General features: G+C 37.8%; 4 protein-coding genes across 4 annotated transcripts; 2 read left to right on the plus strand and 2 right to left on the minus strand.

Moving 5' to 3' along the window:
- Positions 1–41,018: 41,018 nt before the first annotated feature.
- LOC107823178 (26.5 kDa heat shock protein, mitochondrial) lies at positions 41,019–42,290 on the minus strand. The gene is made up of 2 exons (XM_016649776.2): positions 41,676–42,290; positions 41,019–41,592 (listed from the first exon to the last, which is right to left on the minus strand). The coding sequence occupies exons 1-2, from the start codon at positions 41,953–41,955 to the stop codon at positions 41,180–41,182; spliced, it is 693 nt and encodes a 230-aa protein (XP_016505262.1). The 5' UTR covers positions 41,956–42,290; the 3' UTR covers positions 41,019–41,179.
- A 3,556-nt stretch (positions 42,291–45,846) lies between these two features.
- LOC107823177 (uncharacterized) lies at positions 45,847–48,682 on the plus strand. The gene is made up of 3 exons (XM_016649775.2): positions 45,847–47,168; positions 47,268–48,173; positions 48,262–48,682. Exon 1 carries the CDS (start codon positions 45,925–45,927, stop codon positions 46,702–46,704), a length of 780 nt encoding a protein of 259 aa, XP_016505261.1. The 5' UTR covers positions 45,847–45,924; the 3' UTR covers positions 46,705–47,168; positions 47,268–48,173; positions 48,262–48,682.
- On the plus strand, positions 47,748–48,152 carry LOC142182319 (uncharacterized). Its single transcript, XM_075256559.1, has one exon. It carries the CDS (start codon positions 47,748–47,750, stop codon positions 48,150–48,152), a length of 405 nt encoding a protein of 134 aa, XP_075112660.1.
- Positions 48,683–51,155: 2,473 nt separating the features above from the next.
- Positions 51,156–52,500, minus strand: LOC142182320 (uncharacterized). The gene is made up of 4 exons (XM_075256563.1): positions 52,300–52,500; positions 52,040–52,172; positions 51,686–51,970; positions 51,156–51,535 (listed from the first exon to the last, which is right to left on the minus strand). The coding sequence occupies exons 1-4, from the start codon at positions 52,498–52,500 to the stop codon at positions 51,156–51,158; spliced, it is 999 nt and encodes a 332-aa protein (XP_075112664.1).
- Positions 52,501–72,089: the final 19,589 nt, after the last annotated feature.

Below are 72,089 nucleotides of genomic sequence, written 5' to 3' on the forward strand. Positions count from 1 at the left end.
GAATTTAGAGACCTTTGGATTGGGGTTCAAACCGACTGCGGCAGATGTAAAGCGAGCACGGAGGATGAAGAAGAAAGTTTGGGTTCTTCCCAAACCCGTTCCACGTCTCTCAAAATCCTTTATTTGAGCAAGTGCCAAGGGGTCACCGGTCCCAAAAATTCTCGGACCATTGATTGGGATGGACGGGGATTTGAATCAGAGCTTTGAAAGGCTGTTCGCTGATGTCAATATGGTAGAAGTTGGAGAGGGTTCCAGCGGAGCAGGCATACAGTTTGTGGGGTCTGAGGCGAAAACCAACAATTGGACGGTTACTCCTCTTCCTATCCGGGGGAGTCCTGGTAGTAGGCTTTGATTTTTCTTTCTTGTTTTTCGGATTATTCCAGGGTGTAATCCAAATCTCATTTTATTTTGTTTAAGTGTGAACCCTGTTATCCCGCATTGTTAATAAAATTCTCTTTTCTTATCTCATTTTTAATTTTGTTTTGTTCTTTTCTCTTTCTGAACAGTTCTCTTTTTACTGGTTCTAATGACATGGCATGCACAACGGATCTTCGACCTAGTCTAATGAATCAATCTGACTCCGACTTAATTATACAAGAGATCGGTTATGACGATGAGTCTGAACATGAAGAGGATGAAGCCTTCGAAGAAATAAACCGAGAATTGTGCCAATTTGAAGAGAAACCCAAGCCTAATCTGAGTGACACCGAGGCTGTAAATCTAGGGGATGAAGATAATGTCAGAGAAACCAAAATTAGCATCCACATTGAGCCAAACGTCAGGGAGGAATTAATCAAAACCCTCATTGAGTTCAAAGATGTTTTTGCATAGTCATATGATGATATGCCGGGATTAAGCACCGATCTAGTGGTTCACAAATTGCCCACTGACCCGGTATACCCTCCGGTCAAGCAAAAACTGAGAAAGTTTAAGACGGATATGAGTGTGAAGATCAAAGAAGAAGTGACCAAGCAGTTGCAGGCAAAAGTTATTCGGGTCACTCGATATCCGGATTGGTTGGCCAATGTGGTACCAGTGCCGAAGAAGGATGGGAAAACCAGGGTATGTGTCGACTACCGCAATCTCAACAAGGCAAGTCCTAAGGACAATTTTCCATTGCCCAACATCCATATCTTGATCGATAACTGCGCTGGGCGCGAGATCGGGTCCTTTGTGGACTGCTATGCAGGATATCATCAGATCTTAATGGACGAAGAAGATGCGGAAAAGACGGCTTTCATTACACCATGGGGAACTTACTGCTACCGGGTAATGCCATTCGGATTGTAGAATGTTGGGGCAACGTACATGCGAGCAATGACTACTGTGTTTCACGACATGATACACAAAGAAATTGAAGTGTACGTAGATGATGTGATCATAAAGTCTTGGCGTCAGGAAGACCATGTAGCAGACTTAAGGAAGTTCTTTCAAAGACTGCGAAGGTATGATATTAAGCTCAACCCTGCCAAATATGCCTTCGGGGTTCCATCAGGAAAGCTATTAGGATTCATCGTCAGTCGACGGGGTATTGAGTTGGACCCATCCAAGATCAAATCCATCCAAGATTTGCCACCGCCAAAGAATAAAACGGAGGTAATGAGTCTGTTGGGAAGGCTAAACTATATCAGCAGGTTCATCGCTCAACTCACAGTGACTTGTGAACCCATATTTCGGCTGCTAAAGAAAGATGCTGCGGTGGACTGGACGACGGAGTGTCAAGAAGCCTTCGACCAGATCAAAGGGTATCTGTCAATTCCACCTGTGTTGGTTCCACCTGAGCCGGGAAGACCATTAATTCTTTATCTGACGGTCCTGGAGAATTCATTTGGCTGCGTGTTAGGGCAACACGACATTACAGGAAGGAAAGAACAAGCCATTTATTATCTTAGCAAGAAGTTTACAGTGTATGAGGTCAAGTACACTCAACTCTAGAGGACACGTTGCGCCCTAACTTGGGTGGCTCAGAAGTTGAAGCACTACTTGTCCTCGTATACTACTTATCTCATTTCCCGTTTGGATCCATTAAAGTACATTTTCCAGAAACCTATGCCTACAGGGAAGTTAGCAAAATGGCAAATTTTGCTCACAGAGTTTGATATCGTCTATGTGACGAGGACGGCCATGAAATCCCAAGAGTTGGCCGATCACTTGGCTGAGAATCCCGTTGATGAAGAATACGAGCCTTTAAGGACGTATTTCCCAGACGAGGAAGTAATGCATACAGGTGAGATGGAATTAGCCGAGGAACCAAGCTGTAAGCTTTTCTTTGATGGAGCCGCAAACGCAAAGGGGGTTGGAATAGGAGCGGTACTCATTTCGGAAACAGGACGTCACTATCCTATTACAGCTCAGCTACGTTTCTATTGTACCAACAATATGGCCGAGTATGAAGCATGTATTTTGGGTTTGCGACTAGCTGCAGACATGGATGTCTAGGACATTTTGGTCTTGGGAGACTCGGACCTCCTGGTGCATCAGATTCAGGGTGAGTGGGAAACACGGGATTTGAAACTCATACCATATCGGTAATGTTTGCATGATCTGAGCAAGCGATTTCGATCGGTGGAATTCAGACACATCCCGAGAGTTCATAATGAGGTTGCCGATGCATTGGCCACCTTAGCATCAATGTTACACCACCCCGAAAAAATGTATGTTGACCCCTTGTACATTCAGGTTCATGATCAGCATGTTTATTGCAGCATGGTAGAAGAGGAAGTAGATGGCGAGCCATGGTTTTATGACATAAAGGAGTATCTCAAGATTGGGATATATCACAGGCCACTGGAGACCAAAAAAGAGCCCTTCGGCGTTTGTCAAATGGTTTCTTCCTCAGTGGAGGAGTGTTGTACAGAAGAACCCCAGACTTGGGATTGCTAAGATGTATAGACGCCGGTCAAGCCACGACAGTTATGGCAGAGGTGCATGTTGGAGTCTGTGGGCCACATATAAGCGGATATGTATTGGCAAAGAAGATTCTTCGAGCAGGGTACTATTGGCTCACTATGGAGCATGATTGTATCAATTTCGTGAGGAAATGCCATCAATGTCAGATACACGGAGATCTGATCCATTCTCCGCCGACAAAGTTGCATACAATGTCCGCGCCATGGCCATTTGTCGCATGGGGCATGGATGTCATTGGGCCTATTGAGCCGGCTGCAACCAACGGTCATAGGTTCATTCTGGTGACCATCGACTACTTCACCAAGTGGGTTGAAGCTAAAACTTTCAAATCGGTAACCAAGAAGGCAGTGGTGGATTTTGTTCACTCCCATATCATCTGCAGATTTGGGGTCCCAAAAGTGATCATCACGGATAATGGTGCAAATCTTAACAGCGATTTGATTAGAGAGATATGCCAACGGTTTAATATTACACACCGCAATTCCACCCCGTATCGTCCCAAGGCGAATGGAGCGGTTGAAGCAGCCAATAAGAACATCAAGAAGATACTGAGGAAGATGGTAGAAGGATCTAGACAATGGCATGAGAAATTACCCTTTGCCTTGTTGGGTTATCGCACTACAGTTCAGACTTCCATAGGTGCAACTCCTTATTTGTTGGTATACGGAACTAAAGCAGTAATACCAGCATAGGTCAAAATTCCATCCCTTCGAATTATCGCTGAAGCCGGGATTGACGACGATGAATGGGTCAAAGCTCGACTGGAGCAGTTGAGCTTAATAGATGAAAAAAGATTGGCAGCAGTGTGTCATGGCCAGTTGTATCAGAAGAGAATGGCAAGAGCATACAATAAGAAGGTGCGCCCCAGAAAATTTGAAGTAGGGCAGCAAGTATTGAAACGGATCCTCCCACATCAGATCGAAGAAAAAGGCAAATTCGCCCCAAATTGGCAAGGGCCTTATGTCATGACCAGAGTGTTGTCCAACGGCGCTTTATGTCTAACAGATATCGAAGGAAGATGCGTCGACATGGCTATCAATTCTGATGCAGTCAAAAGATATTATGCGTAATTTCTTTGATTATGATAGTTATTGGTTCGTTTGTTTGTACTTGGTACTTAGTGGATAATGAAATGACAAAGGCAATTCTTTCTTCTATTCAAACACTTTTAACCTTTGCTTCCCCCCTTTGAGCCTTATTTATTCTTTCATACCCCTCTTTTGGAATCACTAATGGGAAAAATATATGAAAAAAAAGAAAAATGAAAACAAGATAAAGATCATAAGAAAACAAAGGAACTGTAGGAACTACGTTTGACCTGATTCCTCAAAGAGAATACGTAGGCGCCTCACGGCTCGGTCATAGTGCACCATAGTGTGCATAGTGTGCATAGCTCCACATAATGTAAATTTAAAATCCCCAAGCAAGAAAACTGGGGCAGGAGTTATGTTTTTGAAGTTTCAAAAAGGGTTGATTCCAAGAGTTGTATTGTTTCACCCGTCGAAATTTTTGATAGCCTTTCTTTAAACCCACACAAAACCAACATCGATGTCCAAAAAAGACCTCCCGATCAATATCCGAGAGGTGCCAAGTCAGGCAAATGAAAGCCGAGAATAATACACTGATCCCCAGCAAAGAAGAGGATCATAAACTGGAAATGAATTGATAGCCGAAAAGAATCTCCGGAAGAGAGAGTCATATCAGCAGCACTCCAATCCCCCGCTGAAAAATAAAATGAGAGAGTCTTATCGGTGAAAACCTTCACAGGCACCATAAGGCGACGAAAAATTAGAGAAATAAAACGAAAGAGTCTTATCGGTGAAAACCTTCACAGGCACCATAAGGCGACGGGAGCTGAGAGAAAGGAGAGAGTCTTATTAGTGAAAACCCCTCGAAGGGCACTATAAGGCAACAAGATAAATTGGCAAAAAGGATCTACATTTGCGAAGAGGTGGCACCTATTTATCCCCAGCAAGTGAGGCCATCAGGAAGACTGATTGATACAAATAGACTGGGTCGATTAATCCGTAATGCACGACATGATCATTGGACCAGTCATACCGTTCAGATAAGTTCTTTCCTTTTCTTCTCCCCCAGCATTTGTTCAGAAAGATTTTTCTCTTTTTCTATCTTTTTCATTTCTTTGTCTAAAAAGACTTTTTCCAGAAAATTTGTTTTGAAAAAGGATTTTTCAGAGTTTACTACCACGGGCCAAAATGGTACAAAGCAAAATGTGAATGGGATAGGCCAAAGCCAAGGCAATAAGACGAAAGGCGTTTGTTGCAAAACCAAATGACAAACTGGCCTAGAAAGTTAAAGGGGACATGAAGAAAAGCGGAAAACGACGGTTGAGGGACCTGTGGACCAAGTTCCAAGAAGATCCCCAGCAGAACTTCGATAGATCACGGACCAAGGTCCGAGGTGGTCAGACACCACAGAAAGGGGGAAGGAGGAAGAGAGAATTAATCCGTAGCAAGATAACCCCAACAGTCCTATCCTTAATAACGTTATCCCCAGGTGATAACATTTTATGCCCTGCAGTGCTGGGAGAAAATATACTTTCAAGGGAGTAGTTTTGGAGTTGAAGAGGACTCTCACAGCATGTTTTGAAACAAAAGAGCGGGGAAGGGATAAATGGAAAACTGTCCCCAACAGAAATACCATCCCCAGCAGACATATCATCCCCAGCAAGCAACTTTATCCCCAACCAGTTTTGGGAGCACAAGAGCAAGGGAAAGGGAAAGGAAAAATCATCCCCCAATAGGAGTGACACAGCCACTCACCATGTTAAAACTAACAAAATTTTCTTTGATTTCTACAGGAAAATAAAGGTTAATGATGGCAGAAAGACACGCCACAAGGAAGGTCACCGAAACCGGGGCAGAAAATTTTATGTCGTTGTCAAAAATTTTCTTGGAGGAACGAGGAAATAAATTCAAATACTTTTATATCTTAGTTAAATAGGCGTCCACCTGTATAATGAGAGGAATATTTTATGTTTTAGTTAAATAGGCGCCCACCTGTATAATGAGAGGAATATTTTATGTTTTAGTTAAATAGGCGTCCACCTATATAATGAGAGGAATATTTTCATGTCTTAGTTAAATAGGCAACCACCTGTATAATGGGAGGAATATTTTAATGTTTTAGTTAAATAGGCGCCCACCTGTATAATGAGAGGAATATTTTATGTCTTAGTTAAATAGGCGCCCACATGTATAATGAGAGGAATATTTTCATGTCTTAGTTAAATAGGCGCCCACCTGTATAACGAGAGGAATACTTTTATGTCTTTTCATGTCTCAGGCGCCCACCTATATAATGAGAGGAATACGTTTCAGTCTTTACATTTCATGTCTCAGGCGCCCAACGAGAGGAATACGTTTCAGTCTTTACATTTCATGTTTCAGGCGCCCACCTGTATAACGAGAGGAATACTTTTCAGTCTTATACTGCAGATCTTAGAATCAGTAACCCACCGGAAGGCAGAGGGTTACCACGGGAATCTCCAACAGGAAACAATAAAAATCCCCAGCACCGGAAGGCAGAAGGTTGCAACAAGAGGTCCTAGCACAAATTCAAGCGCATGAGTCAAAAGGAAGAAAAAACGCGTCTTGAAAGAAGCGGCCTGTGAACATTAAATTATGCTCAGCATAACAAATCTTAATGAAGGAAGCCATATCCCTAGCGGACCGAACAAAATGATGAAAACTAGTATTCAGAAAAGCAAAAGGCCAGTGTCATCCCCAAATTCACGGAAGAAAAGCACCGGAAGAAACACAAGCCAAAAAGAAAGCAAGGCAACAAGAACAAGTTGAAGATAGATGAGATCTTATGATCCGTAGTCTAGCCTATCTTCTTGTTTTCTTTTAAGCACGGTGTAACAAGGAGATCGGTAAGCAGTGATAACAGCATGCAACATCAGCAACATTGCAATCCCATGGTAGTCCCAGCTACCAAAACTTCCCAAACTACATTAACATGATTCTAATTTAGCCAGGGATATGTAGGAAACCTTTGAAACAAATGTTCGGTTAAATCTTTTTCCAAAAAATACTTCACACGGAGTATTCCAACGGGCAAAAATCGCTCGTATCCGCTCACTTTATCTTTGCACGAAAACTCTTTGTGTTTTCGGCCAAAGAGGGGCAGCTGTGAGCACGTGATTTTTGCTTCACGGAAAACTACTCCAAAAGAAATAAAAAAAAATAATAAAACAAATTTCATCTGTGTACAATTTTTGAGAATTTGCGTGACATTTTGATAATTATTTTGTCCGTAAATGCTCGCCTCGCTATAATTAAAAAATACAAAAAAAAACATATGTTGCATGCATTTAGGAATTAGTGGTGCATTTACGAATTAATTAACCATAATTTGGTTAAAAGAAAATCACAAAAAATATGCACGCGTATTTCTTGTCATTGTGTGATTTTAGTTTTAATTATAGGTATTAAATAATATATGTGTAATTTTTGATTGTATAAATTATTTAGGATTTTTGTTTAATTTTGATAATTATAAGAAAATAAGGAAAATGGGTGAAAATGAAGGAAAATCGGGATTGGGCCACCCTAGGTGGACCCAAATCCAGGCCCAAAGCAACCCCATGCCCGATCTAATTTGGTCAAGCTTCCTGACGCCTCAAACGGCGTCGTTTTGCTCCTTTTAATTGGAGCCATTGGATTAAATCTGTTGCAATCGAACGTTCCCTGGCTTCCCTCGTGACCCGACCCACTCCCTTCTTAAACCGACCCCCCCACTTAACCAAACGACACCGTATGGATAAGCTCCCCTAATCCTGGCCATCGATCTTGATTGATCCAGCGGCCAGGATTACACCATCCATCCCATATATAAACCTAACCTGCCACCCCACGCCCCAAACAAACCCCCCCCCCTCACACACTGTTCACCTTCGTCCCAGAACCCCAGACCCCCCTCCCCTCAAACCCTAGCCGCCTTAGGATTCCCCCACCATAAACCCGGCCACCCGGACTCCGATGGCTACCAAAACAACACCCCTGATGCACCCAACCACCCTGAACACGAATCCACCAACCATTTACCTCGAATCACCCTGCAACCTCTCGAATCTTCAATCGAAGATTCGAGCAAAAAACAGATCTACACCCACTGACCCCAAACTCATACCACAACACCTTCTGACCTCCCTCATGCCCTAAACGTTGCTGGTTCCGTTCGAATCTGACCAGAACTGAATGAATCCCAAATCAGACCACCAAGAACCCTAGAACTCAGATTTATGGGGGTTTGTCCAAATCAACAAAAGGATCGGGGTCTAATAGACTTTAACCGAGGTGTTCTCAGTTGAGAACACTTCGATTAAAGTCCATTCGACCCCAAAGATGGTCGAGTCCAAGTTCGAGCTTGAGTCAGTTTTAATTTCAAATCCCTGAGGTAATTTTCCCTTTTCTTTTGTTCTCCTATAGATTCTATCTATCTTTCATGTTTGGTTTGATTTGTTTCTGATTTTTCTGTCAATTCTGTGAACCCTGAGATAGTGTTTAGTTTGTTTTAGTGTTTTATTTGATTTCCTGATGTATATTATAGTTTGTATAGTCGTTTAAACAAGTGTCGTCAATTAATTTGTTTGAGATTAGAGGAAAACATGACAGTAGCTCATAAACCATGTGTGTTTGCCAGGACAATAGCTCATCTAGATCTGTATGCTAGCATATAATGAACCTTTGGAATATGTTCAGTTTTGTCTGTGAATTAGGCTACTCATTCAGGCAGTAACCTCAGGCTTTTCATAGAAGCCTGTTCGATATTCATCACTGCTTCGAGCTTATCCTGTGGGCTATTGTCTTTTGCATTATTTGGCTGTGAGTTGGTCAGGATTGGCTCCCAATATGACCACTTCTTGCCATTTGATTAGCACCCTTGTTTGATTGTGCTTGAATCATTGGCTGAACTTAGGCAGAGAGTTGGGTATAGCTATAGAAATCTAACAGACCAACCTAAAACCAGTATCGAGTTTAAGTTGATTATTTAGTAATCAGTGTTAGGCTTAAGCTGATTAGCTAATAGTCAGTAATTATTAGCAAAATTCAGAGGGGCTTATATACTGACTGTTAAGGGTTAGGGTAATATTGTAATATGCAAGGGTTAAGGGGTAGTTTTGGGAGTTTAGTAACATGTTAACAGGCTGTTAAAGTTGGGGTCTGCCTAGGGGTCATTCATTAAACTTATTTTAATGACAATGGGGAACAAAACAACAAGCGTGGGAATTAAGTGAATATTATAATACACCCATGACTCTTGGTTAAAACAAATAGGACAAGCATGGGGAACAATATAGTGGGGATCAATAAAAGACACTTAGGCATGGGAATTAAAGGGGTATGGGCAGGAAAAGGCTGAAGTGTTCAAGGCAGCCTGGGGCTTGCCTGTATTTTGCCTATAAATAGGCTCATTTAAGGTAAGGTTCAGGGGTTAGAAAATCAAAAATTAGTTAGAAAAATCAGGAATTAAGGTTGGACATCAGAAATTGAGGGCTGGAGTTTTTGGCTTGAGAGTTAAGTTTAAGGGCTGGACAATTAAGTTGAGAGCTGGACAGCTTTGAGTGTTTGAGTGATAAAAAGAAAAGAAAAACAAGGCTGGATTTTCAAACCTTGAATAGGTCGGCCTAATTTCAGTTTAATAGAGAGTTAAGAGAGTGCTGGATTTCTGAACATAACAATCAGAAGTTACTACTTTTCTGCATCTGTTTTCCTTCTCTGCTTAGCCTGTATTTGTTGGGGACATTGCTGGTTTTTCAGCGTAGTTTTCCCTGGTTTCCCTGCTGGTACAACACTATTTCAGCTGGGTATTTTGAGTTTTTTGAAAGTTCACTGGATTCCTGTTTGGTTCAAATCTGTTGTTGGTTTCTCTACTGGGTATTCTTGGATTTTGCCTTACTAGTCCTGCTGTTAATCACCAAAAATCTGACTGCTGGGTTATTGCTGCTGATTGCTGTCTTTGTGCTGCTGCTTTTCTGTTGTTGTTGTTGCTGTGTATGCTACTACTTCCACTGATCATTCCTTTTCTTCTCTTGCTTTTCTCAATACCAGGTACACCACTGATACACTGTCAATGTAAGCTGAAAGTTGAAACATGAATACAAAAAAGGAAGAGTTGAAGTTTTTTTTTTTTTGAATCATAGTCTGTATATTGAACATTAAGTTGTGTATAATAGTTCATATCTTCTAGGATAATGAAGGTAGTCATCATGTATAACTAGACGTCATGTATGGCAACTTAATGTCATACTGTGTATGTATGCTGGTAGATAAAGAAGGTGATTGTGTAGTAAGCAATATCTTGAATTTTAGCTGTGTTTATGGTTAGCATATCTTCTAACGCATGTTAAGTGCTGAACTATCCGTTGCTAGTTAATCTCACTTCATTTAGTAGGCTGCCTCGTTATAAATTGCAACAATACCGTTAGAATAAAATAACACCGGTTCCCATTTCAGCCTTATAAATGTCGGGCCTGAGTCGAATGAATTAACATGCCCTTATCGGAAAAGGAATGGCCCAGGTCCAGTCCATACAGTGTGCGCTGGGCCTGGGCCCATAACTGCCAAACGAACTGCCCGTATCACGTCCCTCTTTCAACAAATCATGTTCGAAACTTAACTATGATAACTCATAAGTATGTAAATAAAGTAGGACCTTTTCATTTATTTTAGATACAAACAAAAATAGAAAACATAGCCACTATAGAACGACCATTTAAATAAAAATGAGACGAGTCTCGCCAAATAAAACGCACAGATTGCGGAGCCCTCACAAAAAATGTATGTGTTAATTACTTAGAACTCGGGATAGGCCGCTTAGCGAACTCCACAACCTTACCCAAAATAACAACACGCTAGTTCTTTAGGACGCGTCTTAATTAATCTTACTCTCTTAAATTCGGGTGCACATTTATGTGACCCAAATTCAAATCTTAACAGAATCGAAATGTGTCTCTAATCACGGGTACATTGATTGTGACGTGGTTCGAGATGCATGTCCATGACGTTGCAAATTCCTTTTAAAAAATAAGAATGAGATGAGCCTCGCCGAATAAAAAATACAAAATTGCGGGGCCCTCAGTAAATATTTGCTTTAAAATTGCTTAGACTTCGGGATGGACCGTTTAGCAAAATTTCACGGCCCTACCCAAAGTAAATGATACGCTAGTCGCTTTAGGTGCGCCTTTAATAATTTAATTTTCTTAAACTCGGGTGCACATTTATGTGACTCAAATCCAAATCTCAACGGAGTCAAAGTGTGTCGACGACCACGGGTACATTGATTGTGACGCGGTTCGAGATACATTTTCACAACGTTGCAATTCCCTGTAAAATAATAATAATAATAATAATGAAAGCGGTAAAGAGTTAAAATCTGCACATAAGTTCATATTTGTATAAAATCAGATAAACAAGCCGAATATGACAGTTAAGCGACCGTGCTAGAACCACGGAACTCGGGAATGCCTAACACCTTCTTCCGGGTTAACAGAATTCCTTATCCGGATTTCTGGTTCGTGGACTATAATACAGAGTCATTCTTTTCCTCGATTCGGGATTAAATTGGTGACTTGGGACACCCTAAATCTCCCAAGTAGCGATTCTGAAATAAATAAACAAATCCTGTTTCGATTGTCATTTAATTAGAAAAACTCTTTCACCCCTCGCGGGGGAGGAAAAAGGAGGTGTGACAAGTGCAATAGCTGAAAATATTGTTGAACCAATGAAACCTAAGAATAGAGATTAAAGAACAAGCAAAAGAATTAACACAGCAGCACAGTTAACCGAAATTTCGGTTTTTCGGTTTAACCAAAAACCAAAATACAAAAATTGTAAACCGTATCGAGAAACTGAAAAATAATAATTTTAAAACTGTACACCGACCAAAAAATTGATTAAACTAAAATCAAAAAACCAAAATTCACGCTTCGGCCAGTTTTTTCGGTTCGATCAATATTATACCTGCCCCTAGTTTCCAACCCGCTTTTCAGCAGAGTTGGGTAAATATCTTTTTCAGCTCAATTAAAATTCAAGGAATATCCATTTAAGTCATGTTGAAGTTAAGTAAAGCTAACTTATTGTCCTTTGCGATTTAACTGTCTTATTTAAAAAATCTAACACATGAACTTAAATGGTCCCTTAACTACAATTCATATTCTTATTTTTTTATAATTATCCAATCTTAGTCTAATTATTTAGGTCAAGGGAGTACATGTGCTATACGCTTCTCTTTTTTTATTTTTTGTGGAAACCGCAATTTTCTTGTAATTATATAGTAGCAATCTGTAAAGGAAGCTTCTTCACGAGATTGGAAAGTGTATGGGTCCAAATTTGACCGATCACGACCAACGACAAGTACGACGAATGACGGGGTCTTCTTGACTCGATGTCCTGTGAGAGACGACCTTAAGGCAAACAAGATATTGTACGACCTTTGTAATAGTGTAGGCCCATTGGAGAACATTAGGAATATTCGAATATTCCTTGTAACTTGTCTTTTTACAACTTAGAAAGGTTTGGCCCCTTGTATATATAGAGGAGAATTCTACTTAGGAAGGGGAAGTTTTTCTTGAAAGGATTTCAATGATTCAGATCGATAAAACAATTTTACTATCCATCTTTTCCTGACCCCTCTTTCAATCTAGAGATTATTATACTTGGCTAAGATTTACCCCTTCACTTTTGATTGATTTATCCAAAAAGATTCCGATATCTTTTAAGTCAAACAATTTGGCGCCGTCTGTGGGAATTTCTATAGCTGAAATCGTAGTTTCATCTAGATTCTTGAAAGGAATAATCGCCTCTCTTTAGCTTCACAAAGGCCAACAATGGCAGGAAAGGGAGAAGCAAGGCTAAAGGCAATAGTAGGTGTCATGAACAACCTCCTGAATTCCCTCAATGAAGCCAGTGGAGAAGACAACGAAAATGCGACACCAAGTGCTACACCTGAGGGAGAGATCCTACCCTTCCCCCCCCCCCGCACGAGGGTTTAACGGTCCTGCGTGAGAGGAAAACCTCAACATCCACAACAGGAGAAGCATCACCGGCCGTGAAAAGGCTACTAGAAAAATGGTTGACTAATACCTTGAGCAACATGCTCGAGAAACTCGTTCAAAGAGTTATCGAAGACACATTACCCACAGAAATCGCAGTTGTTGCCAATGAGCCGGACACTACACGAATAGGTAACACCGGTACTGTTGCTGATGTAGGCAATGATGCACTTATAGCCATCTTAAAGAAAATGGAAGAGATGGAAAATGACAACAAAATACTCCGCGACCAGATTAAGGAACATCAGGAAAGGGTTGATAAAATACCAGACGCTCCGAAGTTGTTACCAAAATGCGATGTGGGCCGATTCGTTGAACAACTATATAACGAAGGGGAAGCTCCCCATTCTATTCCGAAGACCTTCAAAATGCCGCCATATTTGAAAATATATAATGGCACCACGGACCCGGAGGATCACTTGATCTATTACGTTACCGCAGTAAAAGGTAACGATCTATCAAAAGAACAGGTGTCGTCGGTACTGTTGAAAAGGTTCGGTGAAACTCTGATAGGGGGAGCGTTGACATGGTATTCCCAACTACCAGCGCGGTCGATATCAACGTTCGAAGAGATGGTAGATAAGTTCGTTACCGCTCACGGGGGAGCGAAAAAGGCAGAAGCCAGGGTCAATGATATCTTCGCCGTCAGGCAAACGATGGGCGAGGGACTTCGGGATTTCCTAGCCCCATTCAACAGGGTAAGGATGAGCCTATCGAACGTGTCAGAAGGGATGGCGATAGCAGCCTTTCAAAATGGGCTAAACAGAAGCGGGTCAAAAGCAACCAAAAAGCTACTGAGTAGACTCATGAAGTACCCCCTACCACGTGGGAAGAGATCCACAATGCCTATAGCGCCGAAGTGAGGGCAGACGAGGATGACCTAAATGGCTCGCTCCAGCGATTAACATCAGCCTAGACCGAGACAAGAAGAGACCGCCGAAACGATGGTCGAAGGGATCAACTACCATGCTTCAATCGAGAAAGGCACCGGCCTTATATCCGAACATCCAATCTGCCTCCTCCACGACATACAGATGTCGCGCCTCGACATACCGCACCACCCCGAAACGAAAGAGGTATGCCTCCACTGTTATCTACTCATAACTTTTGTGTTTCTCCTTCAGAAATAGTGTATGCACTGGAAAATCTCGGCACGAAGTTGCAATGGACGCAAAGATGAAGTCGGATCCGACCACCAGGAGGTTGAACGTTCTATGTGAATTCCACTAGGAAAGAGGACACAAAACCGAAGACTGCATAGGTTTGCGACAAGAAGTGGTAAAAATGTTAAACTAGGGATACCTAAAAGAACTGTTGAGCGACCGAGGACAGGCCAACTTCGCTCGTGGGCGCGATCAACCTCAAGGACCTCCAAAACCACTGTCACCAGCTCGTGCCATACAAATGATCATTGGCGGAGGCGACGATATAATAATCAACCATGTGAAATTCATTACCACACATAAACTCAAATGGACGGTTGCCCACGAACGGTATGACGACGAAGATATTATCATCTTCCATAAGTCGGATACCAACGGTTTTCTTTCCCTCACTATGATGCCTTGGTTATAACTTTACGCATCGCTGATACCGATGTAAAAAGAATAATGGTGGATGACGGAAGCAGCGCGTGTATTGTTAACCCACGAGTTCTCATGCATATGAGGCTCGAGGATAAAATAATACCGCGTTGCATAACACTAACGGGTTTTAATAATGCAGTGGAGCGAACACTGGGGAAATAGTGCTACCTGTCCTAGCAGGAGGAGTCACCCTGGAAACGACATTCCACGTCATGGATCAGGAAATAACCTACAATGCCATCATAGGACGCCCATGGATACACGTCATGCGAGCCGTCCCGTCAAGTTTCTACCAAGTAATCAAATTTCTCACCCTATGAGGGATATTTATCATCCGAGGCGAGCCACGCACCGCCCAAGAATGCTATCGGATCGCCCAATATTGCACACACACCAAACAACTAAAAGGGGCAAGTGTGGAGGCATATCAATCAGCCAGGTCGAGAATCAAACACGACGCACAAGTAGAATCCATCAAAGACCCAGACGTCATAGAAGCCTGCAAAGCAACCGTAGAAAATCTTGATCCCGTTCAACTAGACAATACTGATAACACGAGAAAGGCTTATGTCGGACACAACCTCTCGGAACCAGGTAAATATCGTGAGTTCTTAACTAACAATGCCGATTTGTTTGCCTTTTCCCACTCAGATATGCTAGGAATCCCAAGGGATATCACCACACACAGGCTGAACGTTGATCCTATTTACCCTCCGATATGGCAAATGAGGAGAAAGTTCAATGCCACCATCAATGAGGCGGTCAGCGAGGAGGTTGATAAATTACTTGCCAATGGCTCCATCAGAGATTCGAAATACCCCCAATGGGTCGCTAATGTAGTCATGGTAAAAAAAAAAGAACGGAAAATGGGGGATATGTATCGACTTCACCGACCTGAACAAAGCATGCCGGAAAGACTCCTTTCCGTTACCGCACATCGATCAGCTCATCGACGCAACAGCGGGGCATAAACTACTAAGCTTTTTGGATGCCTATTCCAGTTACAACCAAATCCTAATGGATGAAGAAGATCAAGAAAAGACCATTTTCATCACTCACCGAGGAACTTACTGCTACAAGGTAATGTCGTTCGGACTCAAGAATGCAGGGGTGACATATCAAAGGTTAGTCACCAAGATGTTCAAAGAACAAATCGGTAAGACCATGGAGGTTTACAACACCCTGAGTACCGAAATGGGTTCTTTACAAGAAAGTCGACGACATGCTAGTAAAATCGACAAAGAAGGAGGATCACATTGACCATCTGAAGGAGGCCTTTGAGATATTGAGGCAATACGGGATGAAGCTGAATCCTAAAAAATGCGCCTTCGGCGTAACCTCAGGAAAGTTCCTTGGTTTTATAGTGTCACAAAGGGGTATCAAGGTCAACCCGGACTAGATCAGAGCCATCGAAGGATTATCGGAGGTACTGACCAGCAAAAAGCAGGTGCAGAAATTAACAGGACGAATAGTCGCCCTGTCGAGGTTCATTTCACGATCATCGGATAGATGCCACAAATTCTTCAATGTGCTAAGGAAAGACCACGGACTACAACGGAATGCAGAATGTGTCGACTCCCTGAGAAAACTAAAAGCGTATCTATTTTTGCCACCCCTACTCGTCAAGGCAGACCTAGGTAAATGTCTACTAGTGTATCTAGCGGTCTCCGAAGCCGTTGTAAGCTCAGTCTTGGTCTGTGAAAATGAAGGTATGCAATATCCGATTTACTATATCAGCAAAACCTTAATCGATGCCAAACAAGGTACCCTCACCTTGAAAAACTAGCTTTGGCATTAGTCGTAGATTCACGAAAGCTTAGACCACATTTTCAATGTCACCCCATAAAAGTGGTGACAACCTTCCCCCTAGGGGTATCCTACACAAACCCGAGTTATCGGGTAGATTGGACAAATGGTCCATAGAACTAAACGAGCACGATATAACATACCAACTGCGAGCTGCCATTAAGTTGCAAGTGCTCGCCGATTTCGTCGTTGATTTCAGCGTGAAAATATTACCTGAAGTAAAGCAGGAAGCTCTCCGCGCTTCCGCACACACCGACCTCTGGGTCCTCTATACCGACGACGCTTCTAGTGCCTCAGGATCGGGACTGGGACCGGGACTCGTCCTCGAAGTTCCTACGGCGAAGTAATCCACCAGTCCATACGATTCCCCAAGATGACTAACAACGAGACCGAGTATGAAGCTGTGATTGCAGTATTAAATTAGCCCTCAAATACGGCGCCCGACGACTCGTCCTCCATTGCGACTCTCAACGTGGTGAACCAAGTCACCGGGACTTTCCAAATCAAAGAATAGAGACTACAAAAGTACCAGTTAGAAAATCACAAACTGCTACCAGAATTTGATGAATGCTGCCTCGACCAAATACCCAGGGCGCAGAATATCAAAGTAGACGGCCTCGCCAAGCTAGCGGCAGCTACCAAAAATATCAACAAGGAAAACGTGGTCACCCTTCTCCATTCTGCAATAGACCACGTCGAGGTACATTCTATAAGCCTGACTTGGGATTGGCGCAACTGCCTTGTAACATATTTGCAGGATGGAACGCTCCCGCAAGATAAGAAAGAAGCCAAAAAGCTTCGGATACAGGCAGCTAGATACATTCTTGTAAACGGTGATCTCTAAAAAAGAATATTCGACGCCCCCGTGGCCAAATGCCTTGGTCCAAACCAAACAAGACGAGTACTGGAAGAAGTACATAAAGGGACTACAGCGCCCACATAGGAAACCGCACCCTCGTCCGCTGCCTAATCCGTGCCGGATACTACTGGCCCACCATGAAAAAAGAAGTCGCGAACTATGTTAGGAGAAGTGAATAGTGTCAGAAGTACGCCCCCATGATATATCAAGAAGGAGAACTCCTACATTCCTTCACTTCACCATGGCTATTCATAAAGTGGGGGATGGATATAGTCGGACCCCTCCCAACCGGACAAAGTAAGGTACGTTTCCTTTTGGTTTTAACTGATTACTTTTCTAAATGGGTGGAAGCAGGTGCATACACGCAGATACGTGAGCAAGAGGTCATCGCGTTCATATGGAAAAACATAATATGCCATTTTGGCATCCCTAAAAAAATCAACTGCAACAACGGACCTCAGTTTGTCGGAAAGAAAACGACTGAGTTTTTCGAGAAATGGCACATCAAACGAATACTCTCTATGCTGTATCATCCCGCCGATAACGGTCAAGCTGAATCCTCCAATAAAGTAATACTGAATATATTGAAAAAGAAGCTTGAGGACGCCAAAGGGCTGCCTGAACTACTACTGGAAGTATTATGGGCATACCGCACCACACCAAAAACTAGTACGGGTGAGACGCCATATTCGCTAGTCTACGGGACTGATGCAGTTATCCCCGTCGAGGTCGAAGAACCTAGTTTGAGATACTCTAGCGAGAGCAGACCAAGCAATGACGAGAGTAGGATACAAGATCTCGATGAAGTCGAAGAGCGGAGAGACATGGCCCACATAAGAATGGTAGCCCAGAAGCAACAAGTAGAAAGGTACTACAACAAGAAGGCCAAACTGTGACCGCTCAAAGTCGGAGATTACGTCCTCAAGGCTAAAACACAAGCAGCGAAAGACCCTAATGAGAGAAAACTGGGAATATATTGGGACGGACCATACAAAATCACAGCCACAGCAAACAAAGGAGCATTCCAGTTAGAGACAATGGAGGGAAAACTACCCCAAAATAACTGGAATGTCACCTATCTCAAATACTTCCACTTCTAAAAGAAGACGCCACCTAAGTCGTACTTTTTTTCCCTCATCAGTGTTTTGTCCCAATTGGGTTTTCCCGGTGAGGTTTTTAATGAGGCGGCAAAGGAGATGTCTCGAGGTTCAAAGTATTGTTCATTACCCCGCCCGTCGACATGATCTCTAGAGTGAAGTAATGAAGGGACTGGATATAGATAATCAAATCTCCATTGTATGTACAGAGTCGACATGTGATTCTTACAAGAATATAATCAAATCTCCATCGTATGTACAGAGTCGACATGTGATTCTTACAAGAATATAGTTAAACATCCATTGGATGAATAAAGTCGACATGTCTCTTCCTACGGGAATACGATCAAACCTCCAACAAGAAATGGCCAAGGCCATCGACGAAAATATGAGTTCGACCTCGTTCGAACTACGACGAGATCCAACTTCGATGACAATTCGAAGCAACATCCCAATGGCCAAGGCCATCAACAAAAATATAAGTTCGACCTCGTTTGAACTACGACGGGATCCTACGACAACAGTTTGAAGCAACATCCCAATGGCCAAGGCCATCGACAAAAATATGAGCCCGACCTTGTTCGAACTACGACGGGATCCTACTTCGACGACAGTTCGAAGAAACATCCCAATGGCCAAGGCCATCGATGAAAATATGAGCCCGATCTCATTCGAACTACGACGAGGTCCTACTTCAACGACAGTTCGAAGCAGCATCCCAATGGCCAAGGCCATCGACAAAAATATGAGTTCGACCTTGTTCGAACTACGACGGGATCATACTTCGACAATAGCTCGAAGCAGCATCCCGATGGCTAAGGCCACCGCCAAAAAAGGGGGAATCACCCTCCCCTAAAAGCCTAACCGACTCAACAAGCTCGACAGATGTCCCAGACACCATAAACATTGAAAAAAAACCAACAAATCGACAAAATAAAATTCTACATTGCATCTAAATATTATTTACATTTGCCCTTACCAACGGGCTCAAATACGCCCCCTACGGAAGCCAAAAAAACAAAAGTAAGTACGAACAAAAGATTACACATCACCCCCAAGGGTTAAGCATCCTCATACCAAGAGTCCGAAGCAAGACGATTTGCATCATCAGAATTTATGTCATCTTTTTCAAGTGTAAGCGAGTCGTACCCACATGCCTCTCGAGATGCACGAGCTTCGGTATGCACGGTTTGAAGTTCCACTTCAGTTGCCCTCCCTTTGGCTGGAAAGCCTTGTACACGTCAAGCCGAGCCTCATCCAGGACCCACAACTCATATAAACGATGAGGAACGACCGAGGTTAGCCGAGGCACGGGACGTAGAAGGTTGAGAGCGTCGATTTGCATCCTCCACTCTCAGTGAGGCCACTTGCCCATTCAAAGTGGATAGCTATACCTCCAACTCTCTAACACGCCCTTCAAGCCCCGCGACCTTAAGACTAGAGGCCTCCTTCTCCTCAGTCAACTCCGACTTACAAACTCGGAGAGCATTCTCCAAAGATGTCGTTCCAAAAATAGTTGCCGCCAGCTTATCAGCACCAACGTTCAGCTCGCCCTTAAGTCCCTCAATCTCCACCGCCTTCGCACTCATTTCAGTGATCAAACTAGCCACCTTCGCTTGTAAATCAGCATTCTCGGCCATCACCCCCTGCTCAACTCGAGCTCGTCCTTCTTCATCTTAAGGGAGGCCTCAAGTTCACTATTACGGGCGACAACCTTCACAAGCTCCTTGTCCCGCTCCTTTAGCTCTTCGATCTTGTGCTCCAACTGGTCCTCCCTTTGTTTGAGCCCTTCACGAAATAGTTGGAACTCAGGATCCTGATTGTAAATGTCAGCCATCGCACGGTGCTTAGCGCGATATCGTTGGTACTTGGACGACATCTTCTCATAAATGGATGTCCTTTTCCTCTCCTAACGTTCTCGCTCGGTCTCCATGATGAGGGTCTAACACATAGGAAAAGAAGTTAGAAACAAAGTACAGGTCGACGATCGCCACACAAACCCAACGATGAAAAGGGAAGGGAGGGCACTTACCCGCAATGCCATACCAGCAACGTTCTGTGACAACTCCCTATCGCTCATCACCCTGAGCACCTCATTTTTAGGGGCAACACATAAAGGAGCTGAAACGGATGCCACTTGCACATAGTTCAGCAGCAAGTTGTAGTCCCCCAGGATGACTATGTGACGATCAGTCCCTTCCGCTCTGACCTCCACGCGAGTGTGGCGACCTACGAACTCATTGACATCCTCCGAGTCGACATCTGAACCTGAGCCATCACCCTCGACATGACGACCTCCAACGTTGGATGATGCGCCGTCCTCGGCAGAGCGCACAGAGACGGCTCTGGGGTAAACTCTTTCCGCTTGGGGAGATCTCCCCAATAAAATGGAATCAGCCATAAATGTGGGTACGGGTGCCTCCGGCAACGCCCTGCTTCTATCAGCATCCACAGCCACGCCCTTTCCGAGCTCCATTCTCCTCTTTTTTCTTGATAATGGCTCATCCGAGCTCCACACCCTTTCCGAGCTCCATTCTCCTCCATAAAATGGAATCAGCCATAAATGTGGGTACGGGTGCCTCCGGCAACGCCCTGCTTCTATCAGCGTCCACGGCCACGCCCTTTCCGAGCTCCATTCTCCTCTTTTATCTTGATAATGGCTCATCCCCATTGGAGGATTCATCCAAGAGGTGTGGGGCTAGCATTGAAGAAGCCTCTTCCCTCACGACCACAACCTGAGAGGGACCTTCTAATTGAATAGGTTGAGGACGACCCTCTCGAACAGATTCACTCAAAACAAATTGTGTGTTCGCCGCGGCAACGGCCTATCGAAATGCAGGGACTGGCGCCCTCCGCCTGGAAGCTCCTCAACCTGCCATCACGAAGAAGTCGAATTAATGGACGGGGATATATAACCAACAAAGTGGTAAGGGGAAAACACTCACCAGTTAGAACCTTAGGGTCGTAACGCTTTACGAAGGAAGGCCAATCTCAGGTTTCCGCTGCATGGGGTAACAGACGGGCTACCTAATCCCTTATGCCCGCAATAGGGCGGGGCGGATGTCCTATAGCTGCAAACGAGAAACAAACAAACTTTATAGTGAATACAGATGAAGGAAGAATAAAATGAGTGGCGACACTTACGAGTCTCTCCATCGCTCCAGGAACCTGGCGAGGTGAGAAACGATATGTTCAGTTTTGACAAAGAAATACTTGTGCCAAAACTTGCGACTTGCTTGGTCGTCTGTCCTGACCACCAGCCCTTTCGTGCCACGGTGCCTTAAATGCACCATGGTACCTCTATGGAAGCTAGGCAAGAACGGGTGCAAAAGGGGGTGGATAGTAACATTACACTCCGCCAACTCCGCATACTTGGTCAACAGCAGAAGCACCTTAAGAGTATATGGCGAAAGTTGTGCCGGGCAAACTTGGTAGAACCTACAGAACTCTTCCGCTAAGGGGAAAAGGGAAAAAGTGTAGCCAATCACGAAAGGGTACTCATAGAAAGTGCAGTACCCAGGTCTGTGGACCTCTACAAAATCTCCCCCCGCCAGAATCATGTCAACGTGAGCGGGAATGCTATACATTATACGAAGAACGTCAACGTGAACCTACTCTGTCTCAAAAAGTACGGGGGCAAGAGTAGGAGGGGGATCTTTGAGGAAGTCACTTTGAGACATGGGGTATCTCAGCAATAACTCCTCCACCGTAGGGAAACTGTCACCCTCTTCTACCGCTGTATCTTCACCGCCTGAAAGGGGCACCGTGCACAATGGGGTGGACTCAGGAACCCCTTTACAAGAATGATGTGACCTTGGCGTGCTTTCGTTCAAAGAGGTATTAATACAAAAAAGAAAAAGGAGGAAGAAGCTATGAATGAAGAATGTGAGAAGAAAAAGTAGAAGGGTATCAGGGCAAGCTCGGAGAAATAAGGGGGAGTTATTAGGAGTGAAATGGCCAAGAACTTTCGAAAAAACAAATCCTCCTCCTATTTATAGGATTGGGTGGCACCAGAATCGAAGCGAAGGGTCACAGAGTGGCGCTGGAATCGAAGCAACAAGCCATCAACTCCTGCCTCGAAAACATGCGTAATGATGACGCACGTGAAGATGACATCATTTTCCGGTAAAATATATTACCCGATGTCTTGCTAAGCACGCTGACCGTCCCCCATTGGCCATGTCGCCTCGAAGGATTAAATTTCTCCATAGGAACGCATGATGTCCGCTCATCGAGAACGCACCCAGTTGCGACCCCGACAAACGGAGGGACTAACTATATGGGTCCAAATTTGACCAATCACAACCAACAACGAGTACGACGAATGACGGGGTCTCCTTGACTCGATGTCCTGTGGGAGACGACCTTAAGGCAAACAAGAGACTGTTGACCTTTGTAAAAATGTAGGCCCATTGGGGAACATTAGGAATGTTCCTTCGAATATTCCTTGTAACTTGTCTTTTACAACTTAGAAAGGTTTGGCCCCTTGTATATATAGAGAGGAGAATTCTACTTAGGAAGGGGAGGTTTTTCTTGAAAGGATTTCACTGATTCAGATTAATAAAACAATCTTACTATCCATCTTCTCCTGACCCCTCTTTCAATCTAGAGATTATTATACTTGGCTAAGATTTACCCCTTCACTTTTGATTGATTTATCGAAAAGGGTTTTAACATCTTTTGAGTCAAACAGAAAGGTCAATCTTTCACTCTACATGCAAGTTGTAGCTGAGCCAAGATTCGAGGGAGCAGAAACATATATTGGAGCAAAAAGCATATTTTTGCAAGTCGAAAAGTTAAAATGAGAAAACCCACGTTCTTAGCTCTTCCATTAATTGTATTTGAATATAATTACAATAAATGAAAAGGATAAAGGATTGAAAGACTCTGAAGAACAATTTAGACACAAGTAAAAAATCCAGCAAAAGCTATATAGAAGAACTTTATTAAACTAGGGAGAGAACTTGGTAGGAAGTTTTTTCACAACTCATAAACTCTTGAATCTCTCTACATCATAGCTACCACTCTACAATAGAAAATATGTAGTAGCATCCCTATTTATAATACAATAAACCAAATTTGACTAGACTAACAAAACCTATTCCAATATGAACTTTGGTAAACAAATTCTAACTAGACATGAATTAAATAATCTAGTAATTAATACCAAATCCTAGACGACGTAGGATTACTAATTAATATTGATTTAATTTCCAACAGCCTCCCTTAAACCAAGATCTTAAAACTTGAGCATGCCATGAGTAACATCAAACCTTGTAGAAGTCAATTACCTTAGACTCTCTACCAGTTCCCTAAAATATGTTCACGAGTGCCATCTTTATTCAACTTCAATTTATCTTGCATATTGCTCATATATGATTTGTCTTTACTCATCGTAAATACCTTCAAAACATCATCAATATAATTTTTCATTACTTTGAAATCATCTACTTCTCTAGTTGCCTTGTAGTTGGACTTGTACACCCAATTAACTCCAATTGAACATTCAATAGGTTGTAGAGTAATGCCACCAATAGATATATCATCTTGCTCCTTGAAACATGTAATCTTGAACAATGGCACAAAATTTATTTCATCTTAAATATCTATAATCATGTATTGTAGTTCTGGATCCCAAGTTATTTTTGTCTCAATCTTTTGCAGATTATCAGAGATTTTCTCTTGATGAACCATCTTATTTTTTTCATTAATAGGTTCATCTTCAATACTATCAAATAATTTTTCAGGTGAAACACCAACCTATTTTGGACGAACGTCTTTGCAACCAAATCTTCCTTTTTAATAACCGATAAAAAATTTGGCAGATCAATTTGAATATTATTTGACTTTCCTTCTCATTCAATATAATCTCTATCACAACAAAAATTACATGTACCTTCAATACTTTTCTCCTTTGTTTCCGAATTTTGACCTTCTTGATTTATTTTCATCATCTTTGACGTGTCTTCTTTTTCTTTTGGTTGATAATCCTTTTCTTGTGATTCCTCCTCCAATGTCTCATCTTTTTGTTGATTCAGTGATCTCTCATATGTCGCCAATTCATCTTCTAAATCATCAAGTCCGAGAGTGCTAAGATCTTTAGTAGCATCAAGAATAACTTTCTTGTTTCTAAACTTTAAACTTAGAGACTACAATACTTTTTTAACAATTTTAACTTCTTTCAATATTTCTCCATTTATCCTTAGACCATTGACTATTTCTTCAATTCTTGTAAAATATTCTTTCACAAACTGTGTTGGTCTCATGTAAGCCAACTCAAATTGACTCCTAAATTCTTGCAATTTCTCCTTCTTTATGTTTGCAACTTTTCGATATGACTTCACCAAGATTGTCCAAGCCTCCTTTGATGACTTTGCATGTAAATATCTCTCACATACATGCAATTCGACCTTAATGGCAAGATAGTAGCGTGCCTTATAATCTAAATGTCTTTTCTTCTCCAATTGCGTAACTACATCACCCGTCAATGTTGTGCCTTCCAGGGATTCCTCAAATCCTTCATCAATGGTGGACTATAATCCAATATCCTTAAAAAATATTCATCTGTTAATACCAAGTTTCAAAATTACTTGTGCTATCAAACACAAAAATGGGACAATTAGGTAACAGAGTATTCATTTTTTTTGGATCTCACACAGGCTCTAACAGAATTTCACACAAGCTCTAATACCAATTTGAAGGATTGAAAAAACCCGAAAAACAATTTAGGCACAAGAAAAAAATTCAGCAAAAGCTATATAGAAGAAATTTATTAAATTAGGGAGAGAACTTGGTATGAGGCTTTTTTCACAACTCATAAACTCTTGAATCTCTCTACATCATAGCTACCACTCTACAATAGAAAATATGTAGTAGCACCTATAAAACAATAAACCAAATTTGACTAGACTAACAAAACATATTCCAATATGAACTTGGTAAACAAATCCTAACTAGACATGAATTAAATAATCTAGTAATTAATACCAAATCCTAGACGACGAAGGAATACTTATTAATCTTGATATAATTTCCAACAAAAAAGAAATTAAGTTCTATTTCAGGATTTAAATTTAGCTGAATCTCAAAATTTTCTGAACTTCTACCATCGGGGACCCCAATTATATCACTGTAATAGGATTTCGACGGGTACGTAGGCATTATAGAAATAGTTTGGTTTTCTAACTAGCACTTGTAGTCTGACAGAAATGTCGATAGACGATAGGGACGAGGTAATTGTCAGCTTTACAAATTGTTACTCCATTGTTAAGTACGTTATCATTGCATGGGGGAAATTAAAAGGCCGAACGTATTGGCAAGTCTTGTGTACCTTCCTTACATATTCCCTATCTACGTACACTAGGATCTAATCATCACTTCTTAATCAATATTCAAGAATTGTCCTTTCTGCAAAAACCTAGAAAAGAAAAATATACTCCCTCTCATTCAATTTATGCCTTTTTAGTCAATTCAAAAAAAAGGACTATTTTTATATTTGAAAATAATTTATTTTTATGTCACACAAAATATATGTGTCTCATTCACACTATAAGTTTAAAGTAATAGATTCATATAAACTAAAACAGAAAGAATACGTATGTACAAAAAGAAAACACATAAACTTAGAGAAAAAAAGCTAGAAAAGCAAGATCAAAGAATATGAAGCAGAATTAAGCAAATGTCATCAACTCTTGTCCGCAAGGGGACAAGTATTTGAGCATCTAATACAAAATCAGTGTTTAGTTTATATACTAAAAACACAGTTAATTCCTCAACTCTCTAGCATTCTAATATGTTTCTGATGTTGATGATGCATATATAGTTGACACTACTAATTTAAATTTTTTCCATAGGAAAATTTACTACTGAACTTGGAGGGGTGGAGGATCATATCAAGGTTGAAAGAGCTGATCTCTGCATCTGCATTTCCAAGCTAGGAGATAATAGATATCATCATCAGCTTGTCTTTTAGATGGATCTGTATTATAATGGCCCTTGATCTTCTGGCTTGGTGAAATGATTACAGTTGCCTTGCATGGCTGGCAACCCATGCACTTGTTTACGCAACCAGGTGGCCTTGACCCTATCACCATTTTCCTAGCCATACTCACTGCACAAGCACAAATCCAGATAGAAAATTACTCATTGATCGACTACTATATACAGAGTGAAAACAAGATCTTAATTTTATTATCTCTGCATGCAGCATTTAGCCCTATAACAGTAAAAAGAAACAAGTTTCACACCTGATTGAGAAGGATGAAATGCCAGAGACAATAAAAGAACCAATGTAAGTCCAAGTTTCAGATAAAGTTTGCAGTACTTCCTTGATAAAGCCATAGGTTAGCTTGTGATTTTGCTTTTGAGTTTTATGTGAAAACTAATAGCAGCAAAGTTTCTTTTGGATTCAGGAAGATGGGACTTTTCTTTCTATTTTAGATCATGAATATTGCAATATATGTAAGGGGTGGTAATATTTATGGTGAGACAAAGTGGAGAACTGTTTCCGAAGAAGGGACAGTACTCTGATGCCAAAAGCTTCATCACCAATCACTTCACATTTCACTTTGAAATTACACTACTCCTAATTTTCTGCATCTTTCTGGGAAATGCTGCACTTTGGCTTCAGTAGACAGTAGGTATGACTATTTGCGCATCCTGCTTACACCTAACTAACTGCTCCATAAAAGATTGCAGATCCCTCAATAGTACTCAATATTCGTCCTAAAGACTATTGACTCTGAGTATTAATTATCTCATACAAATTAATCAGAGACCATAAACAATATTTCATGTCTCAGAGACAGTTAGGATAAACATAAACAAATCAACTTAAAATTTTGTATGCTACTCCCCTTTCATTTGTCCTGTTTGGGTTTTGCATGCTCATTAAGAAAATTTTCAATTAAAAGAATAATTCGACTAAATTATCATTATTTATTCCTTATGTTCTCAATTGTCACTCTTGCTGTTGCTGCTACAGTGTTAATCTCTCCATATTAATTAGAGAACAGGGTAAAGGTGAACAAAGTTAACTAATCCTTTCTTGATTTCTAAAATATTGACTTTTAGATCAATTGTTATATGTTTAATATAACCATGACAACTAAAAGTAGGATGCATTTTCCAAACCTCGTAACTTAATCTGTTTGACTTAAAAGATAGATTTTAACAAACTTCCTAGGATTTTGAAGCGACGTGCACGTTATTTTCTAGTACTAGCATATATCACATTTCTAGGTTTCCCAACGAAATTAAGGAACTTTTAGGGTATAGTATTATTTTTATGATGGGTCAACCAGTCCATATAATTTGACTGCTTAGTCCTAAGGGTAGTTAAACTCTGACCTTGATCATACCTAACCTGTGTAAATTCCAGGCAAATATAGAAAAAGTAACTTACATGTTGACTTCCATTATTTCTTGTCCGCGCTAGATGATACACACTCAGCTCATATTCTTTATAGGTGGCGTTTAATTTGTTTCAAATGGAAATTTTTGCAATAGAGAAAAACTATTTACTTTTACAAAAACTGAAAACACCCTCGGAGATGTTTTGCGAGATGATTAATATGAAATGCTACAGTATATTATGAATAAAGTTCACGTTTTTTTTTGTCAGAAAGATAACATATATTACTAATGAATACGTACAGAGAGTTGGGACCTAACTGGTTCCCTATTACAAGCCGTAGTGCTAGATTCAAGCCATAAGTTACTACTACTATTTACAGTTGTCATGGTTATCCTATTGAAATTATCATCATGACAACTACTTACATCATATGATAGTTAGCCATGTTGCCACTATCATTATGCCAAGAATTTTGCTGGCCTGATTGACTCTGATCCATACAGGCCTTGTCTCTTTCAAAAACTGGTGCAACAAAAATGGGAACAGCTTCAAACACTCTTGGCAACCATGCATCTCCAAAATTGTGGCCTACTTTAGCTAGTTGGTTTGCTACCATATTTTGCTCTCTGCACGCATGTTTAACTGCTGGGTTACCTAGTAGGCCCATATAGTACCTGCAATCAGCAATTAAGTTAGAGAGGGCAAAATTTTCAGTATGAAGTAATAATATAATATCCTTTGCATCCACCTCCACCTCAAGAGGTGTGATATTTCTTTCACAATAAAGTTCACGTTAGTCCGCTTTTAGAATTCGAAAAGTTCTCTCTTCTCCCCAAATTAAACTAGAACAAAATTGAAAAATATATTTTTAGCCACTATTCTTTCAATTTTACAGTATATAACCGTAAATTTAATACCATTAACATAACAACTAGTATTAGTACTCGCACGATGCGCTGACACAAATATCAAATTAGAATTTGAGTTATTGGATTTGCCTTAAAATTTAAAACTTCCAGATAACATGTTTCTTTTTATATATATTTTTATTTTATATCCGTAACAATCTAACTCCTTAATTTAGTACTTGTATTTTATTTCGTGGTCAATATTAAATAATACTAAACATATCACGTTTGTGATATGTCTTGTTTGAGCATATTATTTAACAAAATTCTTACTACTACTTTATGTTTCACCGCAAATTCGAATAAGTCTTATCCTTCTACATTTTCACCCAAAACAACTCTTTCTTTAATCTTTGCTTATTGTTATTGCTTTATCTATTACTTAATAATGTTATATTCGTGTGATCTTTTATTAGCTTACCAATTGACTTGATATCTTGCTTATTACCCTTTTGATAAACATATATAAATATAAAAAATTTTATTCCTAAAATTTCATTTATTTTTGTACTTTTATCCTCTTACTTGGAACTTTATTTTCATTTAAATCTTTTAATAAATATTCTCACACTATCTCTATTTTCCTCTTTATACATCATCTTCCCTACTATGAATTTAATTAGTTTTTTACATTAATATTTTACCAATAACAAAATATATAATATCACATTTTATTTTAAGTTATAAGTTTGAATTAGTTTAAAATATTAATAGATAATTTTTTTTTATTATATTTTAAATCTATTGAATTTTCTTATAATTTTTTTTGTATCACGTGTAATTAAATTTTCTTTCTATTTTAACGTTAGGATACAAATAGACTTTAATTTTCATTCATAAAATTACCCATACGAGATATTTATTTTGTATTTCCTTAGTTTTAGTTTATTATCCAATTTTTAGTTTTTTATCTAGTAAAACTTTGATTTTGTAGTCCTATCCATAGTTTGAGCGTTTCACCATAATTTTAATCTAAATCTCAAGTTCAAATCGTCTTTCCCTTTTATTTTTAATATTAAATATTTTTAAACTTTTGATTATTGCTATTAAGTTACCTAATATATAGTATTTTATTTTCTTATGTGGCTTTCATTAGCATGCCTCTTTATATCCTTTAATATTATTATATAAATAGATGCATGATTTTTAATCTTGAAATAAATATTTCTTTTATTTAAAATTAATACCCAAAATTATCAAATTGTTTAAATTTATTAATAATATTTTTAAGCATTATATATTTACTTTATTTTATTTTTTAAACTAATTCTTAGTATAAATAACCTTACATTATCTCTAATTTATTAATATTTTGATTTTTTAAAAATTTTTAATGTATTAAACTTCAATTATGCGGCCTTATCCACATCATGGCCATTTTTTATCATACTTAAAAAAACTTTTTTATATTAAATTTAAATAAGTTTTATCCTTTTTTGTTCTTTATGATAGAAATTTTAATTCTTTTCTCTATTTGTTTCTCATTTTGCTATTGTATATTCAATACTTAATATTATTAACGTTGTCATATACTTTTATTAGTTTACTTGAATTTAATATCCACTTTTATCACATTCATTTTAATATAATACAAATAATAAATAAAAATTATTTCAATAGTAACTTTGACTCTATTGCTCATATTCTTAAATAGTATGAATTTTCTTATCATATTAAAAAAAAGTCCCATCTCAAATTCAAATGTATATCTTATTCTTCTATTTTCTCCATTGGACCACATTTCCAAAAATCATCTTATACTTTCAAACTTAACCTAGCAATTTCAACTCAAATATTAATCGTAAAAACTCTAATTGTTGCAAAAATATTTTCACTATTATTTTAAGAAATATTTATTTATGTATAAAATATTTATTGTCCGTATTGTCAACATTAATATAACCTCATTATAATTATTTTTCCTACCATAATTGAATTATACACAAAATTTAATTAAAGATACCTATAGTAATGTATATTGTTCACAAATAAGGTCAGATACAAAGCTTGTACTAAATAAAAAATTATTATTCCAACTTAAAATTAATGTGTAAGATACAAAATAAAAATTTAATTAATTCTTTCTCAAAAAAGGATACCTACCATAATTGAATTATACACAAAATTTTAATAAAAGATACTTACAGTAATGTATATTGCACCCAAATAAGGTCAAATACAAAGCTTGTACTAAATAAAGAATTATTATTTCAACTTAAAATTAATGTGTAAGATACAAAACGAAAATTTAATTGATTCTTTCTCAAAAAAGGATACCTACCATAACTGAATTATGCATAAAATTTTAATTAAAGATACCTACAGTAATGTATATTGTACCAAAATAAGGTCAGTTATAAAGCTTGATCAATTAATTAAAATTCGTCCCTACCATAATTTATTTCGTCCCTACCATAATTATACAAAAAAATATTAACTAAATTATACTACTAATAGAGATTTGTATCATAATTAAAAAATAATTCTTATTGAACTACTACTTCCATTAATTATGTTTTCATTTTTAATTCAAATTTTTAATATTGTCTTAAAGTTGCCATGTGGCTTTTTTTAGCTTGCCACTTGGCTTAACCTCATGCTTCACTACTCTCCTTTTAATATAACTAGTATTAGTACCCGCGCGATGCGCGGACACAAATAACAAATTATAATTTGAGTTATTGAAATTACCTTAAAATTTAAAACTTAATAATGTTATATTCATGTGATCTTTTATTAGCTTACCAATTGACTTGATATCTTGCTTATTACCCTTTTGATAAACATATATAAATACAAAAAACATTTATTCCTAAAATTTAATTTATTTTTGTACTTTTATCCTCTTACTTGGAACTCTTTTTTCATTTAAATCTTTCAATAATATCTTTGAGTATTATTTAATTATTTAATATACTTATACTTAATTAATTCCAAGTATAAATATTCTCACAACATCTCTATTTTCCTCTTTATACATCCTTTTCCTACTATGAATTTTAATTAGTTTTTTTACAATAATATTTTACCAATAAACAAAATATATAATATCACATTTTATTTTAAGTTATTACTTTGGATTAGTTTAAAATATTAATAGATACGTTTTTTATTATTATATTTTAAATCTATTGAATTTTCTTATAATTGATTTTTGAATCACGTATAATTAAATGTTCTTTCTCTTTTAAAGTTAGGATACAAATTAGACTTTAATTTTCATTTATAAAATTACCCATATGAGATATTTATTTTGTATTTCCTTAGTTTTAATTTGTTATCTAATATTTAGTTTTTTATCGAGTAAAACTTTAATTTTGTAGTCTTATCCATAGTTTGAGCGTTTTCACCATAATTTTAATCTAATATCAAGTTCAAATCGTCTTTCCCTTCTATTTCTAATATTAAATATTTTTAAATTTTTTATTATTTCTATTAAGTTTCCTAATATATAGTATTTTATTTTCTTATATGGCTTTCATTAACATGTCTCTTTATTTAATATCATAATCTATTTATATTCTTTAATATTATTATATAAATTGATGTATGATTTTTTAATCTTGAAATAAATATTTATTTTATTTAAAATTAATACTCAAAATTATTAAATTATTTAAATTTATTAATAATATTTTTAAGCACTATATATTTACTTTATTTTATTTTTTAAACTAATTCTTAGTATAAATAACCTCGCATTATCTCTAATTTATTAATATTTTTGATTTTTTTAATTTTTTTAATCTATTAAACTTCAGTTATGTGGCCTTATCCACATCATGACCTTTTTTTATCATACTTAAAAAAACTTTTTTATATCAAATTTAAATAAGTTTTATCCTTCTTTGTTCTTTATGATAGAATTTTTGATTTTTTTCTCTATTTGTTTCTTATTTTGCTATTGGATATTCAATACTTAATATTATTAACATTTTCATGTTCTTTTTATTAGTTTACTTGAACTTAATATCCATTTTTATCACATTCATTTTAATATAATACAAATAGTAAATAAAAATTATTTCAATAGTAACTTTAACTCTATTGCTCATATTCTTAAATATGATTTTTCTTATCATATTAAAAAAAAAGTCCCATCTCAAATTCAAATATATCTTATTCTTCTATTTTATCCATTGGACCACATTTTCAAAAATCATCTTATACTTTCAAACTTAACCTAGTAATACTCAATTCAAATATTAATCGTAAAAAATTCTAATTGTTGCATCAATATTTTCACTATTATTTTAAGAAATATTTATTTGTCCGAATTTTCAACATTAATTAACAAAATTTAATTAATTCTTTCTTAAAAAAGGATACCTACCATAACTGAATTATACACAAAATTTAATTAAAGATACCTATAGTAATGTATATTGTTCACAAATAAGGTCAGATACAAAGCTTGTACTAAATAAAAAATTATTATTTCAACTTAAAATTAATGTGTAAGATACAAAATAAAAACTTAATTGATTTTTTCTCAAAAAAGGATACCTACCATAACTGAATTATACACAAAATTTTAATTAAAGATACCTATAGTAATGTATATTGCACCCAAATAATGTTAGATACAAAGCTTGTACTCAATAAAGAATTATTATTTCAACTTAAAATTGATGTGTAAGATACAAAACGAAAATTTAATTACTTCTTTCTCAGAAAAGGATACCTACCATAAATAAAATTTAATTAAAGATACGTGCAGTAATGTATATTGTACCAAAATAAGGTCAGTTACAAATCTTGATCAATTAATTAAAATTCGTCTCTACCATAATTTATTTCATACCTACCATAATTATACAAAAAAAAAATGTTAACTAAATTATACTACTAATAGAGATTTGTATCATAATTAAAAATAATTCTTATTGAACTACTACTTTCATTAATTATGTTTTCATTTATAATTCAAATTTTTAATGTTGTCTTAAAATTGCCAAGTGACTTTTTTTTAGCTTGTCACTTGGCTTAACCTCATGCTTCACTACTCTCCTTTTAATATAATATAGATATATAGAAGATATAAATATTTAAGTTATTTCTATATACTTTATCTAAGATCTTATTTTACTGCATGAATATTTTAATTACCATAACTGAATTATACATAAAATTTAATTAAAAATACCTATAGTAATGTATATTGTTCACAAATAAGGTCAGATACAAAGTTTTTACTATTTAAAAAAATTATTATTTCAACTTAAAATTAATGTGTAAGATACAAAATAAAAACTTTATTGATTTTTTCTCAAAAAAGGATACCTACCATAACTGAATTATATACAAAAGTTTAATTAAAGATACCTATAGTAATGTATATTGCACCCAAATAATGTTAGATACAAAGCTTGTACTAAATAAAGAATTATTATTTCAACTTAAAATTGATGTGTAAGATACAAAACGAAAATTTAATTGATTTTTTCACAGAAAAGGATACCTACCATAACTGAATTATACATAAAATTTTAATTAAAGATACCTACAGTGATGTATATTGTACCAAAATAAGGTCCGTTACAAAGCTTGATCAATTAATTAAAATTCATCCTTACCATAATTATACAAAAAAATGTTAACTAAATTATACTACTAATAGAGACTTGTATCATAATTATAAAAAAAAAACAATTCTTATTGAACTACTACTTCCTTTAATTATGTTTCTATTTATAATTCAAATTTTTAATGTTGTCTTAAAATTGTCAAGTGACTTTTTTTTAACTTGTCACTTGGCTTAACCTCATGCTTCACTACTCTCCTTTTAATATAATATAGATTCGATATAGTTATTTATAGTTTTTAACATCAAAACGAATTCAACACTAGTATTCTCCTGTATATATTTCTCAGAGATATTTACACCCCTTTGTCTTGAATAAGGCCTATATTACTTTCCGACACTATTTAATAGTAGTAACCGACAATAAATGTTAAATAATCTTATTAATTACATGAGTATCTAACTTAATCTAAAAGGAAAAGAAAATAAATGTGAAAAGTTGGCAATGTTTAAGGGCTTTTAGTACCGTTATGAGTTATGACTGTTACACATACATGACAATACAGACATGCAGACCAAAGGAAGATCCTCACTTATTAGCTTTCTCTGGAAAAGGTTATCGGTTGAATGGTTGGATGACTAAATAGCCCAAATGACACTTCACTGCAAAAGAAACTTGCTTTCAGTTTGACGCGATGAAAGATCCAAGGACCAGATGCCATAATAGAGAAGGAGAATCCCAAAAAAAATGATTGAAAAGCCTCTATATATCCAGATTACACTGCACAACAAAAATCTGCAGTGTTTTCCACAACGATAATGAGGCTCTTTTTTTTTTATTAGGGTTGAATTGTTCACTACTCGGTTTGATTTCGACCTATGATTCTTTTTTCTTTTTTTCATTAATGGGAAAAAACCAGTATAATGGCACATAAAATGAGTCTTAACTCTCTAAGTAATAATGTCATATAAAATGTAAGTGTCAAGAAGCTTCAGCTATGGCGGTTACAAGAGAAAAGATACGAGAAGAAGAAGAAATGAGAAGAAGTAGAAGCAATCACTTACTTCATTATGCTGAGAAAAAATATACATTGTTGTATTGAGCTAAGACTAAAGCTACTATTTATACAAACTAACCCAACTACTCACTATAGTATAGTATAAAACTAACTACTCTACTAACTGTAGTTTAGTTAAATAGGTGGGATCTACATCTCTCAACATTCCCCCTCAAGCTGAGGGATGAAATACATTCTTCATTCCCAGCTTGCTTAGTAAGTAGTCATGCTGTGGTTTGCACAATGCCTTCGTCAGCACATCTGCTAATTGTTCTGTTGTACCCACATGCTGAGTTTGAATAAGCCTTTGTACTAGTTTTTCCTTTACAAAATGACAGTCAATATCTATGTGTTTAGTTCGTTCATGAAAAATAGGATGTGCAACAATTTGGATTGCTGCCTTGCTGTCACAGTTTAGTGGCACAGGCAGAGCAATGTCCACTCCTAACTCTTTGAAGAGTCTAACCAACCACACAATTTCGGCTACTGTAGTTGCCATGCTTCTGAACTCTGCTTCAATTGAGCTTCTGGATACTGTCCCTTATTTCTTTGACTTCCAAGAAATCAGTGCATCCCCAAATTTAACCACATACCCTGTGACTGACCTCCTAAACTCAACAAAAGCTCCCCAATCTCAATCACAATAGGCTATTAGGTTGTTACACCTTCCTATTCGCATGAACAGACCAAGTCCAGGAGTAGACTTGATATATCTCACTTCTCTCTTAGCAGCTTCCATGTGAGAGGTCTTAGGTGCATGCACATACTGACTGAGTACCTGAACAACAAAGGCTATATCTGGTTTTGTCATTATTAGGTACAAGAGCCTCTCAACTAGTCTTTGATAATTTCCCTTCTCTTCAAGTTGCACATCTTCAAAGTCACTGTTTTTCACTATTTGATCAAACTCAACAGAGGTAAGTTTTTGATTGAACTCAAGAGGTATATAGGCTGGTTTCCTCCTGCTAACCAAGCTCAGACACCAATTCTAGGGCATATTTTCTTTGACACATTAAGATGCCCTTTTGAGACCTTGAGAACTCAATGCCAAGAAAATACTTTAGCTCCCCTAGATCCTTTATTTTAAACTTCTCGTGCAAATCTTTTCTAACTTGCTGAATAAGAAGTAAGTTGCTACCAGTTACCAACAAATCATCCACATAGACTAGGATGACTACAAGATTAGCTCCTATTCTTTTGGTGAAGAGCGAATAGTCATAGTGGCTTTGAGTAAAATCCATGTCTAGGAGTGCCTCTGTTAGCTTAAGATTCCACTACCTAGGTGCTTGCTTCAAACCATACTAAAACTTATGTAGTTTATAAACCTTTTGAGTCTCCCCTGGCTTGAAAAGCCATCAGGAACTTGCATATAGACCCTACTGCAGGAATGCATTATGAACATCCATCTGAAAAATGTACCAGCCTGATGCAGCAGCTAGGGCAACCACAGCCCTTACTGTAACCATCTTGGCCACATAGGAGAATGTCTCTGTATAGTCCAAGCCTTCTTGTTGACTGTAGCCTTTGGCTACTAGTCTAGCCTTATATCTTTCCACCTTACCATTAAACTTGTACTTAACCTTTGAAAATCCATTTACACCATATAGGAACCTTCCCTTAAGGCAGATCAACCAAGGACCAGGTGTTATTGTCTTGTAATGCTGAAATCTCAGCCTGCATAGCTTCAACCCACTTAGGATCGACACTTGCTTCTTTGAATGTGCTGGGTTCAACAATAACTGAATATGCAGCAAGAGAAGCCATGTACTCTGGAGAGAGTTAACTGTAAGAGACATGTTGTGATACAGGATAGGGACAAGTGGATTTTATAGGCTGAATGATATAATCAGTTAGCCATATAGGAGGTTTCGAAGGCCTAGAGGATCTTCTGAGACCTTCATGAGAGACTGAGGGTGCATGAGGAGGAATAAGAGAGGTTGGTTCAGAATTGTCATCATAGATAGAACTAGAAGAAGAAGACTGATGTTGGCATCAGAAGTAGGTAAACTTGTAGGGTGACTAGCACTCTTTTCAATTGATGCATTTGTGAACTCTAGTATAGGAAACAAGGGAGAATTTCCAAGTTGAATGTGTTTAAAGGGAAATATGTCTTCTTGTAAAACAATATCTTTACTAACAAAGAAGCCCTTGGAATGTAAATCATAGAGAATATAGCCCTTTTTAGAAAATGAATATCCCATGTGAACTGCTGGAACTGCCCTAATACTGAGCTTATCCCCTTTCTGCACTTTTGTGGCATAACATAACTGCCAAATACTCTAAGATGTTGTAGAGAAGGTATCTTCTGAAATAGTGCTTCAAAAGGAGACTTAACTTGAAGAAGACCAGTGGGTAATCTATTCAGTAGATATACTGTTGTAGACACACACTCACCCCAAAATCTCAGGGGTATAAAGGCCTGAAACCTGAGAGCTCTAGACATATCTAATATAGTTCTATGCCTTCTCTCCCCCACCCCATTTGTTGGGGTGTATAGACACAAGAACTCTGATGAAAAATTTCCAGACTTTACAACATATGCTGGACTTGATCATTCATAAATTCAGTGCCATTGTCAGTTTTGAGGCACTTGACTATAGTTTTAAACTGATTTGACACCATTGTAAGGAAGTTTTTTAAAACTACAATTGTGTCTGCCTTAGTAGTTAAAAGAAATATCCAGATATATTTAGAGAAATCATCCACCAAGGTTAAAAAATATCTCGTGCCATCATGAGTTAGTAATCTATATGGACCCCAAACATTTGCATGAACAAGATCAAACATAGAAGTAGAGCAAGAGGTTCTAAGAGGAAAATGTAGCCTTGATTGGTTTGCAATAGGACATACAGTACAATGTTGATATTCAGTTCTAAGAAAACCTTGAAGATTATGTAATTTCTGCAGTACTTTTAGAGGAGCATGTCCTAATCTTCTATGCTACAAAGAGGAATCATTACATGAACTTGTATTATTCTGACTACCAGTCTTATTTGTACTAACAATGGTATTTACACTTGGTGATATATGATGATCAGGAGTTTGTCTGTCTGCAACCTTGAGGATGTAGAGTCCAAGTTCTTCTCTACCAATCCCCAGTACCTTCCCATTGAAGAGTTCCTAAAAGACACAAAAGTTAGGAAAGAATGCCACCAAACACCTTAGCTCTTTTGTAATCTTAGACACTGAAAGTAAGTTATACTTGAAATCTGGAAGGTGAAGTATATTCTGAATTTTCTTATTTCTGAAGAAAGAACAGATTCCAGTGTGTGTAATAGAAGCTTGTTCTCCAATAGGCAATTGGACTTCATTTTTATCCTTCTCTGATACTTCTTCATAAGAGTCCAACAGAATTAGTCTATGCACCATGTGATTAGATGCTCACGTGTCTACTATCCAATTATGATCCACCAAAGTAGACATAAAAGCATGTAGTATACCTGTCGTCCCTGTAGTAGCTAAGTTAGCAATAGGTTCAATATCTTTGCCCTTGTTCATCATCTATAGAATTTGCTGATATTGCTCTGGAGTAAAGAACTGAGCTGGAGCAAGATAGCTCAGTTGATTGCCTTGTGTCTCTGAAGGCAAATTTCCATAATGTTCTCCATATGATTCAGATTGTTGTTCACATTTTTTGCTTAAGCATTAAAAGTTCCTCCTCTTCTCTTATTCTTGAAATCACTAGGATATCCATGAATCTTGAAATAATTTTCCTTTGTATGACCTTTACACTTACAATAGCCACATTGAACTGTTGACTTGTTGAAGAAATTCTTAGGTTTGTAACCTCCAGAGTAGCTTGTGTTGGTTTAACCTCTAGAATTATTATATACTCCATTATGACCACTATTATGAGCTCTATTACTCATCATTGCAGTAGCTTCATTGTTATCATTAGCACTATTCATACCTTTTCCAGTAATCCTTTGACTTTCTATATTGATTATCATGGCATAAGCTTCGTGTAGATTGGGTAATGGTCTAGTCATAAGCACCTAATTTTTTGCATTCTCATAGGAGTCATTGAGACCTGTCAGAAACTGATAAAGCTTTTGAAGCTGATAGTGTTCTACTTGTTTCTTTGATTCAGGACAACCACATAAAGGTGGTGGAGTAAGTGTTTCATACTCATCCCACAGTTCTCTCAAGCGAGAGAAATACACAGACACAGAGGACACTCCTTGTGTTAAAGTAGCAATTTCTTTACGTAGATAAGCATCTCTAGATGCATTTACTTTGTCAAATCGTTCCCTTAGGTCTTCCCAAACAGTATAAGCATCAGAAGCATAGGTGACAGTGCTAATCAAATTTGGTGCTACAGTATTCATAATCCATGCCAACACTATTGCATTACACCTATCCCATAGATCATGAAGGCTAACATCATAGTTACTTTTTTGCATGTGCCTAAGACAAAACCTTTTTTTTTACTATGCAACACAATTTTCAAAGATCTACTCCAAATAGAGTAGTTTTCAGAACCTTGTAGCTGAATGGAGATGAGGACAGAACCTTGTGTATCAGATGGATGGATATACAGAGGATGATGATGATCGACTTTATCAACTGAATGTGCGATAGTCTGATTATCAGCAACTTCTTCATTGGCCAGCATTGTTGCAGACATTGAAGGAAAATATCTGAGAATTCTGAGATTGAATAGAAATGCAGCTATTGACTGTCAATTGAGGCTCAATCGAACAAATCTCCAAACCCTAGCTTGCGAGGAGTGAGATCCAGATTGAGAATTGGCTCAATTGATCAGATCTACTTAGGAAATTGACTCAATTAAATCCGTCGCAGCTGAGCTAACACTCGTTTAACCGTGCTCTGATACCATGTCAAGAAGCTTCAACTATGGCGGTTACAGGAGAAGAGATATGAGAAGAAGAAGAAATAAGAAGAAGCAGAAGCAATCAATTACGTCATTATGCTGAGAAAAAATATACACTGTTACATTGAGCTAAGATTAAATTACTACTTATACACTTGTTAGTTGTAACTAACTCAACTACTCACTATAGTATAGTATAAAACTAACTACTCTACTAACTGTAGTTTAGTTAAATAGGTGGGGTCTACATCTCTCAACAGTAAGTTGTAATACTTGTCCGCTTAGATTCGAGTCCTCCATGAATAGTTTTGGTTACTAGCAATCGGTAAGACATTACATAGATCTCTTATATCTTCAGCTAACTGCAACTGAGTATAAAGGCAGGACACTCTGTTCTTCTCTCTGGTCGCTCTATTCCTTTCTTAGTTGAAGTTACAACTCATCTCATGCTTAAAAAGCTAATAGTACATTTCTCCTCTCGTATCAGTAATCAACTTCTGTTTTTCTTTTTCTTTTTTTTGGGTCCACAGTAGTACTGTAACATCACTTCCTTAAAAGATATAATCGAGAATGTAATCTAACCGCGACTATCTTTTTTAAGTCGTCAGAGGGCAAAACAAACGGAGCAGTTAACGAAAGTTGAAAGCAAGATAGACTATTAACAAAAGTTAACAAATTAATAACATGGTTCAAGCGTTTGTAGCGTAACGTACTGAGAACGCAAAAGACAGCTGTTTGGTTCCTGTTCAGAACTTAAGGCGTTTGACATCGGGACAATAATAACAATGTCTGCGCAGCTTTAATAATTTATACTCCAAGTGGCAAAGCCAAGAAACAGAGTTGGAGATCACAAAATGCAGACAGTTAATTAGATTCACAAAATGTTTATGATCTTTTAAAAAAGTTTATCTATTTTTATGTATTTTAATTCGGCTCAACAAATTAGTCTTGGATTTTTAAAAGAAAATAGCACTGCAACAATCCTCTTGATGAAGACATAGTGTCAGAACACACACGCATAGCACTCTTTTATTCGAATAGCGAAATTAAGAACAGAAAACAGAGTTCGTAGTTACTAGTAGTACAGATTTATTTCCATCTGGACTGAAAAACGAAAACTAGATCGGGCTGGGATTATTACAGCACTGAATAACATTTTGGAGCTCACAAGACTCGAATTTCTTTAACGTCTTTCTTAGGCTTCTCAGTTCTAGGAATAGTGAGGGTCAAGACACCATCTTTCATCTCAGCCTTGATCTCATCAACTTTGGCATCTTCAGGAAGCACAATGCTGTTGTCGTAGTATCCATAGCTTGTTGAAGACCAGAACTCATCATCTGAACCTTCCTCTTGCTCTTCCTTGTGCTCTCCCTTTATCCTCAGTATCCCATCTTCCACTGTGATTTTCACGTCCTCTTTCCCGAGACCTGGCACATCATACTTGATTTTGTAGCTCTTGTCGTCCTTTTTATATCTACCCATAAGTTGTGAGGGACTCACGTTCAGATTCTCAAACAGCCTGTTGATGTTCTCCGAAGCTTGAATCAATGCATTTCCAAGTCCAAAAGGTAAAACATCTGTAACATTAAACAAAGTGAGCATATTATCAATTTCAATAAAAAGTGGAATTGAAAAAGGGGCGTAAGGATGTCGATCGTACCCCAAATAGCAGGTGCAAAGTCAGGATTGCGGCGTCTCCCGAGACTGCCGCGACCGCGTCTCCTAGGAAAGAGCTTGGACTTCTTGCCACCTTCAGAGACTGCTACTTCACGTTTCTCTGTTTTATCTTCACCATCACCAGCTGTGGAGAAACGATTTACAAGGTCAGAACTCCATCTCAGTTTCTGTAGATTGTCAACAGTCCTAGAGAAGGTGGTCGAGGGGCTTGAGGCCATCGTCCTCTGCTGTACATTCTTTAAAGCTAAACGAGCCAAAGCCATCTTCTAACTGTTGGTCCTTGCGCCTTGTTATACTGTTAGTGGCCAGTGGTATGAAGGAAGCAGTGCAGTAAGGAAAGGATGTAAAGGTGGCTTTATATGATGTAGAGCTATGCATGATACATTTAACACCTTCTAGCAGGAACGTGAAAAGTCAGAAAAGAAGTCACATACACTTGATAATCTTGAGAAGCTTCTTGCTGCTTCCGGTCGAACAATGTGTTTTTTACAGCAGAGTATTCCAGAGAGTAACACATCCCTCTACTCTATTCTCAAACCACCATATTTTGACTATGGTCCTTGTATTCTCTATATGTTAGTAATCCGTGAATATTCTAACTTCTAAATGAAGAATTCTTCCTTATTTGCTGGTATTTTGTGGGCTCTATTTTGTATCTAAGATGACTTTCCGTTTAAAATTAACGGAGTGAACTAACGGGCGTTAAGGCCTAGAGCAAATCGTGAAAAGTTAATGGAACGAGCTGACGGCGTTAAGTCCCAGTTAAATACAGATTGCCTAAGAGATCGGCGACATGAAATTCTTGCATAATGTGCCGATCGAAACGGCTATGGAGCGGGTGCAGTGCGGGTTGGTGCTTAACCCGTAAATTTTAACCCACTCCGCATAACAGTTTTTTCTATTTTCAACCCTCCCCGTCCTGCTTTGCAAAGACCCAGCCCGCCCTGCCCTGCAACGTTTTTTTTTCATTTTGTTATTTTTGCTAAAACAATATAAGTTTAACTCCCTCGTATGGATTCAAAATATTATATTTCTAATATCATAATAGAAAATAAATAAATTGAAATGCATAAGAACTAAATGAACTGAAAAGCATAAAACTAGAAAATAAATGATTTGAAAAGCATAATATCAGCATATCGTATAACCAAATTTAGGCTTGATAAATTTCCGTATAACAAATATGCATCATATTTTTTATAACTAATTTATAAATATAATATGTAAACTCATAATGTTTGCTGATATTTTTAAGTGAAATATGATATAACAGTAGTGGGCAGTATCATTGGTACGTATAGGCAAATATCTTGTATATTTAACAGTAATAATTGTTGTTGTTTTTTTAATCTAATTAGATAAGAGGTTTGAATGAGAAATGGAGGGAAAAGATTTGGAGGAAAACGAAAAGTTAAAGTGTTTCCTTTACTAATGCACTTTATCCCTCATCATAAAATAGAAAAAAAATAATCTTTGCGCTTATATAGAAAAGCACATCTTCTAGCTCTTAAAGAGTTGAGAAGAAGTGGTGTCGCACCGTCGTCGTTATCGCTCGCTCGGCTATGCTTCGGCTTCGGATGATTGATTGATAAATTTTTGGACCAAATTCATTTTTCGTTTTTCGTTATTTAATTTCATTTCTACTATTTTTCTGCGGAATTTTTAATTTAAAATTCGCAGTTCCCGACGGCCAAATTCGGTACGAATCCGAATCCCAAAACTCGTGTCATTGACATCCAATGAGTTTGGTCGGGATTACTTATGTAACGACTCAGCCTACTTACTGCACAAGCGATATCAGGACGTGTACAATTCATTATGTATATTAAACTTTTCAATAGACGACTATAATTCAATTGAGATCTGCTTTGACCTAGGTTTTTTTTGTAAGAGCCACATTTACATCAATCGGGTTCTTTGCGACTTTGAAATCTAAATACTCGAATGTTTCAAGTACCATTTTAAAGTAATGAGATTGAGACAATGTCAGTCCTTGAGGAGTCCTATGGATTTTCAGCAACTCCTAAGTCTCTGATATCAAACTTGCTAGCAAGCATACACTTAGTAGCATTTATATCCGCAATATCTTTGCTCATTATTAACATATCATCAACATATAAACATACAATGACTATATGATTTGGAGTGTTTTTAATGTAAACACATTTATCACACTCATTAATCTTAAATCCATTTGCCAATATTGTTTGGTCAAATTTCGCATGCAATTGTTTGGGTGCTTGTTCCAATCCGTAAAGTGACTTAACTAGTCGGCACACCTTCTTTTCTTTTCCGAAAGCCACGAAACCTTCAGATTGTTCCATATAAATTTCTTCATCCAAATCACCATTTAAGAAGGTTGTCTTCACATCCATCTGATGGATTTCAAGACCATACACGGCGGCTAATGCTATTAGCACCCGAATAGATGTAATCCTCATTACCGGCCATTATGTATCAAAATAATCAAGACCTTCTCGTTGTTTTAACCCTTTAACAACTAATCTTGCTTTATATTTGTCAATAATACCATCAACTTTCATTTTCCTTTTGAAAATTCACATAGAACCCAAAGGTTTATTTCCTGGAGGAAGATCAACCAATTCCCAAGTATGATTACTTAATATGGAGTCTATCTCACTATTGATTGCCTCCTTCCAATATTGTACTTCCGAGGAAGATATTGCTTCTTTAAACGTTTGAGGCTCTTTTTCCAATAAAAATGTCAGAAAATCTTGTCCAAAGGAAGTAGTTATTCTTTGACGTTTACTATGTCTTGGATTTTCCTCATTAAACGTACTTTTATTTGCTTATTCTCGAGGTCGCTTAGATTTTTCATTAAACGACTTGCATTCATTTTTATATGAATAAATATTTTCAAAGAGTTCAGCATTATCGGATTCAATTATCATATTAATATGAATATCGGGATTTTCTGATTTATGAACGAGAAAATGATATGTCTTACTATTTCTTGCATATCCTATGAAAATGCAATCAACGGTTTTCGGTCAAATCTTTATCCTTTTGGGTTTAGGAACTTGCACTTTAGCTAAATAGCCCCACACTTAAAAATATTTTAAATTAGGTTTCCTACCTTTTCATTTTTCATATAGAATGGATTGCATTTTACTATAGAGAACTCGATTGAGTATTTGGTTAGCCGTAAGAATAGCTTCCCCCCCACAAGTTCTGGGGTAAATAAGAACTTGTCAACAAGACATTCATCATCTCCTATAATGTTCTATTATTTCTTTCCGCAATTTTATTAGATTGTAGTGGGTAAGAGACAGTTGTTTGGTAAATAATATCATATTCCAAACATATTTCTTCAAAATGAGATTCATATTCACCACCCCTTCTTATCATTTGATTTTTTTATTTAGGCAAAAAAATACATAAAAAGACACCTAAAGTTGGCCCCATATATCTATCTCACACCTAAAGTTGACCATATACACACTTTATGTTTGGTTTTATTGTGTCAAGTAAACACACAGTCTGTGGAAGGTATAGTGCGTGACATACAGTCGCTCCTACGTGGTTAAGTGAACAAATCAGAATTCAACACGTAGACTACACGTGGTTAAACCTTCCAGCGACAAATTAAAACGAAAAAAGAAAAAGAAAATTAAAACAATTCAAAAGAGGACAAATTAAGCGGGGGTTTTCATTTCAGTAAATTTCTTTTTACTAAAAACCCTAATTCCCAAATCTCCTCAAATCGATCTTCATCAATCTCTTCAATGGTGTGGGTAATCGTTCAATATCTTCGATAAAACTTAAAAACTAGAACCTTATCCATTCTTTGCCTTTAATTTTGCTTCGGTCATCTGTCGTTAGTCATCGGTGGGGAAGATATCGATATCGATATCGATCGGAGTGGGCTTGAAGACAAATAACAGAAGAAATTTTATTAAGAGGTATTAGCATTTCTACTATTTGTTATCTCTTTTTCATGCGTTTGTAAATGGATTTTTTGTTATTTAAGTTGGAAAAGTTTTACTCTGTTACTGTACTCGGCTAAAGGGAAAAATGTTTTGGCTTTTTCGTCTGTTAAAGGATAGGGAATCTTGACCTTTATTTCTTGTCTTTTTCAGAGTTTGTTCAAACATTGGTGGCTTTATTATTGTTGTTTTTTACCACATGGGTAGGGTTACTGAAAGACAATATGTTGGGAGTTGGAAAGGGTTGTCTTTACTATAGATAAAGACCATTTTTCTCTGACCGAGATGAAATGTTACACTAAGGATATTGGGTATGATAAAGTTGAAGGCGTTTATGTCAAAGACCCTACCAATATTCAATATGTTGCATTGGAAATTGACAACCAACTATATATTATTAAAGACTCGCATACTGGGTCCATTATTGACTTGTATGTGAAACGTGTCATGGTGAAAGAAGGGGTCCCTGCTGGCAGTGTTGTAGGTCCACTGGTTGGTGACATGGACCAAGAAACAATTAATATAGAAAGTATGGTTAATTCTAGGGCAACACAGATTGAGGGTGCTATAAATGTGACCTTAAATGAGGCAGTTGGGGTTGAAGGGGAAGTAGAACAAGCTCTTAAAGATGAAGATAGTAGTGATAATGTAGACTTTGAAGAAGATAACTTAAATAATATTCCTGATGAAGATGATAGTAAAATTGATGAAGAATTGAGTGCTTTTAGAGAGACTGCTAGAAAAGAAAAGATAAGTGAAAGAAAGACCAAAAAACATAGAAAAGTCAATGTCATTCAAGAAGTGGAGCTTGGGGAAGCTGGGGTAGTTAATGGATTTGAGGATCTAAGGCTTAACAAGAAAGACATATTTGTTGGAAAGTTGGGTGGTAATGAAGACTTCATTGACTCATCAGATGATGCTAGTGAAGACAGTAGTGAATATTTAGATGTTCTTGCACAATCATGTGTTGATTTACGTTCCAAAAGAAGAAGCAAAAGGCTAAGGTATGATGATTCTGCCAAGTATGCTTTATTTGAATTAGGTATGCTATTTAAAAATATGTAAAGCTTTAGACAAGTTGTAGCTGAGTATGCTATTCAGGAGAAAGTTCAATTAACTCTAAGACCTAATGAACCACATAGAGTAAGGGTAAAATGTAAAGGAAAGTTGTGTAATTGGGAACTGTATGCTACTATTGATAAAGATTCAGGAGATTTCATCGTGAAAAAAATACTATCCAGTCCATAAATGTAATACAAAAAAACAAGAACAAGTTATGCTCAACTAAATATATTTCTAAGAAGTAGTTCAAGGACAGAATAATCTCTCACCTGATATTAGAGTGTATAAGCTGCAAGAAACAATTAGTTGCTATAGGAAAGAATGAGTATCAGCAAATGTACCCAATAGCATGGGCAGTTATTGACCAAGAAACTAAACATTCTTGGAGTTGGTTCTTAAGTCATCTCATTCAAGATTTGGAGCTTGGTCTGGGAGATGGATTAACAGTAATGTCTGGCATGAAAAAGGTACTATACTACTTTCTTTTCTGTTGCTTAATTCTTTATTGTTGCTTAGTTCATTTCTGTTTCTTATTTCATTATGTTTCCTCTTTTTATGTATATAAGGCTCTTGTTCCAGTTGTTCAAGAATTACTTTCTAATGCTGAAAGGAGGATGTGTGCAAGACATATTTGGGCAAACTGGCAAAAAATATGGAGAGGTGGAGCAAGAAGAAAAGCTTTATGGAAATGTGCCAAGGCTAGTTTTGAGATAAAATTGAAAGAAGAATTTGAACACTTGGATAAACTTGGGCATAACATTTGTGAATCCCCACTTAGTTATAACAAAGAGTACTGGTGTAGGGCTTATTTTAGTGAAACTGTTAGGTGTGATATTGTTGAAAATAATATGTGTGAGATATTTAACTCTTGGATTGTGGGTCCTAAGCATAATACAATCATTAGTATGCTTGAAGATATTAGACATAAGATAATGAATAGACATGGGGATATGATCAAATTTGCTGAAACTTGGATCAATGACATTTCACCCATGGCAAGATTAGCTTTAGAAGAAAACAAATAAGTTGGTATAAGATTAAAAGTGATGAGGAATGCTGATACTGACTTTGAAATTGAGGAAGGAGAATATAGGTTCATTGTTGACATGGTTAGGAAAACATGTAGTTGGAAACTATGGCTGTTGAGGGGTATCCCTTGTGCCCATGTAGTTTGTGCATTATTTCATATTGGGGAAGATCGAAAAGATTATGTTGAGCATTGGTATAGAAAAGATACATACTTGAATGCTTACAAGTATTTCATTCAACCAATACCCAATATGAAGATGTGGCCTGAATCAAATAACCCACCAGTCGAGCTATTTGAAGTTAAACCAATGCCTGATAGACCCAAGAGATGTAGGAGAAAGGAAAAAGATGAACCAAGAAAAAAGAAATGGGGAAAAACATCAAAGAAAGGAGCCAAGATGACATGTTCTAACTACCACTAAGTTGGCCACAACAAAAAAAAGGTGCAAATAGGGGTGTGTGCTTTGTTATTTTCATTGATCTACTTACTTGTTAGCCTTTGTCTTCTAACCTTTGTTTTGTTACTTATAGCCTCATGAAAGACCACAAACAACGACTGAAGCAATACCAAACAGTTAACCTGCTACTCAACAATCTAGTACAACTACCGAAGCAATGCTAACGAGACAATCTAGTACCCAACATTTCAGTGTTCCTTCTTCTTTGTGTCAAGATACTACAAGAGTTAGAAATAATATTTTTACTGGGAGAGGGAGAGGACTAGAAATAGGAGTTGGCAGAGGAAAGGGAAGGGGAATTGGTAGAGGAAGGGGAAGGGGGATGATTCTGATTCAACAAGTACATCAGCCAGTACACCTGTTGGATTTGCTACTACTGATTCTCTTCATGTTGCTACTAACACTCTGTTTGGATCATTGTTCCTTATTGTTTTATAATGTATTGTATCGTATCGTATTGTATTGTATCGTTTTATGAATACAATGTTTGGATAGATTGTATTGTTTGTTATTGTTAAATAATATTTTGCTGTTTGGTTTGACTGTATCGTACTGTATTGTAACTGATAAGTTTACTAAAATACCCTCAATTGTTTAAATATTAAATTTATCAAAAATTATGCATAAAAATAATTTTAAAAAAACAAAACAGAAGAAGGCAAACACCTTAAGAAAGCAGAAAAAAGCGGACAGAAGAAGGTAAAACAAAGGAACACAACTAATTAGAATTGAGTTAAAAGCAAATTAGGAGAAAAATCAAACAGAAGGCGGCAAAATACCTATAATGTTGGCGGCAGAAGTTTTGGAAACAAATAAAGTAGGTTATAGGTTGGAGATTTAGAGTTAAAATAGAAAAAAAGTTAAAGGGTAAAATAGAATTATGGAGTAATAAGTTAGGGCATAATTGGAAAGAAAAATAGGAAACAATCCCACCACACCAAATCGGTTGTTTCAAAAAATGGGACTTTTCATTGTTCCGGAACAATGGATTTAACAATACAATACAACCAAATACAATACAACCAATTTTAATGAAACAATCAAAACAAACGTTGTTTTGGGATAACAATACAATATGATATAACGGGGAACAACCATCCAAACAAGCTGTAAATCTATTTCTGCTGCTGTCGAAAAAAAAAACAAGAGAACTGGGATTCGGCATTTCAATAGACACACAATATGGAGACTAGTTCTTAATGTAAGCTCTTTCACATTTCTATACGATAACACATAAGTTATTAACAGATTTCCTAATAGATATCACTCTAAATTTACAGCCCGAAACACTAAGTGAAAGAGTCATCTCTAGTGGGAGACAATTAAAGAATGCATACCTACCAATATTGATCTTGGATTCAAGCTACCTAGATTGAAATGAAAGAGAAAAACTGCTATTACTAGAAACCAACTTCAACAACAAAAAGAGATGCAAATGAAGAAGAAAAAGACTCATTAGAGAAGTTTTCACTTTATGTAGTTTGTTCAAGTGTTTTGTCTAATTTGGTTTTCATGAATCTAAAACTACAGTTTTAGTTATTTGCTATTAAAGCAATGTTTCAGATGTATGTTTGGCATTTTATTTTGTGACTATTGCCTTGGTTTGAGCAATGAAATTTGTAGTTTATTCTACAGATTGTATTTGTCTTGGTAGAGCTTATTGTACAGTTTGTATTTGTGTCTTGTAGCTGCGGTTGGAGAGAACATTGTCATGTCAAAATTTAGCTAAAATATTAGTCCAAAAGTGGTTCAACTTGTATTCATCTAAGTTTCTTACATTACAGCATTCAAATGAGCTACTGTTTTACATAACTGCCAATACACAAAAGACCTCCTTCAACCAACTAAATTTCAATATACATAGCAAATATTACATAAGAAACTCTCTAACAATCCAAACGAGTATCACAATGACCAGCAACATTTTGTACTTTCTCCTCATCTTTTCCTTTTCTTCGTCGTATTTTTTGATCCTCTTCAAAAATTCCCAAATTACAATCCTATCTTGTTCAGAAAATTCATCTTCAAACCCCTTAAAATACTTACACCCTTCCTATAAAATAGTAAGAAAAGTCCATAAAAATGGAGTCTTGGCCAACCAATTTTGAAGGAACAAAATAGGCACAAAAAATAACTCTAAAAATTACTTACTCGACCATATTGGCATCCAAGATACCTACGACCTAGGTTATATTATGACCACGAAATCATCAATTCTGCCCTTTTACCACAATGATAATACAAGGTGCTTTCCATTTTTGATAATGCTTCGTAATAGAGAAAGCGGGAAGATAAAAGTAGGAAAGAGTCGGGGAAGAATGGGGATTTAGGTTTAGGAATTTGAGAATTGGGATAAATATAAAAGAAATTTATTAAGGGTATAATAGTAATTTTGTAGTTTTTTAACTGTTACAATCAAGAAAAATTTCACCTAACGTTCTGCCCAGCATTTGTATCTCACTCGAGTTGCCATGTCAGAGATGTGTGTTTACTTTGATACAATAAAACCAAACATAAAGTGCATAGTAAGTTAGAGTATGAGATAGATATCTAGGGCCAACTTTAGGTCTCTCTTTATATATTTTGCCTTTTATTTAGTTGTGTTTCAACTTTATTTTTATATTGTTTGAATGCCTCAATTGTTCATCTTTAATTTAAATAAGTAAATATAACAACATCTAGTATTGTCTTCAATAAAAGTTATGAAATACATTTTCCCACTGCGAGATGATATTGACTTCATGTCACAAATATCTGTGTGAATTAAGTCTAAAGGATTTGAATTCCTTTCAACTGATTTATAAGGATGTTTAACATACTTAGATTCCACACATATTTGACACTTCAAATTATCGTATTCATATTTAGGCAATACTTCCAAGTTAACCATTTTTGTATAGTTTTGAAGTTGACGTGACATAAACGTACATGCCATAAATTATTTAACTCAAGTAAGTAAGAAGAAACTTAAACTTTATTGAAATCAATAACTATTATATTTAACTTGAAAATGCCCTCAGTTAAGTAACATTTTCCTACATACACATCATTCTTACTTATTACAACTTTTTCAGAAAGAAACACACACTTCAATCCATTCTTGATAAGAAGTCCAATAGAAACCAAATTCTTGTGAATTTCAAGAACATAGAGAACATTGTTTAGAGTCACAACTTTGCCCGAAGTCATCTTAAGATATATTCCAACTCCTTCAATGTTTGTTGTTGTGGAGTTTCCCATAACGATAGCCTCGTCGGGCCCTGCGGGAACATAAGAGGCAAATAACTCCTTTTTAGCACAAACATAGCGAGTGGCTCCAGAATCAATCCACCACTCCTTGTGATTTCCTACCAAGATGCATTCAGATAGCATGACTCATAAGTCATCCATTTCATCATTCTTTCCAACCATATTTGCTTGACTCTTCTTCTTGTCCTTCTTCGGTTCACAACATTCCACAACCTTATGTCCAACCTTTCCACAGTTGTGGCAATTACCTTTGAACTTCATCTTGCTAGGGTAATTCTTTGGACCAGACAGTTTCTTTCTCTTTTTGTTGCTGGTAGACGCTTCCTCAACAATATTTTCTCCCATTATTGTTAAGTTACCACGGAGCTTCTTTTCAGTAGCCTTGTTGTCCTCTTCAATCCGTAGACGAACCATAAGGTCTTCAAGAATCATCTCATTGCGCTTATGTTTTAAGTAATTCTTAAAGTCCTTCCATAGCCGAGACAACTTTTCAATAAATGCAACAACTTGAAACACTTCATTTATGACCATACCTTTAATAATAAATTTATAATTAGTAAAATAATCAATATCTTGAATAAAAATATTACCTCGGTTTATACCTTCAGCAAGGAGGTCATGAACAATAACTTGCAATTCTTGGACTTGCGTTATGACAGATTTTCCGTCAACCATTTTGAAATCCAGAAATTTGTCGACCACAAACTTCTTAAGTCCATCATCTTCAGTCTTGTACTTTTTTTTCAAGAGAATTCCACAACTTTTTTGATGTTTTCATGACAATATAAACATTTTACAAGCCATCTTCCAAGAAACTTAAAATATAATTTTTGCATAAGAAGTACTTTCATGCTTCTGTGACCAGAAATCGCTCATTTTCAGGAGTTTCTTCTCCCAAAACTGGAACGTCCTTGCTAATAAAGCCCTGCAAACTAAGTGTGGTCATGTAGAAGAATATTTTCTGCTGCCAACACTTAAAGTCTACGCCGAAAAACTTTTCGGGCTTTTTTGTCGGTGCCATCACCCGTGCAGGCATTGTGAAACTTGAAGACTCAATAGTCATTGCAGCAGTAGTAGTCCCAACAAAACCATTATGTTATTCCGTACTTATTGTTATTTTTTTGTAAAAAAAATTGACACAACCAGAATTAGTAAGTCGATGAAGTTTTTATATCTTCAAACCGAATACAAACAACCAAGTAGAAAATGAAAAGGATTTTAATCTCGGATTGAGTAGAAAGTCACAAACACTTAATCTCAAACTGGAGTAGAAAAATTCGAAGATTTTAATCTCCAAAAGGGAAGTAGAAAATTGCTAGGATTTTATTCTCCCAAAGTAGAAAGAAAGATGAACACAAAATATAAAATTAAATTCCGTAAGCTTGTTATCAACATGTATTTGAAAATAATTTCTACAAAAATTAAACCAAAACAAAAGCAGAAATAGAATATAAACAAAATAAATAAAAGTTTCGAGCCCAACAAAAAACTATGTTTCCTTAGGGAATTTAATCCGCTCACTGTTGCCTTAATCCCTCCCAGAATAGAACGGAATAACTATTCTGTAATACCGGTAATAAAAATTACAGAATTTCATCGAACTTAATAAAACGACAGTAAACCACACTTATGCTTATATTTTGCTTTGAAAAAACAGTACAGGAATGCAGAAGAGAGGAGGGAGAGTATGCAGATTTTTAGTATTGAAAAATGAGGCCAACGATTTGGGTTTCAATAGGTGCCAAGATACCTGCTCTTTTAAAATGGTATATGTTCGCCAGAATTAAAATTCTGTTATTCGCGAATTTGACCGTTGGGAACCGCAAATTTTAAATTAAAAATTCCGCGAAAAGTATAAGAAAAGAAATTAAATAACTGAAATGGGAAATTAATTTGGTCCAAAAAATTATCAATCAATCATATCAATTGACTAAATCTGAATCCGAAGCCGAAGCCGAAGCCGAGCGAGCGACGACGGCACGAGGCACCACTTCTTCTCAACTCTTCAAGAGCTAGAAGATTTGCTTATCTATCTAATACATATCCAAGATTATGCTTTGCACTACAGTAAGTATCTTGCGGTAATTGAAGGATATAGTGATGCAAATTAGATTACTGAATCATCAGAAACAAAGTCCACAAGTGGATATGTTTTTACCATTGGTGAATGAGCAGTTTCTTGAAAAATCATCCAAACAGACATGCATTACTCGCTCTACAATGGAGTCTGAGTTTATAGCCTTAGATAAGGCTGGAGAAGAAGCTGAATAGCTCCAAAATTTCTTGGAAGATATTTCATTTTGGCCAAAACCAATGGCTCATATATGCATACATTGAGATAGTGAAGTGACAATAGGAAGGGCTAGAAGCATTATATATGATAAACAATCTCGTCACATACGAAGAATACATAATACTGTTAGACAACTACTCTCTAGTAAAATTATCACAATTGACTACGTAAAGTCAAAAGATAATGTGTTGGATCCATTTACAAAAGGCCTAAATAGAGAGGCTGTTAATAAATCATCAAAGGGAATCGGACAATGGCCGAGGACAAGTCACTGTGGCGGTAACTCTACCTAGAATACTGGAGATTCCAAGATTTAGGTTCAAGGAGATCAAACAAAGTCATTAGTAGTGGTTCAACATTGTCAAATAAAACTTTGGTCTATTCTCGTGATGAGACAATGTTCAGTACGATAAAAACGTTAAGACCTTTTTAATGATTTCTAATATCAAATAGTGTATCTATGGAATAACACATTTAGGAATCACCTATATAAGTGTGAAATATAAGCCGCTTCAAGGAGAATTCTGTCAGGCCAGTTCTCTACGCACTTGTGAACCAAGCGGTGTTCATGCTTGAAACGAACACAACAATGAGAACCAAAGGCGGTTAAAGGATTAATTGTGTGACTTGTGGCTGTCTAGGTATACACCAAAGTTCGACGGTTCAAAGATATCAAATATATCCCTTGACCGAGTATATCCGTCATAAGTTTACTATGGAAAGTTCAAAGGGAAACCTACTTATCCAGATGCGATTAATCCTTACTTGTAAATCACACAGTTTTTTCATGCATGCATATTTTCAAATAGCCATTCCCCGTTCATGTGGGGAATTTTTGATTTTTTTATCTAATTAGATAAGATGTGTGAATGAAAAATGGAGGGAAAAGATTTAGAGGGAAACAAAAAGTTTGAAGTGTTTTCTTTACTAATGCACTTTGTCCTTCGTCGAAAAATAGAAAGAAAATCTTTGTGCTTATATAGAGAAGCACATCTTCTAGCTCTTAAAGAGTTGAGAAGAAGTGGTGCTTCATGTCGTCGTCACTAGCTTGCTCGCTCGACTCGGCTTTTGTCAATTGATATGATTGATTAATAATTTTTTGGACCGAATTCATTTTCCGTTTTCCGTTATTTAAGACTAACATTTTAATTCTAGCGAATATACACTATTTCAAACAAACATGTATCTTAGCACCTATTTGTTGGCTATAAATACATAGGAGTAGCCTCATTTTTCAATGCCGAAAATCTGCATACTCTCCCTCCTCTCTTCTGCTTTTCTGCACTAATTTTTTAAAGCAAAACGTAAGCATACGTGTGGTTTAATGTCGTTTGTTGAGTTCGACGAAGTTCTGTAATTTTTATTACCGATATTACAGAATAGTTGTTCTGTTCTATCTTGAGAGGGATTAATCCAATAACCTAAAGCAACAATGAGGAGATTAAATTTCTTAAAGAAACACAATTTTCTATTGGGCTCGAAACTTTTATTTATTCTGTTTCTGCTTCTGTTTTGTGTTATTTTTTGTAGAAATTATTTTCGAATACAGGTTGATAATAGTAATTGCATAGTCAAATTCTCCGACCACTCAATATTTATTTCTTTTCTTATTTTATATGGTCTATAGTTTTTTTAGTACTAACACTCTATTCTTCATTCTGCTCGTTAAATGTTAGTACTAAACCCACAACAAAATTCGTAACGACCCCACCCCATATTAGATTTTGAAAAAAATTAGTTTCAACCTACACCCGCTCCACATAAGATCAAACCCACCTCGCCCCGCATAAAATCAAAATCGCCCCTGCCCCGCACCCGTACTACCCAATTGCTATCTCTAGTGCTGGAATTCCAACATAATATGCTGGAAGTTTATACGCAGGAGCTAATCCAGTATATTATGCTGTAACATTTCGTGGTTCAGCTAAAATAATGACTAGTTTTCAATGGCTTTGCAAATGCTGACTATTTTTCGATTGCCAGTTAGAAAACTGGCAGGCCCGTGCTATTTTCACTAATTTGTTTTTAAGATCCATTTTAGGCTCAAACATCAGAAGCCTTTTTCAACTCTCTTTTAAAATAAAAATAAAAACTCTTCCCTTCAGCGTTACCTTACTTTTTTTGGAGTATTATCACTTATAGCTCGCGCAAGAAATTATTTACATTCGTTAGCCCAAAAAGTGTATAAAGTATAGTTTTTGTATATAGCATACAAAATGTATATATATTCAATTTTTTATTTTTTTTGCCTATTATTTTAAGAGTAGTTATACAACGTCATTTTTCCTTTTTTTTTTTACTTTTCTGCTTCTATATTGTGTTATTTTTTGCAGAAATTATTTTCGAATACAGGTTGATAACAGTAATTGCATATTCAAATTCTTCGTCCACTCTATATTTATTACTTTCTTATTTTATATGGTCTATAGTTTTTTTTAGTACTAACACTCTATTCTTCATTCTACTCGTTAAATGGTAGTACTAAACCCACAACGAAATCCGTCACCACCCCGCCCCACATTAGATTTTGAAAAAATCAGTTTTGACCTACACCCGCCCCGTACCGCTCCACATAAGATCAAACCCATCCCGCCCCGCATAAAATCAAAATCGCCCCCGCCCCGCACCCGTACTACCCTATTGCCATCTCTAGTGTTGGAGTTCCAACATAATATGCTGGATATCTATACACAGGAGCTAATCCAACATATTGTGCTGGAACTTTTCGTGGTTCAGCTAAAATAATTATTAGTTTTCAATGACTTTGCAAATGCTGACTATTTTTTGATTGCCAGTTAGAAAACTGGCAGGCCCGTGCTAGTTTCACTAATTTGTTTTTAAGATCCATTTTAGGCTCAAACATCAGAAACCTTTTTCAACTCTCTTTTAAAATAAAACTAAAAACTCTTCCCTTCAACGTTACCTTACTTTTTTTGGAGTATTATCACTTATAGCTCGCACAAGAAATTATTTACATTCGTTAGCCGAAAAAGTGTATAAAGTATAGTTTTTCTATATAGCATACTATATATATATATATATATATATATATATATATATATATATATATATATATATATATTATTTTTTTGCCTATTATTTTAAGAGTGGTTATACAACGTCATTTTCCTTCTTTTTTACTTTTCTGCTTCTGCTTTGTGTTATTTTTTGCAGAAATTATTTTCGAATACAAGTTGATAACAGTAATTGCATAGTCACATTCTCTAACCATTCCATATTTATTATTTTTATTAGTTTATATGGTCTATAGTTTTTTTAGTACTAACACTCTATTCTTCATTCTACTCGTCAAATGTTAATACTAAACCCACAACGAAATCCTCAACCACCCCGCCCCACATTAGATTTTGAAAAAAATCAGTTTTAACCTACACCCTCTCTGTCCCGCTCCGCATAAGATCAAATCCACCCCGCCCTGCATAAAATCAAAATTGCCCCCGCCCCGCACCTGTACTACCCCATTGCCATCTCTAAAGCTGGAGTTCCAACATAATATGCTGGAAGTTTATACGCAGGAGCTAATCCAACATGTTATACTGGAACTTTTCGTAGTTCAGCTAAAATAACTATTAGTTTTCAGTGACTTTGCGAACGCTAACTATTTTTCGATTGCCAGTTGGAAAACTGGCAAGCCCGTGCTATTTTCATTAATTTGTTTTTAAGATCCATTTTAGGCTCAAACATCATAAGCCTTTTTCAACTCTCTTTTAAAATAAAAATAAAAACTCTTCCCTTCAGCCTTACCTTACTTTTTTTGGAGTATTATCAGTTATAGGTTGCACAAGAAATTATTTACATTCGTTAGCCGAAAAGTGTATGAAGTATAGTTTTTGTATATAGTATACAAAATGAATATATATATTCAATTTTTTATTTTTTTTGCCTATTATTTTAAGAGTGGTTATACAACGTCATTTTCCCTTCTTTTTTACCTTTCTGCTTCTTTTTTTGTGTTATTTTTTGCAGAAATTATTTTCGAATACAGGTTGATAACAATAATTGCATATTCAATTTCTTCGTACCCTCTATATTTATTGCTTTCTTATTTTATATGGTCTATAGTTTTTTAGTACTAACACTCTATTCTTCATTCTATTCGTTAAATGGTAGTACTAAACTCACAACAAAATCCGCAACCACACTGCCCCACATTAGATTTTGAAAAAATCAGCTTCAACCTATACCCTCCCCGTCCCGCTACGCATAATATCAAACCCACCCCTCCCCGCATAAAATCAAAATCGCCTCCCGTCCCGCACTTGTACTGCCCTATTGTCATCTCTAGTGTTGGAGTTCCAACATAATATGCTGGAAGTTCATACGCAGGAGCTAATCCAGCATATTATGCTGGAACGTTTCGTGGTTCAGCTAAAATAATTATTAGTTTTTAGTGACTTTGCAAACGCTGACTATTTTTCGATTGCAAGTTAGAAAACTGGCAGGCCCTATTTTCACTAATTTGTTTTTAAGATCTATTTTAGGCTCAAACATCATAAGCCTTTATCAACTCTCTTTTAAAATAAAAATAAGAACTCTTCCATTCAACGTTACCTTACTGTTTTTTGGAGTATTAATTGCTAGCGCACGAAATTACTTACATTCGTTAGCCGAAAAAGTGTATAAAGTATAGTTTTGTATATAGCATACAAAATGTATATATATTCAATTTGTTATTTTTTGCCTATTATTTTAAGAGTGGCTATACAACGTCATTTTCCCATCTTTTTTACTATTCTGCTTTTGTTTTGTGTTATTTTTTGCAGAAATTATTTTCGAATACAGGTTGATAACAGCAATTGCATAGTCAAATTCTCCGACCACTCTATATTTATTTGTCACGATCCTAAATGCGGACCCGGTCGTGATGACGCCTCTCGTGAAGACAAGGCCTGCTGACACGTCCCCAATTCATTTTTAAGCAATTAAGTAATAAAAATAAATTTTAATCATAATCATAAAACCCAAAATAAGGTAAATAATACAATTTGTGAAAAAAGACATAGTCCGACATTGGGGTGTCACCAGTCATGAGCATCTACAATAATACTACAAGTCTGAACGAGTCTACCCCACTATTATATAACTAAAACAGAGGGAAATAAGATAGATGGAGAAGCACTGGGTTGCGAATCGTGGGGGCAGCTACCTAGTGAATCTCTAGAATCTGCTGGACAACTCTTAACCCTCACAAGCAGGACCTGATGCGCCTGAATTTGCATACAGGGTGTAGGGAGTAAAATGAGTACTCCAACTCAGTGAGTAATAATAATAAATGAAGACTGAGTAATAAGAAACTACGCAAAGGCACGTCAACAGGCTATAAAGAAACAGTAAAAACCAGTAAAACAATGAAGTAATAAAATATGTAAAGTCACTTTAGCTCAGTTTAAACTTCTTAAAAATTCCTTTTTAACAATTAAACAAGTAAGTGACAGGCAACTAGGAAAGATAAACACATAAAGAACCGCCCCTCAGCACAATGTCGATCAAAAATCCGCCCCTCGGGCAATATCATAAACAACACCAGCCCCTCGGGCTATATCTCACATCACAATGGGTACCCGCACTCACTAGAGGTGTGCAGACTCCTAGAGGGGCACCTTACGACCCAAGCGCAATATTAAGCCATCTCGTAATATAATCACATAGGCTCTCGGCCTCATATCACAATCCACCTCGTAGCGTACAAATCTCAGGCCCTCGGCCTCATAATCATAATCAGGTGTTTTCTCACAACATAGGCCCCCGACCTTACTCAGTTAGAATCTCACAAGCTACTCGAGCAATAGAAAAACTTGGTGCTCAGCCCAAAATACCATTTAAAACATCATTTTAAGTTTTAAAGCAGAGTAAACATGGCTGAGTTATTAAAACAGTAGATTATAGCATGACTGAGTTCAAGTATAAAGTCAAAACAGTGAGGAAATATCAGTAAAACCCCCCTGAAGGTTCAAATAGTTGGCACGAGGCCCAAATATGGCATTCAGTTCAAAACATGATGATAGCAAACAGTTTTCAGTCAAATACGCGGTAAAACAATCATTCGGTATGGACTAAGTCACAATCCCCAACAGTGCACGACCCTACACTCGTCATCTAGCGTGTGCGTCACCTCAATATAGCACAACGATGCGCAATCTGGGATTTCATACCCTCAGAACAACATTTACACTCATTACTCACCTTAATCTTGTCCAAACTCCAGCCCGCGATACCTTTGCCCCTCTAATCGGCCTCCACTCGCGTCGAATCTATCCAAAATCAGAACCACAATGTCAAAATATGCTAAGGGAACAAAGCCCATGCAAAAATAATCAATTTACAACATTAATTCCGAATTTAACCAAAACCTGATCCCCGGGCCCACGTCTTGAAATTCGATAAATTTTACATCGATAGATTTCTTATCTCCCCACAAGTTCATACATATCAAAAGTCCCTAAATCAGACCATAAATGACCCCTTAAATCCTTAAGTCTAGGTCTCTAATACCAAGCCCTAGTTTTCCCAATTTTAACCCTTAAATTTCCATAATTACAGCCCTAATCCGTAAAATAATACCATAGAAACAAGTTTTAGGTCCAAAATCCTTATCTCAATGAAACCCCCTTGAAAACCTTCTTCAATTCGCCCCAAAAGCTCCAAAAACCGACTTAGGAATGGTGGAATAGCTCAAAAATCGCTAAGGAATAAATTTATATGTTCTGCCCCAGCTAAATCGCTTCTGCGTTCACAAGCTCGCACCTGCGGTCCCAGGTGCGCTTCTGCGCAAACCACTTAAATGCCAAACTCCGCATCTGTGATGCATAGTCTGCACCTGCTCCATCGCAAGTGCATCTCCTTGACCGCTTCTGCGGTTCCAGCTATCCTTGGTCATTTTCACTTCTGCGACTCCTTTCCGCATCTGCGGCCTCCCAACCGCATATGCGGTTATGACAACAGCTCCAACACTTCAGCTGCCAATTCCTATTTCCATTCTTTCCATCAACCACCCGAAATCACCCCGAGGCCCCCGGGACCTCAACCAAAAGCACAAACACATTATATACCACCATCCAAACTTATATCAACCTTCAAAACACCTCAAACAATACCGAATCAACCAAAACACATCGGATTCAAGCCTAAGTTTCCAAAATCTTCCGAATTACGCTTTTAATCAATAAGTATACATAACCACGTCCGAATGAACTGAAATTTTGCACACACATCCCAAATGACACAACGGAACTACTATAGCTCCCGGAATTCCATTCCGACCCCTATATCAAAATCTCACCTATCAACCGAAAAATGCCAAAATTCCAACTTCGCCAATTCAAGCCTAAATCTACTCCGGACCTCCAAAACTCATTCAGATCACGCTCCTAAGTCTCAAATCACCTCCTGAAGCTATCTAAACAATCAGAACTGACATCCGATCCCTCTAACACATAAGTCAACATCTGGTTGACTTTTCCAACTTAAGCTTCCTCAAAAGAGACTAAGTGTCTCAAACCTTCTTAAAACCTTTCCGTACTCGAGCCAACCAACCCAATCACATATTGAACTGATAAACAAAGCAATAAGAAGCAGAATTAGGGGAAACAGAGCGTTAACTCACGAGACGACTGGTTGGGTCGTCACATCCTCCCCCCCGTAAACAAATGTTCGTCCTCGAACGAGTCAAGAAACATAACTGAAGCCTGAAATAGGTGAGGATATCTACTCCACATCTCCCGCTCAGTCTCCCAGGTAGCCGCCTCCACGAACCGACCTCTCCACTGCACTTTTACTGAAGCTATATCTTTTGATCTTAACTTTCGAACCTGACGCTCCAAAATAGTCGTTGGCTCCACATCATAAGTCAGGTCACTATCTAACTGCACCATGCTGAAATCCAAAACATGAGACAGATCCCCAATATACTTTCAGAGCATTGAAATATGAAATACCGGATGCACACTCGGCAAACTCGGTGGCAAAACAAACTCATAAGCCACCTCCCCAATCCTCCGAAGCACCTCAAAAGGCCTAATGAACCGAGGACTCAATTTACCGTTCTTCCCAGATCTCATAACACCCTTTATGGGTGAAACCTTCAATAGAATCTTCTCACCAACCATGTAGGACACATCCCGAGCCTTCCTGTCAGTATAACTCTTTTGTCTCGACTGCGCTGTATGAAGCCTCTCCTGAATTACCTTCACCTTTTCTAAAGCATCCTGCACCAAGTCTATCCCCAATATCCTAGCCTTACCCAGCTCAAACCAACCAACTCGAGATCTACACCGCCTCTTATACAAAACCTCATATAGAGCCATCTGAATACTCGACTGGTAGTTGTTGTTATAAGCAAACTCTGCAAGCGGTAGAAACTGATCCCATGAGCCTCCGAAATCAATGACACAATCACGCAACATGTCCTCCAATATTTGAATAGTGCGCTCGGACTGCTCCTCTGTCTCAAGGTAAAAATCTGTGCTCAACTCAACCTGGGTACGAAACTCTCGCTGCACAGACCTCTAAAACTGTGAAGTAAACTAAGTGCCCGGGTCTGAAATGATGGAACCTGGGACACCATGCAGGCGAACAACCTCCCAGATATAGATCTCTGCCAACCGCTCTGAAGAATAAGTAGTACACAGAGGAATGAAGTGCGCGGACTTGGTCAGCCGATCCACTATCACCCAAATAGCATCGAACTTCCTCAAAGTCCGTAGGAGCCCAACTACAAAGTCCATGGTGATCCGCTCCCACTTCCACTCTGGAATATCCATCCGCTGAATCAAGCCACACAGTCTCTGATGCTCATATTTCACCTACTGACAATTGAGACACCGAGCTACAAATCCCATAATGTCATTCTTTATTCTCCTCCACCAATAATGCTGCCTCAAATCCTGATACATCTTCGCGGCACCCGGATGAATGGAATACCACAAGATATGGGCATCCTCCAGAATCAACTCCCGAAGCCCATCTACATTGGGCACACATATCCGGCCCTGCATCCTCATAACCCTATCATCACCAATGGTCACATCTCTGGTATCATCGTGCTGAACTCTGTCCTTAAGGACAAGCAAAACAGGATCATCATACTGACACTCTCTGATGCGATCATATAAGGAAGATTGAGAAACCACACAAACCAATACCCGACTGGGCTCTAAAATATCTAACCTCACGAACTGATTGGCCAAGGCCGGAACATCAACTACAAGAGGTATCTCCCCAACTAGAATATATACCAAACTCTCCATACTTACTATCTTTCATCTCAAAGCATCGGCCACCACATTGGCCTTCCCCCGATGGTACAATATAGTAATATCATAATCCTTTAGCAACTCCAACCACCTCCGCTGCCTCAAATTGAGATCCTTCTGCTTGAACAAGTGCTGGAGGTTACGATGATCGGTAAACACCTCGCAAGACACACCATACAGATAATGCCTCCAAATCTTCAATGCGTGCACAATGGCAGCCAACTCCAAATCATGAACGTGGTAGTTCTTCTCATGGGGCTTCAACTGGCGAGAAGCATAAGCAATAACTCTACCCTCCTGTATCAATACACACCCAATACTAACTCTCGAAGCATCACAATACACGGTATATGAACTTGAAGCTGATGGAAAACTAACACTGGAGTTGTGGTCAAGACTGTCTTGATCTTCTGAAAGCTCTCCTCACACTCATCCGACCATACAAATGAAGCACCCTTCTGAGTCAACTTGGTCAAGGGCAATGCGATAGATGAGAATCCCTGAACAAAACAGCGATAATAACCTACCAAACCAAGAAAGTTGCGAATCTCTGTGGTTGAGGATGGTCTGGGCCAACTCTGAACTGCCTCTATCTTCTTTGGATCAACTGAATACCCTGGCTGGACACCACGTGCCCCAAGAAATACACTGAACTGAGCCAAAACTAACACTTGGAGAATTTTGCATAAAGCTTCTCCTCCCTCAATATTTGCAACACAACTCTCAAATGCACCACGTGCTCCTTTTGACTATGCAAATACACTAGAATATCATCAATGAAGACTATGACAAACGAGTCGAGATAAGGCCGGAACACGCTGTTCATCAAATACATGAGCGCTGCTGGGGCATTGGTCAGCCCAAAAGACATTACCAAGAACTCATAATGACCATATCGGGTCCTGAAAGTCATTTTAAGAATATCCGAGTCCCTGATCTTCAACTGGTGATAACCTGAACGAAGATCAATCTTGGAGAACACTCTCGCTCTCTGAAGCTGGTCGAATAAATCATCAATGCGAGGCAAATGATACTTGTTCTTAATTGTTACTTTGTTCAACTGACTATAATCAATGCACATCCTCATAGTGCCATCCTTATTCTTCACAAATAGAACCGGCGCACCCCAATGTGACATACTAGGCCGAATGAACCCCTTATCAATGAGTTCCTGAAGCTGCTCCTTTAACTCCTTCAACTCCGCTGGTGTCATACGATACGGCGAAATAGAAATAGGCTGAGTGTTCGGCACCAGATCAATCCCAAAATCAATATCCATATCCGGTGGCATGCCCGGCAGGTCTGTAGGAAACACATCGGGAAAATCTCTCACAACTGGAACAGAATAAATACTGGGAGTCTCTGCACCGACATCCCTCACAAAGGTTAGATACGAAAGACAACCCTTCCCAACCATACGCTATGCCTTCAAAAATGAAATTACCCTACTGGGAACATAATTAGTCAAACCTCGCCACTCAATCTGTGGCACACCCGGTATAGTCAATATCACTGTCTTAGCATGACAGTCCAGAATAGCACGACACAGAGATATCCAATTCATGCCCAAAATAACATTGAAGTCTACCATACATAATAACAACAGATCCACTCGGATCTCCAGACCCCCAATAGTCACCACACACGACCGGTACACACGGTCTACAACAACAGTATCGCCCACCGGAGTAGATACATGAACAGGTGAAACAAGAGACTCACGAGGCGTATCCAAATAGCGAGAAAAGTATGATGACACATAAGAAAAGGTGGAACCAGGATCAAATAATACAGAGGCATCTCTGTGGCAGACTGAAACAATACCTATAATAACAACATCAGAAGCATCTCTGACCATCACTTGATCGATCTTCCCCTCTAGGGTAACCCCTAGGTGACTGACCTCCACCCCTAGCTGGTTGGGTGGGTGGTGATAAAGTAGCTGGCGCTGAAGCTGATTGCTGAATCCTTTGCTAAGATGAACCCGCAAGACAACAAGGACACTGCCTCCACATATGACCCATCTCTCCACACTCATAACAACCCCCGGGTGCTAGAGACAGGGACTGAAAAGACCCCTAACACTGGAATGATTAGCTGATGCACCTGATATAGAGGAGCCCTGAACTGATAGAGCATGAGACGAACTCTAAGCTAGAAGGGCACTAAGTGATGACTGGCCCTGATGAGAACTGTGAGAACCATGACCCGTTGACGCCCACGATAACCTAGGGAGCTGACTGAGCATGCCTGAATGGACAACCTCTGTCGTGCTGAAACTGACCTCTCGACGGAGCACCACTATAGCTACCAGATCCTCGAGGCCTCTTGGCCTCCCTCTCCTCTCGCTTCTAGCGACGAACTAACTCAATCTCTCGAGCAATGTCTACAACCTCCTCAACTCTCTTTTAAAATACAAATAAAAACTCTTCCCTTCAACGTTACCTTACTTTTTTTGGAGTATTATCACTTATAGCTCGCACAAGAAATTATTTACATTCGTTAGCCGAAAAAGTGTATAAAGTATAGTTTTTCTATATAGCATACAAAATGTATATATATACAATTTTTTATTTATATATTATTTTTTGCCTATTATTTTAAGAGTAGTTATACAACGTCATTTTTCCTTTTTTTTTTTACTTTTCTGCTTCTATATTGTGTTATTTTTTGCAGAAATTATTTTCGAATACAGGTTGATAACAGTAATTGCATATTCAAATTCTTCCACTCAATATTTATTTCTTTTCTTATTTTATATGGTCTATAGTTTTTTTAGTACTAACACTCTATTCTTCATTCTGCTCGTTAAATATTAATACTAAACCCACAACGAAATCCGCAACCACCCCGCCCCACATTAGATTTTGAAAAAATCAGTTTCAACCTACACCCTCTCCGTCCCTCTCCGCATAAGATCAACTCCACCTCGCCCTGCATAAAATCAAAATCGCCCCCGCCCCACACCTGTACTACCCCATTGCCATCTCTAGAGCTGGAGTTCCAACATATTATGCTAGAGGTTTATACGCAGGAGCTAATCCAACATGTTATGCTGGAACTTTTCGTAGTTCACCTAAAATAATTATTAGTTTTCAGTGACTTTGCGAACACTAACTATTTTTCGATTGCCAGTTAGAAAATTGGCAGGCCCGTTCTATTTTCATTAATTTGTTTTTAAGATCCATTTTGGCCTCAAACATCAGAAGCCTTTTTCAACTCTCTTTTAAAATAAAAATAAAAACTCTTCCCTTCAGCGTTACCTTACTTTTTTTGGAGTATTATCACTTATAGCTCGCACAAGAAATTATTTACATTCATTAGCCGAAAAAGTGTATAAAGTATAGTTTTTGTATATAGCATACAAAATGTATATATATTCAATTTTTTATTTTTTTTGCCTAATATTTTAAGAGTGGTTATACAACGTTATTTTCCCTTCTTTTTTACTTTTCTGCTTCTTTTTTGTGTTATTTTTTGTAGAAATTATTTTCAAATACAGGTTGATAACAGTAATTGCATATTCAAATTCTCCGTCCACTCTATATTTATTACTTTCTTATTTTATTTGGTATATAGTTTTTTAGTACTAACACTCTATTCTTCATTCTACTCGTTAAATGGTAGTACTAAACTCACAACGAAATCCGCAACCACCTTGCCCCACATTAGATTTTGAAAAAATCAGTTTCAACCTACACCCTCCCCATCCCGCTCCGCATAAGTTCAAACCCACCCCGCCCCGCATAAAATCAAAATCGCCCCCGTCCTGCACTTGTATTGCCCCATTGTCATCTCTAGTGTTGGAGTTCCAACATAATATGCTGGAAGTTCTTTCGCAGGAGCTAATCCAGCATATTATGCTGGAACGTTTCATGGTTCAGTTTAAATAATTATGAGTTTTCAGTGACTTTGCAAACGCTGACTATTTTTCGATTGCAAGTTAGAAAACCGGCAGGCCCTATTTTCACTAATTTGTTTTTAAGATCTATTTTAGGCTCAAACATCATAAGCCTTTTTCAATTCTCTTTTAAAATAAAAATAAGAACTCTTCCATTCAACGTTGCCTTACTTTTTTTTGGAGTATTATCACTTTTTGCTAGCGCACGAAATTACTTACATTCTTTAGCCGAAAAAGTGTATAAAGTATAGTTTTTGTATATAGCATACAAAATGTATATATATTCAATTTGTTATTTTTTGCCTATTATTTTAAAAGTAGCTATACGACGTCATTTTCCCTTCTTTTTTACTATTCTGCTTTTGTTTTTTGTTATTTTTTGCAGAAATTATTTTCGAATACAGGTTGATAAAAGTAATTGCATAGTCAAATTTTCCGACCACTCTATATTTATTTGTCACGACCCTAAACGCGGATTCGGTCGTGATGACGCCTCTCGTGAAGACAAGGCCTGCTGACACGTTCCCAATTCATTTTTTAAGCAATTAAGTAATAAAAATAAATTTTAATCATAATCATAGAACCCAAAATAAGGTAAATAATACAATTTGCAAAAAACGACATAGCCCGACATCGGGGTGTCACCAGTTATGAGCATCTACAATTATACTACAAGTCTGAACGAGTCTACTCTACTATTATATAACTAAAAAAGAGGGAAATAAAATAGAGGGAGAAACACTGGGTTACGAATCGCGGGGCAGCTACCTTGTGAATCTCCAGAATCTGCTGGACAACTCTTAACCCTCACAAGCAGGACCTGATGCGCCTGAATCTGCATACAGGGTGTAGGGAGTAAAATGAGTACTCCAACTCAGTGAGTAATAATAATAAATGAAGACTGAGTAATAAGAAACCACGCAAAGGCACGTCAACAGGCAATAAAGAAACAATAAATGCCAGTAAAAAATGAAGCAATAAAATATGTGAAGTCACTTTAGCTCAGTTTAAACTTCTTAAAAATTCCTTTTTAACAATTAAGCAAGTAAGTGACAGGCAACTAGGAAAGATAAACACATAAAGAACCGCCCCTCGGTACAATGTCAATCAACAATCCGCCCCTCGGGCAATATCATAAACAATACCAGCCCCTCGGGCTATATCTCACATCACAATGGGTACCCACGCTCACTAAGGGTGTGCAGACTCCTAGAGGGGCACCTTACAGCCCAAGCGCAATATCAAGCCATCTCGTGGCATAGTCACATAGGCTCTCGGCATCATATCACAAGCCACCTCGTAGCATACAAATCTCAGGCCCTCGGCCTCATAATCATAATCAGGTGTTTTCTCACAACATAGGCCCCCGACTTTACTCAGTTAGAATCTCAGAAGCTACTCGAGCAACAGTAAAACATGGTGCTCAGCGCAAAATACCATTTAAAACATCATTTTAAGTTTTAAAGCAGAGTAAACATGGCTGAGTTATGAAAACAGTAGATTATAGCATGACTGAGTTCAAGTATAAAGTCAAAACAATGAGGAAATATCAGTAAAAAAACCCCTGAAGGTTCAAATAGTTGGCACGAGACCCAAATATGGCATTCAGTCCAAAACGTGATGATATCAAATAGTTTTCAGTCGAATACGCGGTAAAACAATCATTCGGTTTGGACTAAGTCACAATCCCCAACAGTGCACGACCATACGCTCGTCATCTAGCATGTGCGTCACCTCAATATAGCACAACGATATGCAATCCGGGATTTCATACCCTCAGAACAACATTTACACTCATTACTCACCTTAATCTGGTCCAAACTCCAGCCCGCGATACCTTTTCCCCTCTAATCGGCCTCCACTCGAGTCGAATCTATCCAAAATCAGAACACGACGTCAAAATATGCTAAGGGAACAAAGCCCATGCAAAAATAATCAATTTACAACATTAATTCTGAATCTAACCAAAACCTGACCCCCAGGCCCACGTCTTGGAATTCGATAAATTTTATATCAATAGATTTCTTATCTCCCCACAAGTTCATACATATCAAAAGTCCCTAAATCCGACCATAAATGACCCTCAAATCCTTAAGTCTAGGTCTCTAATATCAAGCCCTAGTTTCCCCAATTTTAACCCTTAAATTTCCATAATTACAGCCCTAATCCGTAAAATAATACCATAGAAACAAGTTTTAGGTCCAAAATCCTTACCTCAATGAAACCCCATTGAAAACCTTCTTCAAATCACCCAAAAGCCTCCAAAAACCGACTTAGGAATGGTGGAATAGCTCAAAAATCGCGAAGGAATGAATTTATATGTTCTCCCCCAGCTAAATCGCTTCTGCGTTCACAAGCTCGCACCTGCGGTCCCAGGTGCACTTCTGCGCAAACCACTTAAATGCCAAACTCCGCATCTGTGATGCATAGTTTGCACCTGCTCCATCACAGGTGCAACTCCTTGACCGCTTTTGCGGTTCCAGCTCTCCTTGGTCCTTTTCACTTCTGCGACTCCTTTCTGCATATGCGGCCTCCCAACTGCAGATGCGGTTATGAGAGCAGCTCTAACACTTCAGTTGCCAATTCCTATTTCCATTCTTTCCGTCAACCACCCGAAATCACCCGGAGGCCCCCGGGACCTCAACCAAAAGCACAAACACATTATATACCACCATCCAAACTTATACCAATCTTCAAAACACCTCAAACAATACCGAATCAATCAAAACACATCGGATTCAAGTCTAAGTTTCCAAAATCTTCCGAATTACGCTTTTGATCAAAAAGTATACATAACCACGTCCGAATGACCTAAAATTTTGCATACACATCCCAAATGACACAACGGAACTATTATAGCTCCCGGAATTCCATTCTGACCCCTATATCAAAATCTCACCTATCAACCGAAAAATGCCAAAATTCCAACTTCGCCAATTCAAGCCTAAATCTACTCCGAACCTCCAAAACTCACTCAGATCACGCTCTTAAGTCTCAAATCACCTCCTGAAGCTATCCAAATAATTGAAACTCACATCTGATCCCTCTAACACATAAGTCAACATCTGGTTGACTTTTCTAACTTAAGCTTCCTCAAAAGAGACTAAGTGTCTTAAACCTTCTTAAAACTTTTCCGAACTCGATCCAACCAACCCAATCACATATAGAATCGATAAACAAAGTAATAAGAAGCAGAATTAGGCGAAACGGAGCGTTAACTCACGAGACGAGTGGCTAGGTTGTCACAACCTTCCCTTCTTAAACAAACGTTCGTCCTCGAACGAGTCAAGAAGCATACCTGAAGCCTGAAACAGGTGAGGATATCTACTCCGCATCTCCCGCTCGGTATCCCAGATAGCCTCTTCCACGGACCGACCTCTCCACTGCACTTTCACTGAAGCTATATCCTTTGATCTCAACTTTCGAACCTGACGCTCCAAAATAGTTGTTGGCTCCACATCATAAGTCAGGTCACTATCTAACTGCACCGTGATGAAACCCAAAACATGAGACGGATCCCCAATATACCTTCAGAGCATTAAAATATGAAATACCGGATGCACACTCGGCAAGCTTGGTGGCAAAACAAGCTCATAAGCCACCTCCCCAATCCTCCGAAGCACCTCAAAAGGCCCAATGAATCGAGGACTCAATTTTCCCTTCTTCCCAGATCTCATAACACCCTTTATGGGTGATACCTTCAATAGAATCTTCTCACCAACCATGTAGGACACATCCCGATCCTTCCTGTCAGCATAACTCTTTTGTCTCGACTGCGCTGTACGAAGCCTCTCCTGAATTACCTTCACCTTTTCTAAAGCATCCTGCACCATGTCTATCCCCAATATCCTAGCCTTACCCAAGCCTTACCCAGCTCAAACCAACCAACTCGAGATCTACACTGCCTCCCATACAAAGCCTCATATGGAGCCATCAGAATACTTGACTAGTAGTTGTTGTTATAAGTAAACTCTGCAAGCGGTAGAAACTGATCCCATGAGCCTCCGAAATCAATGACACAAGCACGCAAAATGTCCTCCAATATTTGAATAGTGCGTCGGACTGCCCCTCCGTCTCAAGGTAAAAATTTGTGCTCAACTCAACCTGGGTACCCAACTCTCACTGCACAGACCTCTAAAACTGTGAAGTAAACTGAGTGCCCCTATCTGAAATGAATGAAAACTGGGACACCATGCAGGCGAACAACCTCCCAGATATAGATCTCTGCCAACCGCTCTGAAGAATAGGTAGTACACAGAGGAATGAAGTGCGTGGACTTGGTCAGCCGATCCACTATCACCCAAATAGCATCGAACTTCCTCAAAGTCCGTAGGAGCCCAACTACAAAGTCCATGGTGATCCGCTCTCACTTCCACTCTGGAATATCCATCCGCTGAAGCAAGCCACCCAGTCTCTGATGCTCATATTTCACCTGCTGACAATTGAGACACCGAGCTGAAAATCCCACAATGTCTTTCTTTATTCTCCTCCACCAATAATGCTGCCTCAAATCCTGATACATCTTCGCGGCACCCCGGATGAATGGAATACCACGAGCTATGGGCATCCTCCAGAATCAACTCCCGAAGCCCATCTACATTGGGCACACATATCCGGTCCTGCATCCTCATAACCCTATCATCACCAATGGTCACATCTCTAACATCATCGTGCTGAACTATGTCCCTAAGGACAAGCAAATGAGGATCATCATATTGGCGCTCTCTGATGCGATCATATAAGGAAGACCGAGAAACCACACAAGCCAATACCCGACTGGGATCCAAAATATCTAACCTCACGAACTGATTGGCCAAGGCCTGAACATCAACTACAAGAGGTCTCTCCCCAACTAGAATATATGCCAAACTCCCCATACTCACTGTCTTTCGGCTCAAAGAATCGGCCACCACATTGGCCTTCTCCGGATGGTACAATATACTAATATCATAATCCTTTAGCAACTCCAACCACCTCCACTGCCTCAAATTGAGATCCTTCTGCTTGAACAAGTGCTGGAGGTTACGATGATCGGTAAACACCTCGCAAGACACACCATATAGATAATGCCTCCAAATCTTCAATGGTGCACAATGGCAGCCAACTCCAAATCATGAACGGGGTAGTTCTTCTCATGGGGCTTTAACTGACGAGAAGCATAAACAATAACTCTACCCTCTTGCATC

Source organism: Nicotiana tabacum, chromosome 6 (genome assembly GCF_000715075.1).
Source record: "Nicotiana tabacum cultivar K326 chromosome 6, ASM71507v2, whole genome shotgun sequence".
In the NCBI taxonomy this organism is placed as follows: domain Eukaryota; kingdom Viridiplantae; phylum Streptophyta; class Magnoliopsida; order Solanales; family Solanaceae; genus Nicotiana; species Nicotiana tabacum.

Coding starts and splice junctions, on each gene's coding strand:
- LOC107823178 (XM_016649776.2), bottom strand. CDS start 41,955: ATGGCTTTGGCTCGTTTAGCTTTAAAGAATGTACAGCAGAGGACGATG. Junction 41,593..41,675: donor CTTTGCACCTGCTATTTGGG/GTACGATCGACA, acceptor TTAATGTTACAG/ATGTTTTACCTTTTGGACTT.
- LOC107823177 (XM_016649775.2), top strand. CDS start 45,925: ATGAAATGTTACACTAAGGATATTGGGTATGATAAAGTTGAAGGCGTT.
- LOC142182319 (XM_075256559.1), top strand. CDS start 47,748: ATGAGGAATGCTGATACTGACTTTGAAATTGAGGAAGGAGAATATAGG.
- LOC142182320 (XM_075256563.1), bottom strand. CDS start 52,500: ATGACTATTGAGTCTTCAAGTTTCACAATGCCTGCACGGGTGATGGCA. Junction 52,173..52,299: donor CTGAAAATGAGCGATTTCTG/GTCACAGAAGCA, acceptor TTGAAAAAAAAG/TACAAGACTGAAGATGATGG. Junction 51,971..52,039: donor TCATGACCTCCTTGCTGAAG/GTATAAACCGAG, acceptor TTATTATTAAAG/GTATGGTCATAAATGAAGTG.